A 72,089-nucleotide genomic window follows, 5' to 3' on the forward strand; every position below is an offset into this window, starting at 1 on the left:
TAATGCATACTGAAAACTTTAAGAGATCTGACCTCTGACCCTGAAAAGGAACCAGGTTTATTTTAAAGTATAAATTGCATACCACATTACTGCACATTATTTTTATACTTTATTTAAAAATGGACAATGCACTTTTTCTTTATTAGTCTTCAAATGAATTAACTAGTATAGTTTATTAGTATAATTTATTGGGTACTGGGAGAGACCGTTATTGTGTATCATTAACCATATATTTGAAAATGCTGGGCATAAATCATGTTAGAGAACTTACAGCAGAGTCCTCCTCTGTGAGAGAAAATGTTGCACTCTGGACCTCCATCTGAATTCGTCCATCGACATTCCTCCTGTTGATCCAGTCTGAAGCCTGGAAAACAAATAAAGAACACAGTGAGTGACTGACTTTATACACAATGAGGAAACACTGCAAAGTAAAAGTACTCACTGCAAATGCCATCACTGCTTCTGGTCGCTGGCAGTACCGCAGGACCAGGATGGCTTCACAGTAGTAGCGGAACAGCGTCCTGTCATCTTCTTCCACATGCTGCTGGTCAAGGAGCTTCCTGTGGATGCCCATCATGTCCACCTGTGCCACTCTGAGGACTCTCTGGCAGTCTTTTAGAGTCGGCTGAGCAGCCCTGGAAGGATTAGATGAAACAAAAAACAAATAAGGAGGCAAGTTAGTTTCTGTGTCCCTGGCCAGACACAGACACACACACAGACAGACACACAGAGTTCCAATATTAAATTTAATGACTCTGCATTAAATGAAAAGTAATACTAGTGAATAACAACTCACTTTGCAGTGCCTGGTGGTCTGTGACTGGATTCATCCATGGGGTCATTCAGGATCAAAAAATGTCTTTCACGCAGGTCTTCCAGGAGAGCCTGTCTGGATGCCTCATCTGGGTATCGCTTGACCATGGCATTGAAGTCCCAGGTTCTGCCTTGGAGAGTCCAGGCCTTCATGGACTTTTTGGCCCTCTCCACCTCTGCTTTCCTCTCCTCATCGGTCTTGTCTTTCATGCAGACCCTCAGGAGGTGATTAGGCAGCATCTCCTGCGGCTTGAGACACAGCAGGCAGGAGATGACGCGGCGATCCTTGTCACTGTGACAGAAAGAAAAAGAATCCAGAGAGTTGACTTGTCATAAACAAACAAAATTCGTTAACACTTTATAATAACTGCACGCTGTTAATCATTAGTTAAGCATGAGTAAACAGTTAATTCATCATTTATAAAGCATTAATAGACATTAATAAGCAGTTTATAAATACAGCTATAAATGTTTGTTTTTTCTTGATTACTAATGGTTTATTGATTTCTTGATAACTAATGATTAATAGAGTGCAGTTATTATAAAGTGTTACCCAAAATTCTTATTAGATTCGTCGAATAAAATCAAATGTTCACAGTTTTTTTTTTGTCAGGTATATCAAATGATCTGAACTTACCACTTGGGAGCCATTCTTTACAGATGAAAAAGCTGAAAGTGCTGGAGGAATCTCAGGCTGACCTGGGTCGAGTGCACAGCCTTTACCGGGGTCTGGTGAGGGTAGGATGTAAGTTTGAATACCAACTCAAGGGTCTGTGGGTTTTGATTAATTCCCACAGAAAACAGGACACAATATCTAATGTTATTTTACTAAAGTAAATGGATCTTGATTTTAAGAAATGTTTGATATTTGGACTAGAAACGAGACAAATATACTAAGTAGGAAAAACATTTTTTTTATACGGGAGATTTGCCATTTGAAATTCGATTTATCTCTTTTTTTCAGAAAACAACAAGATACATAATGCTTATCTAGTAAATGGTTATTAATTTTTAAGACTTTTTAGATATCTGGACTGGTACATAGCCTATGTGAAAATTCAGTTAGGTCTTTTAACAAACAAAAACAGCTTAAACAAAAGGCAGCTTAACCCAAATAATGTAATAATAGTTAGAAATTACTCACCCTTCAGAAGCCTTATCAGGTTTTGAGATTAAACTTTCTTTTTGATTAAAAAAACAAACAAAAGAAAGTTGTTTGGTCACTAGCAATTAGTAGTGGGAAGTTCGGATCATTTTACTGACTCGGATCTTTGAGTCTCGTTCAGCAAAATGAACGAATCTTTTTTCGAGTCATTTCGTTCATTTCGTTCATTTCAGCATAATATAATTAAAATGGCATGTTAAATATCCCAACACATCTAGAACTTACGAAAATGTTGATTACATTTGTAAAAAGAATAAAAATAAATTATAGGGTAATGCAGCCAAAGCCAAATTATAAGAAACCGAAATTTTTATGAATTGATTAGTTGTTGGGTTTTAAGTTCAGGCTATTGCAGTCTGATTCTGTTAGTTCACCTCACCTCCTCATCCGAGACGTTCTTTCCTTTGCAACTTCATATTTATCAGGTTTGTTCTCCTCCTCTTGTGTCACGAGACGTTAGTTGTCGACTTGTCAGTGTCTGACTCTGATCTGTCTGCTGGGCCGTGCCGTGTGTGATACAGCAGGGCCGGAAAGAGTAATGATTAGTTCATCTTTCGAGTCTCGAGTTCGGGTTCGGCCGGGTCCGAGTCTTTCGTTCTTCCTGTCAGTCCCATAGAGGCTATGCTGTCAGTACCGGAAAGAGTAATGATTAGTTCATTTTCTTCGAGTCTTCGGGTTTGAGTTCTTCGTTCTTTTGTCACGTGACCGCTGGTATCTCGCATCAAATACAATATTAGATTCGTATTATTGACTGCGTCTGAATGTATATTGTTTTATATTTAGGAATTAAAATACAAAATATGTGAAATAAACATTATCTGAAAAATAAAAGTTCCATCTTATTATTGTCCCTGTCCGTTTCTTTAAATGTTTCTTGTGCATCTGTGGTGTGTTTTATTATATATTATACATTAATTAACTACTATTATATTATACATTAACTACGTGCTTGTTTGTAAAAAGGTTGTGAATTAGTAGGCTATTCAATACGGTGACAAGTCACGTGACAAAAGAACGAAGGACTCAAACCCGAAGACTCAGAAGATGAACTAATCATTACTCTTTCCGGTACTGACAGCATAGCCTCTATGGGACTGACAGGAAGAACGAAAGACTCGGACCCGTCCCGAACCCGAACTCGAGACTCGAAAGAAGAACTAATCATTACTCTTTCCGGTACTGACAGCATAGCCTCTATGGGACTGACAGGAAGAACGAAAGACTCGGACCCGTCCCGAACCCGAACTCGAGAGAGATGAACTAATCATTTCCAGTACAGATTCAGAAACCATATGTTGCGCAATGCGCATGCGCGATCAACACAAAATGAACGAATCACTCTCTGAGACAACTCGGTAGTCCCGAGTCATATTAAAGATTCGTTCAAAATGAACGAATCGTTCATGAACGACACATCACTACTAGCAATTCGGGATCTCCAGATGAACAGTTAACTGTTGAATGTGATTTCCTGCAATGACTCTCTGGCCTCGTTTACACTGCCAGTGAAATGTGACCCAATTCCGATTTTTTACTCGTATGCGACACAGATCGGATGTGATCTATGACAGTGTAAACAGAAAAAAAACGCATGCATTCGGATATTTCGAGATCGGTTTCAGGCCTCGTTCATATGTGGAAATAAATCAGATATAAATCAGATATGTGCCAATGCGACTCATGTAAACAGGCAGATCGGATTTTCCGAGGCATTAGGCTGCGTCTCCGCGGTTTAATGACGAGAGAAACCCAGACGCGCCTCTGCGGATGGCCCGATGAAACATTGTGTCGTCTTAGGAGAGGAGTGTGGACACACGTTGACACAACATATCAAAGGTTGGCTTGCTCATCCTAAAATTTCGGACCCACTGCTCCTCGTTAAAGCCCGCCATGATCTCATGAAAGTGCGTTTATTGCACGATTTTTTTTTCACGTGGCATTTACGCCAAAAATATCGCTTTATGGCGTTTAATACGCACGTTTACACGTTTACGTTTACGTATCATATGCAAGCAAAAACTATTTTTGGCGTAGGCTATAAATGGCATGAGAAATAAAATTTGTGCTATAGATAGGCTACTCACTTTTATTAGATCATGTTGTATGTTCCCACCTGTCCTGAGATCTCGCTGTGTGTTCGTCCATCTGAGCAAGAAGACCCCCTTAAACATGCGCGATGTTTCAGTCAAGTGTAAACACATGACTCGGAAATGGGTCACAATTTAAAGAACGTGTAAACGGACGGTAAAAAAAATCGGATATAGGCAACAAATCAGAATTGGGCATCAAGACCTGCAGTGTAAACGAGGCCTCTGACTCAAACTACCTGAGCTTGCATTCAAACTAGCCAATCAGAACACACCCCACAACCAGGCCCCTGGAAAGGTGTAAATTCCAACCTGGACAGGTGTGAAAGTTCCGGGGGTCATTCTGACACCATTTTTAAAAGGTGTTATGGGTAACAGAAGCTGTTTTGAAAAATCCCTGCATGATATTTTAATGACACATTGATATTTTAATTGTTGTTTTCTAAAACATTTCTTATTTATTCAGTAACTACAGGCTTGATGATCTTCTTTTTTCAAATAAAAATAACAAATGTGGCATTTATGTTTAATAAAAGTAATAATAGCCTATATAAATATTTGTTTTCTTTGTTTCAGTGTAAAGATGAGCAGCGACAGCTATAGTCTACTCTTCTCATTTTTTAGATATATTTCCAAACCAGTATACAGTGAATGACTTTATTGTATCTTGTTCAAAAAAATAAAAGAGGAGATTTACAGTTGAGCCTGTTTGAGGGCTTTTGCATAGCTGCAGCTGTTTGAGACCAGGGTAAAAAATAATCACCTGGGGAGAATATTATCCTGGTCTCAATCGAAAAATGTTTGGTACACTGTTTCAAGTTTCCCTTTAGTTGGTATTCAAAGTAGTCAATCAGAACTAACCATTATCTCTTTGTTTCTCATCCCAAAAACTAAAATAGGTGTGAATTTGTCAGTTACTTTAGCATCAGGGCCGCATTAAGAGCTCACTGGGCCCCGGGGCTATACCCCCACCACTACAGGTCACCAACTACATGAGATATATTTTTTTAGTGATTATGTGAATAACACTGCGCAAACCAAAGTAATAGGCTACTACCCACCGGATGAATAAGGGTTGGCTCTCAGTCTCCACAGTATAGTAGCCTACATAAAATATTCATTTTATTTTATTTTATTTTTTGTGTTCGCATTTATGAGGAAAAAAACAATGTTACAGACGTGTTCTCCGTTATGGACGTGAGCACTCTGAAAGCGGGACTAAAAGATGCTTTAAAACGTCCACAGATCCATCAAACAGAAAGCACATAACCTTTCTTTAACCTAAATTTCGTTTTGTATTAATTGTATCTTAATTTGGTTGGTGGTGGTTGAGGAGATTCCCCCTTCCATGTGAAGCGCTTTGAGTGCCTAGAAAAGCGCTATATAAATGTAATGAATTATTATTATTATTATTATAATTTTAATCAAAGTGTTTCATCAACCAAGTGCCAGGATTTAATAAATAAGAAGTAAATATAGCAGACGATAGATAAGAAACGGAGGCTCGTCTCATAAATTAACCGAAACTCAATATAAGGTAGCCTACTTGCCTCACATATCTACTTTTAAACAGAACAATTCAAAACGAAAGAAAACAGACTACAGACTGCTCTCTGCTTATGTAATCCTTATGAAATGTGCATTTCTCTTTGGCATGTTCACTAGGCCTACTGAAGATCGCGAGTCAGCATCGTCAACTTCATCTTAGCCGACAAAGAAAACACTTGTTTATTAATAAACAATTAGAATATCTCCTTGCTATATTTTACATATTCATAATCATACTTTTGCCGGTATCTATTTAAATAGTACATTGTGTTTAATTTGTTGTCTAATGAGATCTAATATGTGTTAGTACCAAGAATTTTCGAATTTTTTGAAGAAATAACGTTAGATATTCAATCCGAATTTTTTTTGTAAGTGCTTGAATGGTCCAGTGGTGGTATTTTAGACTAGCGTGCAAGAGATTCTGGGTTCTAACCCACACTCGCATAATTATTTTTTTTTTCCCCTCATTAAAACCGATTATGTTTATCAGTGGTTGTCAGGGACATGTTTGAGTGCATTTTACTTTGTGATCTTACCGGTACGAATAGAGATTTCTCCGCAACCGATCAAGGGCGCGTCCGTGTGAAGATGTTTCTTGTGGCAGCGCGAGCCACAAGAGAACACTATTCAGCACCACAGATCGCAGTCAACGAGCACTTTGAATGGCGTGTCCCAAAAAATATCCCTTTAAGTTATTTTTTTTCAATATTAAATTTACAAACTTTAACTTAAATGAAATAAAATGAAATGATTTCAAAATAAATAATTTTGGTTGTTCATGACTATTGACTATTGGTCATCATTGGTCGGTCATCATTGGTCAATCCTTATTGGTCGCTGAGTAAAATTGTTACATTTGATTTGCAGTGCGCAAAAGTTGTTGTTTGAATCGAAAAGAACAGTTTGTCCGTCTATAATATCATAGACAGCTAGCGGCTATAGATAGACATAGACAGCTTGTTTTTGCTGTCGGATGTTCAGCATTACTAGAAAATCTGGAACATTGGATGCCTTCGCGAGTGTGGGCTATCGTAACTGGAAACACGCTATGGCCAAAGACCGTGGTTTTCATAAACATGAAACTTCAAAGGACCACATGTCTTGTTATGCAATGTGGAAGGAGAGGGAGATGCGTCGCAAGACGGGGAATGAGGTATCAACCCTTGTCAATGCAGATCAACTAAGGAAAAACCGGTATTATGTGTCCTCACTTATAGATGTGGTTGGGTTCTTGGTTGAAAACCAGTTGCCACTACGGGGAAAGATTGACGCTTTTGATGACATGTCGGAGGGGGGGTCTGGGCTTTTCCTTTCCATCCTTTTTTACACCACCCAAAAGGATCCTGAATTGGCGGATGTGGTGAAGACAATCCCTCGCAATGCCACTTACACCTGTCATGATATGCAAAATGAACTTATAAAAACACTCAGTAGTGTGGTGACAGAGCCTATAGTGGAGGAAGTTGGTGACTCCTTTTACACTTTTCCTTTTTCACACAAAGTTGATGGGACGCGTGACCCCACAGGATGTGAAAATATATCGATTGTGCTTCGATTTGTGAATGAGTCTTACGAAGTTACAGAGCGTCTACTGTGCATCGCTACGGCTCAGAAAGGTGACGCAGAGACATTAACTGACACCGTTCTGACTGAGCTTAACAAGGTTGGCCTGGATAGCTCAAAGATTCTGAGTCAGGTATATAATGGAGCTGCACTTATGTGGGGGAAACGTGGTGGTGTTCAGAAAATTCTACAAGACAGACTTGGACGTGAGATACCATATGTGCACTGCCTCAACCATCAGTTGCATTTGGTCGTGGTTCATGCCATGTCTGCAGAGACCGCACTTTTGGAGTTTTTTGAGGTGTGCGATTCCCTCTACAAGTTCTGTAGAAAGCCAGCGGTTGCTATGCATTATAAAGGTGTGCATCTTAAACGTCTTCTGGCGCAGAGATGGACAGGGCATCTTGCCACTGTCTCAGTCATTCTTAAGTCATTTAATGACATAAAATCGATTCTGACCGATGCTGATACTGTGCTGAACTATGGGGCAGAGACGAGAATGGAAGCTACAGGCCTGCTGCGCGAGATATCTGAGCCAAGTTTCATGTTCCTTGCCAACTTAACCCACAGAGTCCTTTCTCTATTGGACCCACCGAACAAGCTTCTCCAGAGAGAGGACACTGACTTGTTGACAGGTTTGAGTGTTGTGGCGAGTGCAACAGCATGTGTTAAAAAACTCCGTTGTGATGACGAGTTTAAGTAGATGCTGGATACTGCCATGCCCACCAGCGAGTCAACCAACTGGAGCGCAGAGACCCGGACCCAAACAGAGGCGCATAGAGAGCACACGGATGGATGGGTACATCGTTACAGGGCCTACAGGAGGACACAGAGGTGATGATGACTTTGAAACTGAACTTCGGAGATTGTACTACAACACTATTGATTCGGTGGTTGGGGAACTGGAGCGTAGATTCAGCGAGCGCAACTCACAACTGGCAAGTGCACTTGCAGCACTAAATCCAGAGGCTGATAACTTCCTTGATGTGAAAGCTGTGAAGCATATTCTCGACCTGTCACAAACTATAATGATTGACGCTGAGTTTGAAGTTGCTAAAGAGTTTTTAATGTCACAAAAGCAAGCAATGCAGGGGGACTGGACCATACAGCACATAATCTCAACGTACCACAACCATCTGATTGCCATGCCCAGTGTGCTGACTGCTTTCAAACATGCCTTAACATTTGGCGCATCCACAGCAATGTGTGAGAATTCATTGTTCCGAAAAAACATTTTTCAGAGTGGAGACAGACGCACAATGCTACACGAAAGAAAGGCCAGGTTGGTGCAGCTTGCTTTCGAGAAAGACTTGACACGCAAATGCACAAGTGAATGGAAGGACACAGTACTTAGACGGTTCAGCAACAACACTCGTCGCCTGCAACTCTTCTGAGGGTAAGTCGTTTGTTCATTTCACTTACTGAAGCCAGCCCTGGCTTTCATGATAAGGCCTACTTAGCAGGTGAATTGTTGATGAATTTTTGCTGGGTCTATCTGCATTTGTGTGTTATACTTGGCTGCCTGTAAGATATATGGGCTTATTACATGGCTTGGTTGAATTCTAATGTATAATTTCTTGATAACAGACCGCTGCTAAGTATAGCACACCGTTGCCATTAAAAACAGAGCATTGCCATGGACACAGTTATGTTCACGCGGAAGCAATACAATCGTTTTTAAATCAAACTTCTATAAATTAATATTTTTTTGTGTGTAAAATTATTTATTTGTAAAGTAGCAACAAATTCGCAATTAACAAATAATAACAATAAATAAAAAACGTATTTCGTTTTTTAAAGAATTTCTGCTGTGTTAGCAGAATTTTTTTTTTTTCTCAAACGGCAGTGCCCCCCCGCGGATGACCCAATGCCCCTCCAGTAGATCTGCTCTGGCGCCGACTCTGTTGCCCCCCTATTTAAAGACGGGACCCCCCCAAAAATAAAATTCTGACTATACGCCCCTGCTCCCATTTCCTCCAGTAAAATATAAAACAAAAAAATGACAATAGCCAATTCTGGCTCCATAGCTGTTTACTCAATTTTATCAAATGAATGATCAGGATGGCAGCTGTACTCTCGCACTGTTGCTTGCTTGGCGCCTGGAGCGGTAATCGGGAACACCTGGTTGCAGGAAATCCCACGAAGGCTACATGGTGCGTCCTTCGAAGGCCGCGCAGCCTTCACATTGGGACACAGCTATAAGCTGTGTCCCAATGTGAAGGCTGCGTCCTCCGAAGGCCGCATTTGAAGGCCGATTGCGTCACAGCAGCGCGACGAAGGCTGTCCCAATTCAAAGGCTGCATCTTCGAAGGACGCATTTGAAGGCCGGTTGCGTCATCGCGGCGCGATGAAGGCTGTCCCAATTCAATTCCGCATCCTTCGAAGGCCGTATTCGAAGGCCGGTTGCGTCATCGCGGCGTGACGAAGGCTACCCTGATTCAAAAGCGACGCCAAATGCACCCTTCGTTTCCCCGTGAAAGGAAGGATACATAAATGGACACTTAGCGGCCTATCCTACCCTGATCCTACCCCATAATTCATTGCGCGCCGGTGACGACAGCATTTTTGGTGCAGCATTTGGTGTGTAGCCTACAGTTCAAATTCAAATGTTGGCGTTCAACTATGCCTTTTAAAACAGTTCATCTTTCGTTTTTCAATTACGGGTTAAAAAAATTAAAAACGAATGGATGCAAATTTACACAGACTATTAAACTAAAAATAGTTTAGTGATAGTTTTTTTAGATTAAAGTCTTTGATTTTACTAGAATTTTGATTGACTATCAAACCTTTCAACAAATACATTATTTTAAATATTTAATAATACAAGGTAGCCTACTTTTGCGTCCATTAGTTTTTATTTTTTTAACCCGTAATTGAAAAACTAAAAATGAAAGGTTGTTGTATTTTTAAAAGCCAAAGTTGAACACCAAAATTTGAACTGTAGTAGGCTACACAAATGCTGCAAAAAAAAAAAAGACTTTTTGCCCCTTTATTAAACATTTAAAATATTTACAAATTACTATGGGACAAATGTCGATTTTACTGGTTTTCTAAGACCAGATTAGAACCTGGAAATTATATTTTTCCCGCAATGCTGAATGAGAAGAGCCATGTCTCTGGAACCATGATTTATAGGCTAATGGTAATAAATGTGTCTGAATAAATAACGAGGCATTGTAATTGTTCGTTTAAAAGTGAACATTTCAAGCTTTAGGCTAGGTATATTTTGTTTCAGTTCAGTTATGAGACGCGCTCCAGTTCACGGAGATCATGAAAGCGTGACTGATTGTTTTATTTTATTTTACAAAAGCACAACGTTTTCTTGTTATGTGAGTTTGGACAAATAAAAGTAGTTGCGAATGATGTATTATTCTTTTCTGTATGACCAGAAATTATAGAGTATTTTTTAAGTTGTCTCCACTGTTGATGGGAAAATGCAAGTGTTCGCGGCCGCGCCTCCGTGCCATGCAGTGCGCGCTCACACTCCCACACACATTTGCGTCAAAATCTTGTGTTTATTTGTGATAATCTTAGCCCTGTATTATGACTGACATTTGACGAATTTCTTTGTTCCTTTTTTGGATAAAACCGCCTTCTAAATATGTAGCCTAAATGTAGGCTAATAATAATATTATTATTATCATTTGCGTTGAGTTCACTGAAGACAGTAATAATCACAAAATAATTTATGAATGTTTTATTTTTATATAACCTCATCTTGTGTTTGTGTTATATTTCTTTTTTATATGTGAAGTCTTTTTTTGCTTATTCTATTATACTGAGCTTTTTCCTCCTAAAAAATGTACATTAAAGACAAGTGGCCTAAATGTCGTTTAGAAAATTCATGCATTTAACATCCTCAGTCAAATATAAAACATAAAAATGACAATAGCCAATTCTGGCTCCATAGCTGTTTACTCAATTATAGCAAATTAATGATCAGGATGGCAGCTCCATCTCGCACTGTTGCTTGGCGCCATGGAGCGGTAATCGGGAACACCTGGATGCGCAATTAGGAAATCCTATGAAGGCTACAAGGTGCATCCTTCGAAGTCCGCGGCCTTCGGAGGATGCAGCCTTCACATTGGGACACAGCTTATAGTGTGTAAACACGTCGATTTAATCGACCGGAAGTAATATAGCCTCGGTCGTGACGTCATCGGCGCGCACCCGCGGCACGAGGCTATAATTAGATGAGCCGCAGGTGCATCGTCAGGTCTTTTGTCTTCAGAGACTTCTGTGTGTTTTGTGTGCAAGCATTTATCTCCTCTCTTTCTACTACAGATCTTTGTTAGGAGTTATTTAGTTTATCACTGAGCAGTGTGCAGATTTTCTCTTTCTCATCTCTCAACGATCTAAACAGAGTTTAAAAAAGTAAAAAGATAAATGAGTCAACAGAGTAAGCGCTGTGTCCCTCCATGTTCACGTTCTATGTCAGAACTGGATACACACAGACTTACTGCTTTGTTTGGGGAAAGAGCATGCAGCCCTTGCGTTTGAGCATGGTGAATTGCGAGCACAGTGGAATGTTCACAGTTAAGTGCTTCGCGTACGCTTTGTTTATTTTAAAGGGGTAACACCCGCAATGCGATTGTGGGGCTCGCGTGTCGATCTGGCTGAGGAGCAGGCGCGTCGTTAGACATGGGCATTCGGGGCTTCATTTTTTTTAGCCCCGGATCTCAATAAAATTAATTTATTGATGATTATTATTATTTTTTAATAATTTTGTATTTATATATAAAAAAATGACCGGGTCTTTTAATCTCTTTCGGAATCATGTATTAAAGACGATTAAAATGTGTTCAAGCAGATCAAAGTTACTATGGTTACTATAGTTACAGCACGCTTGCATTTAGAGTGCGCAACAGAGGAGACAGAGAGCCTGAAAGAGCCATCAGTTAACTTACAGCTTTAGGGCTTGACTGTGTTGTTTGTGGCTTCTGGTGGTAGCTATTATGGACATTAGAGGGGGAAGGTATACTATATACTATATGAATAGGCCTACTATAGTATAATGTGAGATAGAAATAAACATTTAAGTCGTTAAATTCAAGATCAGGTAAACGTTTCCCTCCGCTGCGCCTGTCAGTCATTCTCCATTCAGCATCAAACAGCGCGTTGCGTTTGGTTACGACAGTCAACGATGAAACTCTCTCCAAGATGATTCAATGTTACTATTATTATACTTTATCGGACAGTAGATAAAGCTATATGGTTTCGCATAAAATGACTATCTTGCTGGACTGTATTGCTGTACCTTACTGTTCGTTTCTACCGGCCGGGTCTGTTAGATCACAACACTGGAGAGCACTATAATTGTTCTTCACGCGCACATTAACTGAAATTTAAAACTGTTAAAAGAAAAGGCTCAATAAACTATTGCATAGATAGTATTATACAGTGACAGTATCTATGCATCGATATGCCTTTGGCTTTCCTTTGTGCTTTGAACATTTCTGCGTGCTGTGACTGTTGCTTCAAGCGCATCATTCTGCGCTCGAGATGCGCATAAGCGCTGTGTGCCGCATTGTATGAGTCTTTCATAATTAGGCTATATCATAATACTTTGTTTTGCGCAATGAAAAATTATTAATAGCTTTTTTTGTTCTGTTCTGTCCTATCTATCATATGTTGCTGCCTCATTAAATAGCTGTGCTATACACTTAAAAATGTCTTAATTTTATAGTAGACTATATATAATAATTGATCTTTCTGAATTTTATCTTGTTTTTCATGAATGTATTTTACAACAATACAAATAGCAATATGTAACGTTTTACTTGATTTAGTGCTACACTTATTGTCTCTGTTCCCCCACTAAATGTTTTTTTCACTAAATGTTCAGATTTTATACAATTATTGTTTTTCTAGGCCAAATTTTACTGAGTTATCCACTAATCTAGTTTATAATATAATTTTTGTCATAGGTTATGATCATATATATTTTTTGATTTGTTGTTTTTATTTATAATGAAGTTGTCTGTATTAAGTAGATTGTGTTTAACACACAAAAGAGTGATTATCAGTTCAACAGAGTTATAGAAATTCTACTTGATTTAAAAAAAAAACTGCGCTGGTATTGGACCGGTATCGGTTGATACTCCGAATTTTTGGTATCGGATTAGATCGGTTCAGAAAAAATTATATCGGGACATCCCTAATATTTTCTGGTAGGCTATATCTAAGTTACCCAGGAGCTCTGTTGACATAGGCTTAGCTTGATGAATTGAGTCGTTGAACACAGCAGGAGAGAACGCAACGTTAGCCAGCCAGCTAATTATTATTATTATTATTAGCTATATAAATTATTAGCTAACGCTACGGAGGCCATAATACTTTTGACTCATGGCTGAAGTTAAGTTTCTCCAGCTCTCCAGGTTGGCAAAAAATGCATCTCAAAATGCATTAGATTGATGCTTTAAAATATGGAATATTTAAAATTTTCTTCCGGGGGAGCATGCACCCAGATCCCCCTAGAGGGGTAATATCCTTCTCAACTTTTTCACCCCTGACCCGTTTTCATGCCTGCTATAGTTCCTTTTCCAGACTTATAAAAGCAGACTGTTGGACTGATTTGTGTGTGTGTGTGTGTATAGATAGTTAAAGCTCCTGTAGGTAACTTTTGAAAACATGTATTTGCTAAAACTGTCATTATGTCCTGACAGTAGAATATGAGACGGATAATCTGTGTAAAAATCAAGCTCCTCTGGCTCCTCCCAGTGGTCCTATTGCCATTTGCAAGAAATACACGCTCCCGGTCAGAAACAACCAATCAGAGCCAGGAGGAGTGTCTTAGCAGTGTCAATCACGCTCGTGTACGCGCTGATCACACCCCTCTCTTGCACAGCGCGAGCGCCGGAGCGCGAGCCGTCGTTCAAACTCAAGATTGCTGGCGTGCTGCAGCTGTGCTTATGACGGAGAAACAACCTAAACTGCTAATTCTCGAGTGACACCTGCTCATAAAACAAAGAGGTAAAAGGAAAAAGACTGATGACGATAAACAAGCGAAAAAGAAAGAATTACACAGAGTCCATTGATTCAGTGTCAAAACTCTAGCTGCATAACATGTAGATAAAATGTCACGCACTCTGCTAAGCAACAATTGAAACCTGCTAATTCACTGGCTTGTCATGTTGCTGAAATAATGTACTAGCACACCTTATCTAGCATTATATATCGCTAGAATAATTACTTGCATACTGTAACGTTAGTTACCGTTATATTAACTAGCTATTTATAACTTATAGAAAGAGTGCAACGTTATAAGTTACATGTAGGCTATTGGAAAATACATAATGATTTGAGGACCAAGTTTGTAGTCAAAGTATGGGCAGGCCATAGTCAATGTAAAGCATATTATTGACGTTTAGTCCCTATTAGTGAATGTGCCATATAACTTTTTATCCGCCGTCATCGGTGGCCCTGTTTACTAGCCTGCGCGTTCACGGCAGGCTCCGCTGTGGAGGACGAGCTGTGGAGGGAGGGCTGTAGCGCAGCAGAGAGCAAGGGGGTGGGACCTGTAAGTTGTGCTTGTTCAAATTTTCAGGCTAAGTCAACGTTTTCTTAATTCCCTACTGCAGCTTTAAATAGATATAGATAAATATCTATATACACAGTATATATCTATTTTATATTCATTTTTTTAATATTATTTAATATTCATGTATTATTTATTTGTGTTTCTGTGAATAGCTGTTACAGTTCTACAAATAAAGCATTCTATCTTTTTACCTATCAATTAAATTAGCTACAAAAAATGCACCTGAATGCACGAAATTAAGGCTGCGTTCCAAACCGCATACTCAATGAGTAGGTGCTTAATTTCAATAAGTACTTACTCAACGAGCGCGAAAAGAGTAGGTACTTCATAGCCAAATCTCGTTGAGTATGAATGCGATCCGGACATCATACGCCATGTTGACGTTATCATGTGACCTATGACGTTATCACAAGCGCAACAATTTAAAAGTTATGAGCAACAGGTGCACCACCGACATCTCACTGCATCAGTACAACCTAACTAGAACTGTTTTCATCAGCGTCTGAAATGGTTGGCATGTCTGCAATAGCTAGACGAATGTGTGGACAAAGGAGACGTCGGGCTGCTGCTCGGAGATCTCGCCTTTGGAGAAGACTGATGATTTTATACTCAAACAAAGCAAGTATTACTACTTAAAAAATTAAGATTACCCCAGAATGAATTGCATTACTAGCCCACCCCAACACTTATGCACAATAATGACAAATGCTGACCAGCACTTAATTATATAACATTTTCTTAATTAAAATGATATATTTTGGTAAAACAAGCAAACTGTTGTATTGTCATATGACAGATGTATGAATACACACTAGACAAATGCAGCTGATGTGAATACATACAATTTCCTTCAAGCAATGATTAATGCAAGAATTAATGAAATGAATATTTTATTGAAACATGAATAAATATTTAATATGAAACATGAATAAAAATAAATGAATGAATAAAAGATATCATATCACTATAAAGAAATACATATACAAGTCAATACCATATGAAACATTGCTTAATTCAAGCTTTTTGTTCTAACAAACTATGATGTATTTACAGGCGGTGAACCCCACATCATACTGCCATCTCAATAGAGCGGTTCCCATTCTGCGGCTTTATCTTGATGAAGCAGCCGACCACCGTGCCCACCTTCGCCTGTCTCTGCCGTCCATCAGGTCCCTGATTGCTGCAGTCAGACTGGGATCTGACCATGGATGGGAACGGGAGATTGAGGTCCTTGTGTTCCTGCACTGGCTGGCCCATGCAGCATCCTACAGGGTGGTGTCGCAGGCCTTCGACATCCCAAAGACCTCTGTGTATAACATTGACCGGAGATGACCTGGAGGCAGTGGGAGCAGGATTTGCACAGCTGTCTGGGTCACCAGCTTTCAGCAGAGCAGTTGGTGCAATAGACGGCTGTCATATCCGTATCAAACCTCCAGCAAATAACTCCCACTGTTACTTCAACAGAAAGCTGTTTCACTCCATCCAACTCCAGGCCATCACTGATCACCGGGGGAAATTCCTTGATGTGTTTGTGGGGTATCCTGGGTCTGTGCACGATGCCAGGGTGCTGAGGAACAGTCCAGTGTATGCTGGCAGTGTATATCCACCTGCAGGCAAGTGCATCCTCGGGGATGGAGGCTATCCTTGCCTGAGTGCCCCCATCTGCCTCATCACCCCGTACAGAGAGCCAGTACAGAACCCTGTGCAGGCGCGTTTCAACAGCAAGCACTCCCGTGCCCGCAACATCGTGGAGAGAGCGTTTGGGATGCTGAAGACACGCTGGCGCTGTATCTTCTTCAAGGCCTTGGAGGTGAGCCCTGCCTTCGTGCCTGAGGTTGTTGCGTGCTGCGCTGTGCTTCACAATCTCGCTCTAGCCAATGGGGACATCGTTGAGCCAGAGGATGAGGAAGACCATGATGACGGCCCCCCTGATCCCCACAACCTTGCAGCAAGAGTGGGAGAACAAGTGCGGGACAATCTGGCTGCTGCAGTGTCTGCTCCAAACATCCCTGTGCCTGCTCTCCATGAGCACGACTACCTTTAAAACATTAAGAAAGATAAAAATGTTTTAAAATTCATGTTGTCAGCATTCAGTTTCTTGACAAATGTCATTTTATAGGTTTACAATTACATGCGAATATTTGTTAGAGCTTTAAAACCTTTTGTAGTGTAGAGGGATAAACCAATGAACTGGTTAAGTCAAGTCAAGTCAAGTCATCTTCATTTATATAGCGCTTTTAACAATGGAGATTGTTTCAAAGCAGCTTTACAGAGATAAACATACAATTTACGGTAACAGAGATTGTTTTGGCTTTATAGCGATTTTTGAATAATGTTATTTCCAGCTAAAGTTGGTTTTGATTGATTCACTTCCCGCAAAAGTATCATTTGTTATTACATTAGGGGCCACTAAGACGACGGCGTTCTCTCTAAACAGACTTTAAACACGAACCTGTGACCGGATGGCGTTCACATGCGCATTAAAAATTGATTCTATAGTTAAATTCTATAGTTAAATTCGTTTGAATATGTGTGCGCAGGTTTGTAATTTCCCAACAAACCATGCCTAAACAAACTACTTGTCTTGCCTATAAATTTGATACAGAATTTTATTTTATCACTTCGAGGTACGCAAACCGGATTTCCAACAACGCTTTATCTGTAGAGTGGGAAAGGGATCCTCCATAGGGAGAGGATAGTGGACACTTCAGCACTGCATTGTCATCGGGTCCAGGCGAAACTCCTTCGTCAGATCTGATAAAGGTTAGAAGAAGATTGCTGGTCAATCAGCAAGGCTCTTTAGTCCAGGTTTGTCCAGGGTCATTGTCCCTGTAAATAAATGGAGTTAATCACTTTTGATAAAAAATATGTCAAATGCATAAATGTGATTGATATTTGTAAAGCATTTTTTGAACCAGTCATGGGCATAAACAGTCAAAGCTGCTTAGTTTGTCAAGGAATTACTATAATGCAAAATGCATACATAAATTTACTACAATTTATATTTGGTGGGTTAAAGGGTTAGTTCACCTCAACATATAAATACAGCAATTGTTTACGGTTTACTATTTACTTATTTAATGTTTTTTATTGTTTAAATACAAAAGGGAATTTTTGTCAAGTTTGTTCTGCTGGTTTCATACAATATCAGTCAATGGAGCCCAACTTTCAGAAGCTTCCTGGCATTATTTAATGACGCTTCTGAAAGTCCATTGACTGATATTGTATTAAACCAAACAGTACAAACCTGACCAAAATCACCTTTTGTGTTCAGGAAAACAAAAAACAGAGGGATCAAACAACATCAAGGCGAGTAAATAATGACTATTGAATTATTACTATTATGATTTATTTGCTTGGGTTAAGTAACCCTTTAGTCACTATTTTACTGTGTGTAATTTGTGTAAACAGTCTCAAGTTCAGCTTTGGTCATGGAGGGCTATTATCCAGCAGAGTTTTTCCAACCCTAATTATACACCCCTGAATCAATTTAAACCAATTAATAACTGACTACTTGAAATTTACTGACAGGTGTGCTGGAACTGAACCCTCCATGACCTGCCTTTAAGATCCTTGCATGAACTCTGTAAACCTTTAAAAGTCATATAATACACTCCAGTAAAACCAGTGTTTTAAAGTGTTTTTTCTTCTTACACTACACCATACATTCACTAATTATTAATCAACGTTTCATAAATATTTAATTTATGAATTTGATTACAATCTTAAAGTATCACTAAATTTCTAGAAGTCTATAATGTACTGTGAATGCCTAGAAATAGTTTGTTTTATATACATATTATTGTACAAAATTCTTAGGCCACCATTTGTAGTTGTTGCACATGTGGCGGGCAGTACAAGACAGGGAGGATAGAGAGAGAGTAAGAGAGAGAGACAGAAAGAAAAATCGACTACGCCACCCTGGTCGCTAAGCCAGGGAAGTGTGCTATTAAAGACACACAGGTTCGATGTTTCCCTTACATAAATACTCCGAGACGTGGATATGGAAAAATACAAAAATATATTCTTTATTTAGACAAATATAAAATACTGGCGTGCCAGTCAGTTAGGTTCAATTATAACAACACACAATAAACAGCTCACAGGACTCGTGGTCACCCGAAGCAGGACGAGCTAGTGCCAGACGTCGCTAGATGGTAAAAGAGCACCCACACGTGCACTACACGTCACTCAAATCACGTCAACCAAGACCAATCACTATGGATTGCAGACCACACACTGTGTCTCAGGACCCGCCACCTTAATTGGACAACTAGCCCTCCTGCTCCGGGCTCACAGTGCCTGAAACACAAGAAATAAAGAATTACAAAAAATTAAATCAAAGCAAATAAATCAAACAATTATCCTCACCTATGGGTACCCATATACAGGACACAACATGCGAGACATACAATAATATACGTAACTAAAAGGAAAACACTCCGCAATCCACTCAAACCTGCACTCATCAGTGTCAGTGATGGTGAATGGATCGCTACGGGCCAACAGGAACAATCTCCCCAGGCCGGTTACCACTCACAATCCCTCTTTCCCTTGGGACCAGTCGGGGATAATCTCACAGTGAGCAAAGAAAATAAACAGTAATTATAATACAAATAAAGCACAAAACAACACCCAAAACTAAGAAAACAAAACACCAATTACCAAGCAAGCAAAATAACTCAAACAAAAACATTAATAGGAACAGAACAGCAGCGACGACAAGTCCTAGAGCAGGCAAGTGTAGTCTTCAAGTGCCCTTAAAACGGCAGATCGATCCACCTGCAAAAGCCGGACTATGAGCTAAAATATGCGGTTACCACTCACAATCCCTCTTTCCCTTGGGACCAGTCGGGGATAATCTCACAGTGAGCAAAGAAAATAAACAGTAATTATAATACAAATAAAGCACAAAACAACACCCAAAACTAAGAAAACAAAACACCAATTACCAAGCAAGCAAAATAACTCAAACAAAAACATTAATAGGAACAGAACAGCAGCGACGACAAGTCCTAGAGCAGGCAAGTGTAGTCTTCAAGTGCCCTTAAAACGGCAGATCGATCCACCTGCAAAAGCCGGACTATGAGCTAAAATATGCATAGCATTAATTTACTGTTGTACAATTGATCGCACATACCAAACATGCGGAGATCGCGCCACTCGCCCAGTCGACAAGAGATGAAAAAGCCCAATGATACGCTGGAATACACAGACCCCATAATATTAACTATTCGCTCATTAATTAAATACAGCCAAAAGGGCCAAAGAGAGACCTACCAGGAAGTCAAGCAGCAATACACCCCCGATGCTGAATGCAATTCATACCGAAGCGGTGGTATCCGGAAAACAGCGCGTGTTGCCAGGCATGCAACCCTCAGCACAACGTGTGCTTTTCTGCGAACAGCCCAGAACCTGACAAAAGTAACACTCAATCTAATGTTCATTAGGCTCAAGCATAAAAACCAGCCGCCACACTCACCTCAGCCAGAGCACCAGACAGTCGCAACAATAATGACGTGCTAGAACGCGGTCGCACATTCACGCAATCTCCGGTGACAACACCGCCACCTTAATATACCCCTTGGAAGGAATTACCATAATTATTATCAATGAATTGAATGCTGATCACCTGCGTGCATCTAGGGCGGAGTCTCACTCTACAGAGAGGACGTCAACAAACAGCGGCACTTCACTACACACAGTACTGTGTGTATCTATATATAGATTCCCATTTTTATTCACAAATTTAATTCACATCAACCCAAATGTGCAAAAGATCAGAAGATGTTTTTTGTCAAATAATTTATTTTTTGGCGAGCATCTGAAGAACAGAAAGGAACCTTTCATCCCTTTCGTTGGTTTCTCTTTCTCTCCTTTCCTCTCTCTCGACTGCCTCCCGGTGCCATCTCTCTTCTCTTTCTCTTACTTCTCTTTCTTGTCTTTCCTCTCTCTCTCGTCTCTCCCGTTCTCTTCTGTCCTCCTTCTCCTCCATTTCTCTCCACAGTCTCTCCTCCCTCTCAGCTGCCTTCCGCTCTCTCTCCTCTTCTCGCTCCTCCATGTCCCGGATCAGCTCCTCCACATCTATAGCCCTTTTCCTGGCTCTTGCTGGCTCTGGCCTCACTGAGGATGAAGAGACCACAGCAGCATCCGGCCCACATGAGGCAACGAGGGCAGGAGGAGAGATGGAGGGTCTGCCCCCAATTGCCTCATCCATGGCAGTGTACCACTTCCAGGACGCTGCTGTGACCCCTCCATCCTCAGTGCTCACCCCCGTCTGCGGACATTTCAGATCCTGCAAAAATGCACAAGCATGATACAAAAGCAGTCATTTTAACAGCACAATATTTAATCATTTCATTTATGTATTAGAAGTAACAAAATGATCTTACTTTGTATTTTTGTTTCAGGTTTTCCCTTTTTTTTTTTAACAAACGCCGCCGTCACCCTGCCTTGCAGGCTCTGCTCCTCCACAAAAGATCTGCAGCAAGAGAGAAATCAAGAATGAAAAAGTTATATCTCTGATATAGAGTAGAAGTAGTAGTTACCAAAAGCGGGGGTGGGTGGGTGGTGGGGCCAGCTGAACGCAGGGTACAAAGGTCCAACGGCTATCGTCACTGTCCACAGTTGTCCAACCTATCCAATATCGCCTCAACGCTGAACATGGCTAATATTTCAGCACTAGACTGCGTTTGATTGGCGAATCGAATGCTGGGCGTGGTGCCCCCAGCCCCCCCGGTCACCTGAATGCCTTCGGTTCGTTCGCAGGACCTTGTTTTGATTTTTAATATTTTTTTGGTGTTTTAGGGTTGACCTCATCACATATGCACCGCGAATATACCCCAATATTTTTTGCCAATTTCTCAGTTTCCGTTCACGTTAGAAAGTCGGTTGTTCTCGTCTTCCCAAGCCGGTTTCGACGATGCCAGAATATTATGAAAATCTCAAAGTGCCAATTATGCTATTTCCATAATTGTGCACAATAGACACATAAGCGCACTAGCTTGGCCTTGTTTTGTGCGTTCTACCATGTTCTCCACTGCACACTTATGTATCGTCCAACCTAAAATAGGGGTTATCCTAGCCTGTACAGCCTCGTACATTTTTGGACTAAATATCGGCCCGCTCAGAAAACCACCTTATACTGCAATGATTATTATTATTAGCTGTCCCTCTTGGCTAGATTAATGTGTTTGGGCTTGATGGAAAGTGGAGATTCAGGGCTAGGATTTGATGTAGCACAACTAAAGATCTGAGTCTCCTGGACTGAACAGCCTGGTTAATATTTGGACTAAATATCGGTGCGCTCAGAAAACCACCTTATTTGGCTATACTGTAATGATTGTTATTAGCTGTCCCTTTTGGCTAGATTAATGTGTTTGGGCTTGATGGAAACTACACATGGTAAGCTTTAATCTGATACAAAACAAGTGAAAATATATGGAGATTTGGCTCATTGACAACCATTTTTGAGATTTTGACCTTTTGGCCTACATCCGGAGTAAGGGCAAAACTCATGTTAAAGTGCAAAACATGAGCTTTCCAATGATGTAAGGCTGACTCTGATTGGACTTTGTTTTATTGAACAAAAAAGAAAATCGTACAGGCCGCTTTACCAAACATCTGAAGCCATTCACTGACCTCCGCCCTCAAACAGGCTCAACTCTACCTCTTGTCTTTCACTGAATGAAAAAGATACAGTAAAGCCATTAATATATTTGCAAACTGCAAATGATAAGCTTTAAAGGTGACCTATAATTCAAAATTGAATTTACCTTGGTATAGTCAAATAACAAGAGTTCAGTGGATGGACATGACATAGAGTGAATCTCAAACTGGACTGTTTTCGCGTTCTCATTTAATTCACGTTTATGAAAAAAACCCTGAAAAACGGTCGGTTCTCCACACAATACCGACTGTGACGCAATAGTCGGGATCATTAATATGTACGCCTCCAAATATTTGCATAATGCCAGCCCTCAATCCCAGGCGGAACTGCGCAGCCGAAGCATGGCAGTTGCTCAGTGTGGATGTACACATGAACACAAAAGTATTTTTTAGTTCCTTCATCTGAGCCTCTGAAGAAACAATGGGTTAATTTTATTTTCTCTGGAAATTTCCAAACATTTCACCGACTGTTTCCTCAACTTGGGCCAATACAGAGCTGGCCTCGGATCGAGCTACCAAGCAACACTTTCTGATGTGTAATTGTTCAAGTTCAGACAGGTAATCTTTCTCTCAAAATCGTTCAATACTGTTTATGCATCAGTAAGTTAAGCCAGTGACTAAAATATCAGCTTCACATCGTTTCTTTTAGTAGGATGAAAATAATCGTATTTAAATTGTGAACAAATTATATACAGAAAGCGATCAAAGAACAATCTTTCCACACAGCGCGAGTTTATCTGGACACTTGCCAAACTCGTTATGAAATCAATGACGCACGTTACTGCACAACGAAGCTCTTACTGTATTTACATCATCGTGTTTGCATTGGTGAAAGCATTAGAGAGAGTGCAGAAACTGCTTTGCAATGATAAGATCTTCATTCTCGCGATCAACACACTGTCATCTGCTCAATGCTCATCACGGCAACATTTTATGTGATGGGAATAGATCTAAATACTTTAAAAACATCTCACGATTCGTTAATCTCGATAGCTGTTATAGTAAAAACGTATAATAGCAGTAGTAAAAGTATTCGGGAGAGAGTTTCACATATAATGTGTAGCTATTTTATATGCAAGCATGTCAGCCAATCACAGCAGTGGCCGCGGTTACACTAAATCCCACAGCAGACACGCCCCTTCAAACAGAGTGTTCAAATCAGAGGCTAAAAGCAGGCTAGGAAAAATGCCATTTATTTCTAAATTATGATTATTTTTTATCTAAAAAACATACTAACATTATAAGGGTAACCCAGGAAACATTATAAAATTAAAAAAAAAAAAACATTCTAGGGCACCTTTAATTTGATACAAAACAAGTGAAAAAACAAAACAAATTTGGCTGAAATACTTACCTGACCCCTGTTCTTTCGGCCTGTGAACAACGCACAATATGAAACACTCTCTGATTGGACTTTGTTTTAATGATCAATAAATAAATTCATACAGGCCACTGGACCCAACATGTTTTAATTGAGACCAGGATAATATTCTCCCCAGGGGATTATTTTTAACCTGGTCTCAAATAAATGCAGCTATGAACCACTGGACAGTGCCGGCTGCCAGTGGCCGAAACAGCACATCTTTGAGCTGTTCTCTTTCCCTCTCTGACCAAGACACCGCCTAATCAGTATTGGTATTGTGAAGTACAATACTCCCCTTTTAATACGATGCAAAAAGCATAAAGAACGCTTGAAATTTGAGTTAGTTATAGAGATTTTGCTCAAGTGTACACTGTTTTATATATTCTTATTCCTTTTATTTTAATTCCGTCTGTACTTTTATTCTATTTTTTTTTTATAAACTGTCTTATATAGTATATATTTTTAATTTCTAGTGATGGGCGATACTGCAAATTTCTGTATCGATCCGATACCAAGTAAATACAGGGCCAGTATCGCCGATATCGATACCGATACCGATACTTTTTCATTTTAAAAGCATGCATTTGAACTTGTATGCACTTTCCTGTGCTAGAGCAGTGTGTCATGATTTATGAGGTGAATGCATCATTAATATGCTAAATCTGAACACGTTTTCATGACTACTAGTCCTATTTTGTGATTTGTGCTCTCAACTCCCCTTTAATTAGTCAGTGACTTTTACAAAACTACCCTAATTATAGTACTAGCCTACTAGTACTAGCCTACTGTTCAAAAGTTTGGGGTCTGTAAGATTTTTATTTCTCTTAGTAAAAACTGTAATATTACAATTTAACAATTTAACATAGGCTATCTGTTTTCTATGCCATAGTAAACTGTAATTTATTCATGTGATCAAGGCTGAATTTTTGGCATCATTACTCCAGTCATGATGATAATTCATTTTAATATGCTGATTTGCTGCTCAGGAAACATTTCTTATTATTATCAATGTTGAAAACAGTTTCATATTTTGTCGGAAACTATGAAAACATTTTATGCAGAATTATTTGATGAACAAAGTTGAAAGAACAGCATTTATATGAAGTAGATTTTTTTAACAGTGTAAAACCCTTGACTGTCACTTTTGATCAACTTAATGCATCGATCCTTGTTGAATAAAAATATTAATTTCATAAAAAAGATCTTACTGACGTCAACATTTTAAATCGTTATGTACAGTTTTGGTTTGTTTATTGCGAAATAACTCCCGATTGTTTCTCTGTCATCTAAGCAAGGCTTTGTTTCCCAAACGCACTGGGCATGTGAGCTCAGCACAGCACCAGCAGCGAACGCTCTCTGTGATTGATTGGTTTCGTCTTGTATACAGATGACTAGGAGAAAAGGTTCTATCCTACACAATTACCTGCTAACATTCGCTTATTTTTCGCACTGAATTGCGTGCTAAATTAATAAAAAATTACTGGTAAAAAAAATACACATTTGGATCGATATTTTTATGTGAGGATCGATCCTTTTTGATACCACGTCAGTATCGAAGTATCGATACTTTAGGATCGATCCACCCATCACTATTAATTTCATCTATGTAAAGCACTTTGAATTACCAATGTGTATGAAATGTGCTATTGTGCTTTTTACAATACAGATTGTTTCAAAACCTTATTTGTTTCATGAATTCACAACTTTAACCCTTAGGGGACCCCAGGGTGTTTTTGGGGCCCTTAGGATGTTTTGACAAGCACTAACATTTGTGCTTTTTTCAGTTATTTATAAACATGTTAATGGCAAAGGTGTAAATTCACTCTATATAGTGCATACGGGGCTACCATAATATATGAGCAACATGTATGTACATGTTTGTATTTTTAAGAGAATATTGTTTATGCGTGGTTATTGAACAAAATAAAAATGAAAGTTGCTGAAATAAGACCACAAAACACATACTAAATATGTGTCCACAAGACTTTTGACTAATGGATGTTGTCGCTTCGAGTTCTGGCTTCAAAATGATGTGAAAACCATCCTGCCTTATTGTTCACATAAAGCAAAACATGAATTCATACTTTGTATGACAGTTTTTTGGTCAGAAGAGGTTTATGCGAGGGGGTGTTAATGGCTATCAATATTAATGAGATTCAGACCAGGGGTGTGACAGACACTCTCCCAATGGCTAATGGCCCATCAAGTGAGGCAGCCTGAACCAAGAATGAGAGGAGATTCAAAGGTTTTTCAATCTGTTTTATTGTAATTCCTCAATATGGAGAAACTAAATGTTCTAAATTTGCTCTAAGCAAATCAAATGTGAGTAAAATAAATAAATAATCAGTCGGCTATAAACAAAGCAATTGTGAAGTCATACAGGCTCATATTGTACTAAGTATAAACAAAATTGAACTAACATCTGTAAAATTGTAGGTAAATATGTACTTTCTTTCTGATTTCTGACTGTGTTGCTAAGCGCACTCTGAGTTGCAGGCGGAGGTAGTGATGAAACTACATTCCTTTTTTTTTTTTTTTAAGTTGAGGAATATTATTACATAAATATAACCATAGCAGCATTAGTCTATAATGAATAACTGATGTAAATAATTTTAGGCGAGTGCAATAAATATGCGTGTCAATGGGCCATTGCCGGAGAGGCACACCGCAAACAAAACACATTTGCGCAAGTCATTAACTAGGAGCATTAATTTGCGAGCATGCATCGTCAATGATAATAATGAGGCAGCATTTAAACTAGTCAAAATATAATCTAAACATCTAGTAGGCCTATTTTCTAAAATAACTTCTACATTCTAGCTTTCATACACAATGATCTAAACATATCATTTACACATACAAATTTCCTAACTGGGGTTTACAGTGCGTAGCATGCACTTAAAAAAAAGACTAAAAAAAAAAAGACTAAATACTTACTCATACGAAATTCTATCCACGGCTCGATCAAACGGTCGTCATCAGAGTCGCGCTCTTCTTCTGATGAAAATGTGGATTTTTCGTCGCTAGTATCCAGGACGAGTTGAAGAGCTTCTACACCGGTGTATCGTGCCATCTTCCTAACGCGCAGGTGAACTGAATGATGAAACTTGAAGCCTTTAATGCATTTGCTTGGGGGCGTTTACCTGTTTCCCATAGATGGCTTAACACATTATCTTGTGAATAGCGCGCTCCGGGAGTAGGCGTGAACGAATTAAAGTGAATGAGCTCGTAATGAGCTCGACTGGAATCGCTCTATTTTCATACGGATTACAGAAGCTGAGAATATTTGTTTTTAATATAAATGACTTCATTTAAAAGATGCGATCTCTAGCTTTATGCCCGTGGGTATGTTTGCCTGTTTGACTGAATTTTCGTGGAGTTACAGATCATTTCCGAACGCGTTTCAAATTGGAGTTCGCTGACAGAGAGAGTGAAGAACTCGCATCATGTTCATTTTTCATTATTTGGCAAAAAGCAAAACACTTTATTTTTATTGTGAGTATACAGAAAAAATTTTGAAACTGAACAGGATCGATTGATGTATAACACGAACATGAAAGATCAAAATGAACAGAGCAGTTTGAGTTTATTTTGCATTGCTAAAAAAAAAAACGAGCAAAACGCGCGGGTGCGTTTCTGGTCCCCAGTGTTACGGGTGTGGTGCAGGTTGAAGGAGAGGCAGCAGTCAGCAGATCAAATTCAATACTCTTTACTAATATAACTCAAAACAGGAATCCAGGAAACATAACCACACCAAATACAAACGTACCATACACAAACGAGAACCGACCAGGAGTGAGGGAGAACACAGGGTTTACATACACAGAGAACGGATAAAGGGAACAAGACACAGCTGGGGCAAATTAACTAGACACAGGTGAAGGAACTGAACACAAACGAGGAGCGGGAAAACTAACACAGGACTAAACCAAATCACAATGACGGGGGGAAAAACAGGACACACATGTAACATAACGCCCCCTCCAAAAAGGCGCGTCCTCGCGCCGTATAATTTCAAAAGGGGTGGGGGGGCGGGCGCCCTGGAGGCTGACGAGGGCGTGGCCTACCCTGAGCAGGAAGCCTCCAGGGCGGAGCAGGACGTGCAGGAGGCCAGGGCGGAGCAGGATGTGCAGGAGGCCAGGGCGGAGACTTTCCCTCGGGCGGCCAGGGTGGAGACTTTCCCTCGGGCGGCCAGGGTGGAGAGGCCACTTCAGGTGGCCAGGGTGGAGAGGCCACTTCAGGTGGCCAGGGTGGAGAGGCCACTTCAGGTGGCCAGGGTGGAGACTGTCCCTCGGGTGGCCATGGTGGAGAGGCCACTTCAGGTGGCCATGGTGGAGAGGCCACTTCAGGTGGCCATGGTGGAGACGCACCTTCGGGAGGCCATGGCGGAGACGCACCTTCAGGTGGCCTATATCCCCCCCCCAAAACTTTCTTGGGGGGAATCACAGGCTCTGGGACAGGCTCTGGGACGTGGACAGTCTCTGGGTGGGCAGACGGGACGTGGAAAGTCTCTGGCTGGGCTAGCAGTGAAGGCCCGGCTATGCTGGATGGAACCAGCGGTGAAGGCTCAGAAGGGCTGGACGGGACCAGCGGAGAAGGCTCTGAAGGGCTGGACGGGACCAGCGGAGAAGGCTCTGAAGGGCTGGACGGGACCAGCGGAGAAGGCTCTGAAGGGCTGGACGGGACCAGCGGAGAAGGCTCTGAAGGGCTGGACGGGACCAGCGGAGAAGGCTCTGGTTCGGCCGGCATGACGCGAAGCTCCGGCCCGGCAGGCGTGACGCGAAACTCTGGCTCGGCAGGCGTGCAGGTAAGCTCAGGCTCGGCAGGCGTGCAGGGAAGCTCAGGCTCGGCAGGCGTGCAGGGAAGCTCAGGCTCGGCAGGCGTGCAGGGAAGCTCAGGCTCGGCAGGCGTGCAGGGAAGCTCAGGCTCGGCAGGCGTGCAGGGAAGCTCAGGCTCGGCAGGGCTGCAGGGAAGCTCAGGCTCGGCAGGGCTGCAGGGAAGCTCAGGCTCGGCAGGGCTGCAGGGAAGCTCAGGCTCGGCAGGGCTGCAGGGAAGCTCAGGCTCGGCAGGGCTGCAGGGAAGCTCAGGCTCGGCAGGGCTGCAGGGAAGCTCAGGCTCGGCAGGGCTGGACGGAACCAGCTGTGAAGGCTCGGCTGGGCTGGACGGAACCAGCGGTGCGGGCTTGGCTGGGCTGGACGGAACCAGCGGTGAGGGCTTGGCTGGGCTGGACGGAACCAGCGGTGAGGGCTTGGCTGGGCTGGCTGGGATCAGTGGCGGAAGCTCTGTGTCCCAGTCAATAAGCTCCTCCTCTTCCCCTGGACCGATGGTGAAGGGAGAGCCACAGCTCGCCAATACCCACTCCACAAAGGCAGCGAAGTTCCCCCGAGGCCCATCTCCAGGCAGGCATGCTTTGGTCTCAGCGTTGAGGCCTGCCCGGAAGAACACACAGAGGCTGGTGTCATCAAAATGAACTAGAGGAACCAAGTCCAAATACCTCTGTGTGTGGGCCTCGAGGGACTGATCCTCCTGAGACAGGAGAAGGATTTGGACTGCTGCATCCATCGATGTTAAGGTCGGTTCTTCTGTTACGGGTGTGGTGCAGGTTGAAGGAGAGGCAGCAGTCAGCAGATCAAATTCAATACTCTTTACTAATATAACTCAAAACAGGAATCCAGGAAACATAACCACACCAAATACAAACGTACCATACACAAACGAGAACCGACCAGGAGTGAGGGAGAACACAGGGTTTACATACACAGAGAACGGATAAAGGGAACAAGACACAGCTGGGGCAAATTAACTAGACACAGGTGAAGGAACTGAACACAAACGAGGAGCGGGAAAACTAACACAGGACTAAACCAAATCACAATGACGGGGGGAAAAACAGGACACACATGTAACACCCAGAGGGTTAATGGGCACAGAATAATTTGTTGCATGGATACCTGGAGAATCAGAAATGCAAGTATTTAATGTTATGTACGCATGGCTTGTATAAATAAAGGGTATTAAATAAGTTATCAAAGTCTGGAACTGCCAGTAATTGGCACTGATAAGAGAAAGATTGAAATTAATCAATAGATTAAGGGAAATTTTATTTTTAAAACAGTAAAGAAATGTGTAGCAGCTTCATAGGAAGTACTGTACAGAAAGCATACATACACTCACCTAAAGGATTATTAGGAGCACCATACTAATACTGAGTTTGACCCCCTTTCGCCTTCAGAACTGCCTTAATTCTACGTGTCATTGATTCAACAAGGTGCTGAAAGGATTCTTTAGAAATGTTGGCCCATATTGATAGGATAGCATCTTGCAGTTGATGGAGATTTGTGGGATGCACATCCAGGGCACGAAGCTCCCGTTCCACCACATCCCAAAGATGCTCTATTGGGTTGAGATCATTGTCATGTTCAAGAAACCAGTTTGAAATGATTCGAGCTTTGTGACATGATGCATTATCCTGCTGGAAGTAGCCATCAGAGGATGGGTACATGGTGGCCATAAAGGGATGGACATGGTCAGAAACAATGCTCAGGTAGGCCGTGGCATTTAAACGAGGCCCAATTGGCACTAAGGGGCCTAAAGTGTGCCAAGAAAACATCCCACACACCATTACACCACCACCACCAGCCTGCGCGGTGGTAACAAGGCATGATGGATCCATGTTCTCATTCTGTTTACGCCAAATTCTGACTCTACCATCTGAATGTCTCAACAGAAATCGAGACTCATCAGACCAGGCAACATTTTTCCAGTCTTCAACTGTCCAATTTTGGTGAGCTCTTGCAAATTGTAGCCTCTTTTTCCTATTTGTAGTGGAGATGAGTGGTACCCGGTGGGGTCTTCTGCTGTTGTAGCCCATCCGCCTCAAGGTTGTGCGTGTTGTGGCTTCACAAATGCTTTGCTGCATACCTCGGTTGTAACGAATGGTTATTTCAGTCAAAGTTGCTCTTCTATCAGCTTGAATCAGTCGTGACTACCCATTCTCCTCTGACCTCTAGCATCAACAAGGCATTTTCGCCCACAGGACTGCCGCATACTGGATGTTTTTCCCTTTTCACACCATTCTTTGTAAACCCTAGAAATGGTTGTGCATGAAAATCCCAGTAACTGAGCAGATTGTGAAATACTCAGACCGGCCCGTCTGGCACCAACAACCATGCCACGCTCAAAATTGCTTAAATCACCTTTCTTTCCCATTCTGACATTCAGTTTGGAGTTCAGGAGATTGTCTTGACCAGGACCAAACCCCTAAATGCATTGAAGCAACTGCCATGTGATTGGTTGATTAGATAATTGCATTAATGAGAAATTGAACAGGTGTTCCTAATAATCCTTTAGGTGAGTGTATATGTACAATATTATAGAGTCTGTCAGGGTTGTCAGACATCCAACCACTCCAGCTCCAGGACATGGGAACTAACACATTGTGAAATAAAACAAGAATATTTCACAAATCTTTCACAAATCACTCCAGCTCCACTTCACTTCCACATGTCTGATGAAGACCTTTGGACCAGGCCTACTCAATCGTCCAGCCAGTCCAGGTCCAGGCCCTTTCCATGGAAGGACTTCCTCTTCACTCCGTAGTCAAACCGTAGTTCGACACCCCCGCTGATGTCCTGCAGTGCCCTGAAGAGGATGACGTACTTGTCCTCCCCATCCACATGCAACCTGCAGTAAAAGGGCTTCAGGTTGGGTGCTTTTGTGGAGTGGTCGATCTTCCTGCCAACGGTCTCTGTAGCAGGGTGGCACTCGCAGGGAAAGGTCTTGGCGTCAATGCAGAGCTCTCTCTGTCCAACTTTGAAAAAGTACATGTACCCGGCCTCGTCATGCTGGCCCTGCACCATCACCCTCCCTTGTGCAGCTGGGATGACCCTGCCGTGGTAGTCGCAGACAATGTCGTTCTTGGAGAAAGTCTGGGTTGCCACGACTCCTAAAATAAAGAGAACACATAAAAGTTTTTAGTTAATGAATAAACATTACATGTAGACAAACAGTTCAGAATGTAAATTTAGTTCTTGCTGCAGTTCATGGCTGCTAAAATGTACATTTTACATTATTGTATTTTTCTGCCCTTACAAGACAAATGAAAGGTTTTCTTACTTAAACCTTTCTTGCCACCAAAGTCTTTTATGGCCAGGTCCGGCCAGGTCTGCTCAGACACACAGCGAAGGATGAACTTGTCATTTTCACCCGCTGCCTTAGAAGGTGGTGTCCACAGCCGTTCGATGTCCTCCGGCTTAGGACAGTTGGCCTTCCAACCCTCCTGCGCGATAAGCCGTGCCACCTTTGCGACCGAAGGCTTGCGGACTGTGAAATGTGCTGAAAGACAGAATGAAATAACGTTACTCATGTGAGTCACTTGTCACTGTAAATGAATGGCCTAGTTTTTGTGTTGAGTTAATGAGTGTCAATGCTCTATTGATGGATTCGGAGACTTACACAGCAGATATTCCTCTCTCTGGGCATACTGGGTCATCCGCCACTTGTCATAAAACACGTGGTCATCTGGAAAACCTGATTCGACACGCTGCATCTTGGATGGCGGCTGACCCTCCGGCGAAATAGGATCCCTCCGTGATCTCACCACGAACTCAGCAAAGTCCTTCCGAGATGGTCCAGCTGCACCGCTTGTGGCCAAGGATGCCTCGTCCACAGAAGTGCAGTATAAGAGAGGAATACAAGGTTTATAATATAGACCAAGCATGTTCTGGAGCTCTCCGAGGAGCTGAGCAGAGGGACGCTGTGTCAGATTGTCTTAAAACTATGAAAATGCAAATAGTACAAGAGATGTATTGTTTTGTTTTTGTTTTTGTAAAAGTTTTGTTCTTGTTGATATTTTAATTATTGTTCATTTTATGCTGTGCTTTGTTGTACACTGGACCCTTTTTTAAGGATTTAAACTGGCTAGCATTAAAGCAAATATTTCTTGTTCCCCGAATAAAATGTCCCTTAACCCATTGTTTAATTGCATTCTTTTCATTAATTTATTCCAAAAAAGATATAAAACAGTGACTCAACCCAAACTTTTTGTGAATGATAGTGTACAGGTCCTTCTCAAAAAATTTGCATATTGTGATAAAGTTCATTATTTTCCATAATGTATTGATAAAAATTAAACTTTCATATATTTTAGATTCATTGCAGACCAACTGAAATATTTCAGGTCTTTTATTGTTTTAATACTGATGATTTTGGCATACAGCTCATGAAAACCCAAAATTCCTATCTCAAAAAATTAGCATATCATGAAAAGGGTCTCTAAACGAGCTATCAACCTAATCATCTGAATCAACTAATTAACTCTAAACACCTGCAAAAGATTCCTGAGGCTTTTAAAACTCCCAGCCCGTTTCATTACTCAAAACCGTAATCATGGGTAAGACTGCCGACCTGACTGCTGTCCAGAAGGCCATCATTGACACCCTCAAGCAAGAGGGTAAGACAGAAAGAAATTTCTGAACAAATAGGCTGTTCCCAGAGTGCTGTATCAAGGCACCTCAGTGGGAAGTCTGTGGGAAGGAAAAAGTGTGGCAAAAAACGCTGCACAACGAGAAGAGGTGACCGGACCCTGAGGAAGATTGTGGAGAAGGACCGATTCCAGACCTTGGGGGACCTGCAGAAGCAGTGGACTGAGTCTGGAGTAGAAACATCCAGAGCCACCGTGCACAGGCGTGTGCAGGAAATGGGCTACAGGTGCCGCATTCCCCAGGTCAAGCCACTTTTGAACCAGAAACCGCAAAATCAAGGTGCCAGAGTCTGGAGGAAGACTGGGGAGAAGGAAATGCCAAAATGCCTGAAGTCCAGTGTCAAGTACCCACAGTCAGTGATGGTCTGGGGTGCCATGTCTGCTGCTGGTGTTGGTGCACTGTAATTTGTCAAGGGCAGGGTCAATGCAGCTAGCTATCAGGAGATTTTGGAGCACTTCATGCTTCCATCTGCTGAAAAGCTTTATGGAGATAAAGATTTCATTTTTTTAGCACGACCTGGCACCTGCTCACAGTGCCAAAACCACTGGTAAATGGTTTACTGACCATGGTATTACTGTGCTCAATTGGCCTGCCAACTCTCCTGACCTGAACCCCATAGAGAATCTGTGGGATATTTTGAAGAGAAAGTTGAGAGACGCAAGACCCAACACTCTGGATGAGCTTAAGGCCGCTATCGAAGCATCCTGGGCCTCCATAACACCTCAGCAGTGCCACAGGCTGATTGCCTCCATGCCACGCCGCATTGAAGTAGTCATTTCTGCAAAAGGATTCCCGACCAAGTATTGACTATTGAGTGCATAACTGAACATAATAATTTGAAGGTTGACTTTTTTTTTTGTATCAAAAACACTTCTTTTATTGGTCGGATGAAATTATGCTAATTTTTTGAGACAGGAATTTGGGGTTTTCATGAGCAAGACCTGAAATATTTCAGTTGGTGTGCAATGAATCTAAAATATATGAAAGTTTAATTTTTATCATTACATTATGGAAAATAATTAACTTTATCACAATATGCTAATTTTTTGAGAAGGACCTGTATAGTGCTACAAAATATGTCCTGTATTATGTGTAATATATGTAATACTATCAGGCCTGTATTGGACCCGCAGCGTTTAATGAAAACAGGGGCAAGTTAATAAAATGTCCAAACAACATGCAGTGTTGTATAGAGTGCAAACAGCTTTTCCACACATCTGCAGCGATTCACTGGCCCCGGTGCACTGAAACGGCCCTAATAAACCTCTTCTCTTTTCCTTTCTGAACAAGATACAATAAAGTCATTCACATCTCTGTAAACTACAAATGTTAAGCTTTCTTTTGATATAAAACACATGAAACAAAACCCATATTTGGCTGAAATACAAAGATTTTTGTATGAAAACATTCACAACAAAGTTTGGCTGATCTCGACCAGACCTCACTTGACCCCTGTTCTCTCGGGCAGCGAACAACGTACAATAGTGTGTTTGGGCTCATGTCAAACTGCAAAACACGAGCTTTCCGAAGATATGAAACACTCTCTGATCGGACTTTGTATTAACGAACAATAAATAGATTCGTACAGGCCACTCAAGCCAACATGTTTTAATGGAGTCCAGGGGCCCGTTCTTCGTACGTTGCTTAAAACATCCGAGATCAAACGAGACATCCAAGATAATATCATCGTGCTCATCATGATCCGGCTAATTAGGTTCTTCGAACACTCCTGCCGGTTATGATTAGTATAGCTGGATTGGGTTATCTGAGATAATTGCGCGTTCATGCGCTGGGTTAAAAGGGGATATGTATCGATAGTAGAAACATTGATCAGCAACGCTGCTATTGGCTGCTCACCGTGGCCAAAGAGCGCGCTCAGTTTTTTTCTCCACAGAAGAGCAAGAGTTATTGCTTGAAGGATATGCAGAATTTGAAAACTTAATTAAAACGCCAGGGAACACCTCAAAGTGTGCAAAAGCCAAGAGAGAGGGCTGGCAAAACGTAGCAGACAAATTAAGTTTGTAGTTAGATGTTTTTATCACTTATTACAGTATATATTTTTATATTTTAATAATTTCTAAATAATTAATAACTTTGTTCATTGTAATGTCAGAGTCACCACCCACTACTAGAACATGGGAACAAGTAAAAGTGAAGTACTAGAATATTCTACATAATAGTAATTTGTAGCCTACTAACTAATCTCTTTTAAAAAGGCACTGTTAATAAATGCTTGCCTGTTTATAAAAGCAACCAAGAAAAAGGCTGAGAAAAAAACAACGAAAAAACAAACAAACAGGTGGTGGTCCTGCACCCCCACATTATACCCAGGCAGAAGAGCTGGCCCTTGGGTTGAGTGTGAACCTTGTGGGGGGCATCCCTGGGTTCAGCTCTTCCTCAGACCCACAGCCAGAGGCCAGGAGCAGAACACCTTCACTGCTGGGAAATTAACTTTAAATGATCCTACACTGTAAAATAATTTGTTGCTGCATTAAATTAAGTAGGCCTATAATCCAAATGGCTGTCCAGTCATATCAGCTGTTAAACCTTGAGTAGCAATGAATTGCTTTGACTTGTGAAAGTCTACATGAGTGACTGTGAAACTACATAGTTAATGTAAAAAAAATATGTTGCCTTGAGTTATTGATCACATTTCCCCCCAGTGTACTTCATTGTAATGAAATTGTGTTTTCCTCTTTTGTGCAGTATTAAACAATACACCAACACTTGTATGTGTTCCCAAGTATATGCAGTAAGTGGACTTTTTCTAATGTTACATCAAAAGGGAAGAAAGTAGCTAAACACTTTGTAATTGGCCATTTTTCCCCCAATGCACAGGACAGTGAAGAAACCCTCTCAGGTATCTTAAAGTGCATAAATAACTTTACTTAATTTACACTTGAGTACCTATTATTTCTAATATGAGTTGCAGGAGTCCACATCTACAGAAGAGCAGTGATGCAGAGGTGGGCAGTGTTGTACTTTTCCTTTTAATTTTTGATGCATGAGCCATGTGTTTGACAGGTGTACCCCTACCCCTAGAAAACAGAGTATTTTGAAAATACTTGACAACTTAAAGAAAAAAAAAAAACTGGCACTAGAGATAGAGTTGCTTCATAGGAACTTCAGAGTAAGTGCTAATATATTATTTCACACAGAGTACAATATATATTATTTGCAGGCAAAAGATGACTTGATCACTGGCTTTTCTTTACAAAGAACAATTAAAATTAAAATCAAGGAACTAAGCATATTTGTCTTGTCTTTTATTAAACATTTAATGAAATGTTTTATATTTTTTCTGATGGTGCAATGTTGTGTAATATGGCACATGTCACAGGTCCTGTCAGGTGCAACCCTCAGACTTTTCAGACACTTTAGTTGGCTAAAGTTCACTTCATTGTGTGCCCTTGTCCTGGCTAGAGCTGCATTGCAACTGGTCTGGGGTTTGGGTCAGGGAATGGGGTCATAAAACACCTGTCTCCAAGCAGGATCCTGTTGTAATCACCTGTTTAATGGAAAAATTCAGTTCTGTTAGGATAAGCATGTCGGCCTATGTAATACAGTGAGCTTGATATTTATATTTTTCCTTACCATGTTCAAATAATGTGCATAAATCTCTGAAAATTCTTGAGTCATGCACAGATCCATATTTGTGATATGGAACTAGTCACACACCATCTAAGAGATTTTAGTCAGTCAACTGCCTTTTTAAAATTTGATATAATACTAATCTTAGTATTATATCAAATTTTAAAAAGGCAGTTGAATCTGGAAAAGAATCGCAATAGTGACTTGCCTGCTATTAAAGCCCGACTCCGACGAGTCGAACATTTATGCGTTTCCAACAAATTAATGATGTAAACGACATCCTCACGAGTCATGAGAAAAATGATATCTCTCAAAAAATACACTATCGCGCTGCGCTATGGACTTCTTGTATCAGCTCCGCTTATGAAGCCGCGATCTAATCCTGTTAACATGAAATAAGCCTGCTCGCGAGCAGGTTCAAGCTGGCGCACCTGTTGCTATGACAGGAAGTCCAGGATGAGCGTCGAAGAACCAAACAATCCAAGATCATGCCAAATCGCCAACAATCAAATCCAGCTAACTGAGTTAGCGACGTACGAAGAACAGGCCCCAGGATAAAATTCTCCCCAGGGGATTATTTTTAACCTGGACTCAATTAAATTCAGCTATGCAAAGGCCCCCTAAACAGGCTCCTCTTTCATTTTCTGAACAAGATACAGCAAAGCCATTGGTATATCTGCAAACTACAAGTGTTAAGCTTTCTTTTGATATAAAACACATGAAAAAAAAAAACATATTTGGCTGAAATACAAAGATTTTTGTATGAATAAACGCTGCCTTGGTTGACCCTGACACGTGACATTACCGGCTGCAAGTGACATGCACAACACAGCTTTGAACTGGTCTCTTCCCCTTTCGAGACCAAGATACAGCATAATCAGTATTAGCACTGATAAGTGCAGTACTCGACGTTTAATTTGATGAAAAAAAGCAGAAAGAAAGCTTGAGATTTGAGTTAAATACAGACTGTTTTGCACCAACACAGGATGAGGACTGTGCATTTCTGACCTTTGCCCTGTAATTTTAACTCCCTGAACAAGATACAGGAAATTGATTAGGCACGCATTAAACTACACGTTATAAGCTGTAAATAAACGTGCAAAACATGGCTGTTGCATAAAAATTGACTGAAAGACATTCATTTTAACAGGAGATTCAAAGTTGAAAACTGGAAAAGTGCTCCCAAACGTTCACCACGCCAGTGGGTTCACAAAGGAAACAAGGCCAATTCGACGACCTCCCATTCACGCTAGGAACATGATACAGCCAAGTCATTAGTACACTAGTAAAGTGCTCGTACTGAGCTTTATTTTGAAGCAAAACACATGTCAACAGCTCAAGGTTTGGCTGAATTAAAGACATTTCATACACAATGGTAAGTCGAAGTGCTTTTCATAGATGAAAATGTAAGGACTGGGCGAGGGTGAATCTGAAAGGACTAAATACATCCTGCTAAAGACCCAAAAAGCCTGGAATGTAAATTTACACACACACACACACACACACACACACACACATGTTGGTGCAACAGCATTATGAGGACTCTCCATAGGCGTAATGGTTTTTATACCGTAAAAACTATATATTCTATCCCCCTACACTGCCCCTATCCCTAAACCTACCCATCACAGGAGACATGCAGCATTTTTAATTTTTTAATAAAACATTGTTTTTTATGTTTTTTAAGCCATTTGATTTATGAGGACTTTTGAAATGTCCTCATAAACCACCCATAAGTTGTAATACCAGTGTAATACACATGTCATTATACAAATTTGTGTCCTCATAAATCACATAAACCAACTCACACACACACACACACACACACACACACACACACACACACACACACATCCCCCACAAGTGAAGCCTGCTCAGGACAGAGCGTGGTTTCCAGCTACGAGACACTTTTATGACTGATTTGGAATTTGATGTTCAAGAGAAGGAAACTTCTCTTTTTAAAAAAGACATTTAACCAGATATATTAGATGTGTTTTTATGTGTGTCCATTTGCCCATGTCACATTGAATGTTCACAGAACTGTGGCTCTCTCTGAATTCTAACCAAGGAGGAGAAATGAATCCTGTATTCATATATATATATATATATATATATATATATATATATATATATATATACATATTATTATATATCCCCTTGAGAATTGCATGAACAACGTATCTAAGTTCCCTTTTTCATGAATTGCCTTTCTGTGGTTTGGTCTATGTTTCTCGACAACTCTAATGGGATAACGTTTCAAACTTTGCCAACTAAGGTTTAACCAAATCCATTTGTGGCAAGTTTGGTCTCGATAAACTCCAATCTTCGTTCCCCATTTGTTAATTGACATTACATTTTGCTAAACTTTGTGACACATTAGTATTACAAGAATTGTGAAGATTCTTCTCTTAAACAACCGACGAAATTAGGGTTTCAAATGTCTCTCTCTGGAGACAAAGAGCAATAAAACCCAAAGTCCCGCCTGTAAACTTCCAACCCTCTAATTGGCCAAGCCAACAGGAAGAGGCTGGATTTCTCCAAAAGTGATAAATGACGCTTCCCCCCTCCGCTCGCTCTCTTCCTCCCTTGTCCTCGTGTCATAATGTAACGTCTCGCCTCCGGGCGAGCTCTTCGCCTTTCTTTTATTTGTTTCTAGTTTAGTTTGTGTTTTTCAGTTGTAGATAAGTCTCTGTGTTTAATTCCAATCGACGATTGAAAAGAAAACCCCGTGACATATCTCTTCAGCAAATCCATCTACAAGGGACCTTTAAACGAGCGCGCGCTCGCTTTGAAGGAGAAACACGCGCACGTGACCGCGTGACGCGCCGGACCGAGCGAAGCACGCGCTTCTTCGCCAGCCTTGCAAAGATGTAACGTTAACTCCGCGTGATTTCCCCGTAGAGATCTTTATTTCCTTTTTGTTAGTCAAAGTGTTGTTTTCCGTAGTCGACTCAGTTCACTTCCACGAAGTGAAACGAACTTAGGCGAACTATTTCCCTTTGGAAATGTTACACCAAAGACTTTAAACCTCCGTTCAACACGCACGCCAAGCAGCCCACGTGACGCTTCCTCACACACAAAGGACTCAGCTCACGCGGCCAGACAGGGCCGTACAGGAATGCCTCGACATACAGGGAGATCATAACATAACTTGTGCAAGTATAATCTCTTTATAGAGCTTCTAAGAAGTTTTTAGATGATGTTTCGTGTTGTAATCGGAGAGGTGAATGTCTTCCTGCCAATGAAATTCTGCCAATGTTCTCTGTTCTCTCTCTCTCCCCATCCCCTTTTCTCTCTCTCTTACTCGCTCACGCGTGTAAGTTATCCATTGTCCAAACTTTACGCATTTCTCGTTCATCGATGTCTTATTGTATTGTTCATTGTTGTCTGTGTGTTTGTAAATACCTATATCCCGTGTAACCGTAGTAAATACATAAGTAGTCATGCCTCTATTAAATTAATTATATATTCATTTGATTGATGTGCTGTCTCTTTGCTCAGTTTCAAGTCCCTTAAGTGCAAAAGATCTTATGCTACAAGCTTACTAAAATTAAAAATACCTTAAAGAGTATGTGTTGTGTTGATAGGGCGGGAAACCCAATTCTTCTGGCCAGAGAATTGCGTTTCCTGAAATCCTATAAAAAAAGATGATATGGTGGATCCCCCACAAATATTATCCTGACAATTGAGCTAATTCATTTTACCTGTTTTGTGAAACGTGGTCCGTGTAATTAATTGCAATCAACTTGTGGTTAATTTCAAGGATTCACATGCATGCATGCAGGTAAAGTGACAGATCCTCCCTTATCGGGAGATTTATTAACATGTAAGACTGATCTACTCCAAACATGTATGAATAATTATTAATTACCAATTATTACTTATGATATGCAAATTCCCCACGGATTAGATCCGCCCATGAGTCTTTACAAAAAGCAAAAAAGTCTTCATGAAACCGCTTAATAAAAATTAAAATAAAAGGAATAAGAACATAATACAGTGCGCTCACCCTAAGACAAATATTATGGGTTACATATTCTCAGACATGAGCCAATCTCATTTAAAAACACATCACTTCCCTCAGGGCTCAAGTGAACGTCGTCTCTTAAAAACAGTTCAGGCTTATTATAGACTATTTTTGGATGCAGTTCAATGCTCCCGTCAACACAAGAGACAAATTTACCAATCACGTTGTTTACAAATTTTCGTGTTTTTTCCACTTTTCCACCGGGGGGGCATGCCTCCAGTGGCGCCTTTGGTTGATTGACGAGAACACAATATTCATCTTGGGAAATGTTGTGTGAAGTTCTCGCAGGTCCCTCTTAATTGCGTTGACAAGCAGCACACTTTTCAAACGTCCCAAGTCATTGCCTCCACAGTGAATCAGTATTACATTCGGAGCGGTTCATCCTTTAAGGCACTGTTGGAAGAAGGGCATGAGGTCTCCCCAACACAAGCCTCCCCTGCCAATCCACTGGACCTGGGAAGACAGGCCAAGATTGGCGCCCATGGTCTCCCTTGCGCGGTGTTGGCCACGTCTAATGTAACTGTCACCGATAATCCAGACTCGGTGCACAGCTGATAAAAAGAGTACAACACAAATGATTAACCATTCAGTAGCTGCATTATAATAAACTTGATACATTTCAAGGCCTTTCTTAAACATGGACAGCCAAAGCACACAATCTTAAAATCTAGGGCTGGTCCATGATTTAAACATCTGCAATTTTCCAACAAACATACAACACTTAAACATTGAAATGAGATTGCCACTACATGCATTATTTGGGTGTTAAACGCAAGTGTTAAAATATTTAAAAGAAAATATTTCAAAATAGGTTGAGCAGAAACATACCTTCACTTTGAATAGTGGATTTTCTGCCATGTTGAACGCGAACTGTTGACTTGACTTTGCTAAAAAATTAAAAAAATAATGTGAAACAGTTGCAACATCTTTAGAATAACAGGTAAAACATTGTTTTTCATGCATGTTAAATTGATAATTAGGAGTTTAAATATACACAATATAATTGTTGGGGTACTACAAGTCTTTAAGAATTAATTCACTCTTCTGTCTCTGCATAGAAGATATTTTAACTGGCAGTTAAATTGAGTATCAGAAAGAAAAAATATATTTAAGAAACTTAATTTACTAGAGTAGCCACTTTGAAATTCTGAATTGTGACGGTGTAATTATTTAATTTCTTTATAAATAGCCCAATCAAAATGCTGAGCTTACCTCATGTTAAATCCAAATGTGATCTTTAGAAGGGAAATCCAAGCACGTAATCCAAATGACAGGCAAAAATCAAACACAGGAAGGCAGTCCAATAATCAGGCAAAAAAAACAGGCAAGGGTCAGAGGCAAAAAGGGTATCCAGCAAACAATCCAACAACCAAGAGACAAAAACCAAACGGTCAGAGATGCAGTACACGAATAAGGCAAGACTTCGCAGTGAGTGAGTGTGAAAACTAGGGATGGCTGACGCGAAACAGACGTTCCAAAGCTTTGCGAGATCCAGAGGCGCAGATGTTTTGAAACACTGATCCGAAGCGTGATTCAAAACACCCACGTCACGTGACTACGGCTAAATGAAGCTTCTGAGTGTTTCAACAGGTGGCATGGTCCGCCGAGTCAGGGTTTGATTGACAGGATCGGGAACAGATCACACAATCGCACAGTATAAAAGTGAAGTCAACGCATTTTCACATCGTGGGTTTTTGTGAGAGGAGTTTGGTTTTGAGATAGCGGATTTTTGGTGATATAGTGACATTTATAGTGCGATTTGTTTAGTTATATTTAGGCTTCCATTTAAATTTACACATTGACTGAGAGACAGACAGAGTAGCCTACATATAGTGACACATTAATAGATGCATATATATATATATATTAGTGCTGTCAAACGATTAAAATATTTAATCGCATTAATGTCATAGTTAACTCGCGATTAATCGCATTTAATCGCACATTTTTATCTTTTCTAAATGTCTCTTGATTTCTTTTTGTCCCATTATTTTTTCTCATTTTAATGCTCTTATCAACATGGAAAAGTGGATCGGCTTGCTTTGTGCAAATGTTTTTTATTGAAAACAATATTGGCATATACTGTTCAATTTCACACTAAAACATTCTCACTTGGAGCAAATAATCTCTCTCACACAATGTAACACTGTCCATCAATAAAAGGGTAAAATAAATACTGACGAGGTCCTGATATTGACGAGGGGGCGGAGAATTCGCATCAGCTGTGTGTGTGTGTGTGTGTGTGTGTGCTGGCCATCATCAAGTGGTATTCAGACTGGACGTGCTGCGATGATGATAGCTCAGTTCACAACGACAAAATGCACATATCACTTTGGTCTTGTCAATGGAGCCATTTGGCAACTTTATAAAAGTAAACTTTCCATTCAGAATCTTATTGGCATCCATTTCGGCGTCTCGCGCTCGTCATCCACTCAAAACTGGACGTTTTGAACGTTCCTATAACATTCAGAAATAACGTTTTTATAACTTAATGGGAACGTTATGAGAACGTTCTTATAACCTAAAATTGTTAGCTGGGGAAGAGGAGAGATTCGCGATTGCACGGAACACGTTTTAAGTGCAGGCATATTCTCTGAGCGAACCCATAGAAAATTCTTACAAGAGCAGCGTGTATCTGAGAGCGCGCGACTCGAGCAGAGAGATTCGTGCTCGGCACATTATATTCCGCGCGCGAGCAGAGAGATTCGCGCTCGCGCATCTGGCTCGCAAGCCCAAACAAGTGTGTGCGGCGTGCCTGTTGTTTTGTTTCTGGTCTAGCTAGATCAGCTTGCGCTTTCAAAACGTCCTCGCGCGGCGCAAGCCATTGAAATTGCCGTTCTGTTGCAAAAGCATGTGAAAAAAAAAACTACAAGGTTTGCTAGGCCAAAAAGACCATTAATCGCGCGATAAAAAAATTAACGCCGTTAAAATGGGTTTGCGTTAACGCCGTTAATAACGCGTTTAACTGACAGCCCTAATATATATATATATATATATATACAGATAGATACATATATAGATAGATACATATATAGATAGATAGATAGATAGATAGATAGATAAAAATGGAGGCTCCACAGAAGAGATGCCGTACATCTGGACCCAAGGTTTAAAATGGAGTTTAACCGACGAGCCACCCCGCAAGTACTTCATAGACTGAGAAAACAATCTCTTTCCCGGTTCCCCCTGCCTTCTATCATTCTATCAAATGCCCAGTCACTTCGAAATAAAACTGACGAGCTACAAGCCAATGTACGTTTCCAGCATGAATTTAGAGATGCGTGTTTACTGGCGATTACAGAGACATGGCTTTCAGAAAGTGATTTGAACTCAGAGTTGGTCATTGATGGTTTTGGGGCACCTGTCCGTCTGGACCGAGATGCGAGTGTTACTGGAAGGTCGCGAGGTGGGGGGGTTTGCCTATACGTGAATCAAAGATATTGTAAAAATGTCCTTGTCAGAGAAAGTTTATGCACTAAGGATGTTGAACTGCTGTCAGTGTCCTTGCGCCCCCCATATTTGCCCCGGGAGTTTCCCCAAATATTTGTGACAGTTGTGTATATTCATCCAAGAGCAAATGCGGATAAAGCCGCGGAGTCGATATCTCAAGTAACCCAAAAACTGCAAGGAATATCGCCCGAAGCACCTGTCTTCGTTCTTGGTGATTTTAACCATTGTTCGCTAAAGAAATGTCTGAGAGACTTTTACCAATATGTCACTTGCCCGACCAGACAAAATAAGACATTGGACTTGTGTTACAGTTCTATCAAAGACGCATACAAAGCTCTCCCGCTCCCCCCGCTGGGCAGGGCTGACCATAACTGCGTCCAGCTCATCCCGTCATACCGCACAGCCTTAAGGAGGGGAAAATCTCTCACTAAACGCGTTAAGAACTGGACTGAGGAAGCAATTATGAGTTTACAGGGTTGTTTTGATTGCACCGATTGGGGCATGTTTAAGGAGTCCTGTACCAATATAAATGATCTTAGAGATGTTGTTAGTTGTTATGTCTCCTACTGTATTGAAAATGTAATTCCTGATAAAATTGTACAGGTACATCCAAATAACAAGTCATGGGTAAGGAAATCACTTAAGCTGTTACTAAACAAAAAGAGGCAGGCATTTAGGCAAGGAAACTTTTTAGAATTGAATAAGTTGGAAAAGGAAATAAGAAGTGAAATAAGGAGGGCAAAGCAGGGTTACAAAGAAAAAATAGAGAAAGACTTTGGTGGTAGGAATTTACGTTCAGCCTGGGATGGTATGAGAACTGTTATCGGCACCAGGAGAGAAAAGAATGTCAAGTTTGCGTTTGAAGGTTTTAGTTGTGATAGTTTGCTTGCAACAGAGCTAAACAAATTTTATTTGATGTTTGATACCACTAATTTTAGTAATGTTATTTCAGAGCAGAAATCACATTTGACTGGAAATGGTGTTGTCCCCTTCTTTGACGAACAAGCTGTGGTCAATATGTTTAAGCACTCCAGATCAGGAAAAAGCCCTGGGCCTGACAATATAAGCAGTCGCCTGCTCATCTCTTGTGCAGAGCAGTTAGGCCCAATTTTTCATTATATTTTCCAAATGTCCCTAGAGCAACAGAGAGTGCCGAAGATATGGAAACAGTCAACAGTTATTCCAGTGCCCAAACTAAATCATCCAAAATTATTGAATGACTTTAGGCCAGTAGCTCTGACCTCCTTAGTCATGAAGAGTTTTGAAAAACTGGTTAAAAAAGTCATACTAACAAAAACAGAGAATCTCCTAGATCCACTACAGTTCGCTTATAGGGTTAAGCGAGGGGTAGATGATGCCACCACTACCTTGTTAAACTTACTATTCAAACATCTTGAAGGTAGTAAAACACACGCAAGGATTTTATTTGTTGATTTTTCATCCGCTTTTAATACAATCCAACCACATATTTTAGTTGATAAGCTCTTAAAGAACTTTGACCTTGATTTTAATATTGTGGGATGGATTCTTGATTTTTTAACCGACAGGATTCAGAGAGTGAGGGTGAATGGTTGCTTGTCTGAGGAGATGTCATCATCCACTGGGTCTCCTCAGGGGTGTGTCCTTTCACCTCTCCTTTATATTCTTTATTCTGACGATTGCCGCAGCCGGCATGAAAATAGACACATTTTAAAAATTGCCGATGATTCTGCTATTGTCAGTCTCCTCTCCAATGAGGAAAGTGATCATGGTCCTGTTGTGGATGATTTTGCACTCTGGTGTGATAGGGCATTCCTTCAACTAAATGTTGAAAAAACAAAGGATATGCAGATTGATTTTAGGCGTAAGTCATCAACTCCTCAGACCACTATTATAAATGGGAAGACGGTGGAATTTGTAGAAACATATAAGTATCTAGGCAGTTTGATCGCCAATAAGTTAAATTTTAATTCGAACACTGAAATGCTTTGTAAAAGAGGCCAACAAAGACTGTTTTGTCTTCGCAAACTGTCAAAATTTCGTGTAGATAAGACTCTCATGACCTTTTTTTATAAATCATACATTGAGTCTGTTTTAACATTCTCATTAATTTGCTGGTATGGTAGTCTCACTGTCAAGGCCAAAATGGCTCTCTCCAATATAGTGAAGGTCAGCAGTAAGATTATAGGTGTCCGGCAGAGTAGCCTCTCTGACCTGTATGATAGACGGGTAGTTAGGAAGGCCAACGCAGTTATCTCTGATAGCTCCCACCCCCTTCATTCTGAGTTCCAGATATTGCCTTCCGGGTCTCGGTACAGATTGCCTCCAGTGAAGAATAACAGATACAAGCATTCATTTGTCCCGAAAGCCATCTTGTTCATTAATTCAGCCCGGAGGGCTAGACAGACTATAACTATTAAATAGTGATGGGGTTATTATTATTATGATATGTATAGTATTGCTTGCTTTGATGATGTTGCTGCTGAAATAAGGATGGTTATGGAAATGTTGCTTTATTATGAATTTTCAGATGTTATTTTAACAATGGTTTTATTGGTCATTTATTTTTCTCAATACTCTGTTTTATATTTAGGGCCTGTTTTTGTCTTGTATTTGTGCATCTGTGACTGCCCTGTTTTTATCTTGCTGCAAAACCAATTGCCCTATGGGGACAAATAAAGTCTAAAGTCTTCTAAAAAATGTGGCATTTGGAAAATCCTGCCAAAGCCCAGGACGCTGAAAAGCACATCACACTGGAGTGTGCTTCACTGATGCGTTCAAACACAACTCCTGGTGAGCAGTTTCAGTCTATGTTATTTTATGTAATCTGATTCATGGAATTTATACTTCATATATAGCCTGGCATGCCAGACCTACATCAAGACGTTAGGTCTGGGAACTCTCCATTGATATGCCTCAATCCGAGGGGCGGGATAAACGGTTACCTTTCAAAATCCCTCTGCACGCAATAGGATAACGCTACAACCAACCAGAGCAACGAACGGTTGTGGATGAGTGAGTCCCATGCGTTTTTCCACCAGCGGAGCTAATTGATATATTAAACTTTTGCCGTATCAGGTCGGCAAAACTCCGAACACATCTTCTTTTTTTAAGAATGACTTGAGTGACGTTCTCTTAACTCCAAGTCCTCCAGAGTCGCGGCCAAAGCCGATTCGAAAGACCGCTGCATCTTCATTGTTTTCAAGTAGCAGGGAAATCACCTATGGAAATCACGCGGAACGTCATGAACTGTGCCGTCATTGTGTTAAGCCCGCCCGCCGACTCTATACACGATGTGATTGGCCTGACCAGTTTTTGGTTTTTCCAGCTCAAAAGCCTATGGAGAGTTGCTAGACCACACTGGCTGCGAAATAATTTTCGCTGCCGCTAGGGTGCGTCTAGATTTCTAGGCTACTTCATATATGCTGTCAGTTTAGGATTTGTTACTAATTGCTGTTTTCATTTTCATTTAGAGCCACAAATGTCAACATCAGGCCCATCATCATCATCAACACCAGTAGAAACACAGGACAGTTTATGGGAACATTTTGATAATCGTATCCGTGAAACCCAGATGATACACAATGCTACAGCTAATGCCACAGTGGAAGTGAAAAAATACCTCAACGATGCGTTTTTGCCCAGAACTCATGATCCCCTAACTTACTGGAAAGAGAGAGCAGTAATCTTTCCTCATTTGTATGTCCTTGCTAAAAAATATCTTTGCATGCAAGCAACAAGTGTCCCTTGTGAGAGGATTTTTTCAAAGGCTGGAAAAATTATCTGTAAAAAAAGAAGTAGGCTAAGTCCTTAGACAGCAGAGAAATTAATATTTTTGAATAAAAATCTATAAGAAAGTGAGACATTGTGGCTTGATTTCTTTTATTAATATTCATTTTTCATGACCAAAATAACATTATGCACTGTGAAGAGCCTACAGGTTACAAGCTTCACATATTAGAAAAATACAATAATAAAAAATAATAAAAACATTTTTTGTTTCAGATCAACACCTGCAAGTGACCACTAGGTGTCACCGTGGAGACGGGTGTCGGATTGATTCGAAGCCTTGACACAATATGGCACATATGCTTCAACTGTTTCATTGCTTCACGAAGCCTCGATCTGCCCTCCACTAGTGAAAACCAGGCTATTATAGTGTGAGTTAAAGGTGCATTGCGCAACTTTTCATGTTAAAAATACCTGTTTTTCTTCCTATACATGCTTAAAGAACTGCCTGATGGGCTGATTGAGCCCTTCTCTGCGCACTGAGATTGCCTCTATAATCCTGTACAGTAAAATATATAAGAGGGATTCGGGCTCGAATTGAGACTGGGCGTGATGTCATGCGTGTTCACGCTCACCAGGCTGTCTCGCAAGTTTGTGTATTCGCCGGCGCCGCCATTCTCCGCATCAGCGGACAACTCGTGCGTCAAAAGTAGAAGATGGATTCAAAGAGACCGGCTTGTAGTCCATTCCAAACCCCAACGCAAACTCCACGTAAAGTAAAAAAAAAAGAAAAATTGTCTAGTGCCACCAAAAGGGCCAAATTGGAGTCAGACAAGCGTCGGAGTAAGACGAGAGTCAACCTCGGGAAGGCATTTAACAAATGGAGAGATCTCCGGTCTGCTCTTGGTCTCAAACGGGATCCTCAGTTGGCTTTTTTCTTGATAAAACCGTAAGATATAGCCCAGTCTCTAATGTTTGATACGGCCAATCTATGTATGACAACAAATGACGATGCGTAAAATGTGTAATGCTTTAGTGTAAGCTAGATACATGTACAATCCGAATTGATTTTACTACCATAATTAGTGAACAGTTTCATAAACTAGGAATTGTGTTCTGAAGAATAGTACAACATGAAACATAAAACATATCCAATAAAAGATGCTAACTATGTTTTTGTGTATGGCCTACCGATAACGTTAGCCTTGTGTCCATTGCTAACATGCTAAGGTGTTCATGTTATTGACCAACAAGGAAGAACGCTGTTGCATTGGCTATATTGTCTTTTTCGGTAAAAATAGTAAATTGTTCCCGTGAATGTGGTACATTTTGTATGTAGTATATATGAGGTATGTGGGGGAAACAATGTATTATACTCTATGTAAAACAATACCTTTCTTCAGAGGCTAACTTTACTGGGTCTGGACCTGGTTTAGCTCTGATTTAATCCTATTTTAGATATTACTCTGATGTAATAATCATTATTACCTGTACATGTACTCATTGTATTCTGTATGGTAACAATGGCTTTCTTGTTTTCAGCTATGAGGAGACCGTAGTAGCACCATCTACATCCACACCTCATCAGGCATTTACTAGTACTGCAAATATATTGGGAATACCACATCTACCAAGTTCAGTCACGGCAGGAGAGTATGATAGGTATGTTTGCTTCCAGGGACTATTTTAGAAATAAAACATGTCCCTTGCTCCTTCTGATGTTGAATTAAACTTGTATAATGGGTAGTGTTCAACTCAGTACATTTAGTTATAATATGTGACAAGAGAAGATGAAGGTTTGGGGCTATTGGAAGAAAGGTAAGCACATTTATTTTGAAATGTAACGTGCAGTGCTTTTGCATTAGTTTTTTACTGTGTTTTTCTGCAGTTTCAAGTCTATCGAGCTGCAGGCATAGATGACCAGGAAGTCTACAATTTAGAAAATAGTGTGTAAGTTGCAAATTATCTATTCTAATATTTATTTTGTTTGGGGTCATCAGTTTTTTTATTATTATTTTTTCAAATATTGTTGTCTAAGATACTGTATTTTATCTTTTGTACAGGATAGAGTTTGAGGAAGAACTGGACACAGACCCATATGACTCTGATTATGTCCCACCTATATCTTTGCTGTATGTTATGTCATAATGCCTAGTAAAGTCCTACAGTCTTTAACTGGTAAAGGCATGAATAAAGTGCATATTTTTTTGTTGCACAGCACTGGTGTTCCTATGCTGCAACCGACTGATGACCTACCCATCATTGGCCTTGAAGAAGCTGTCATGGATATTTGTGACCGGGATGAGCCAGCGGATGAGACACCTGAAGTAGACCTTGAGGAAGATGCAGGGGATTCAGCATCAGGCATCTCCAACTTTCCAAGCCTTCTGCATGTGGTTGCTGAGAGTGACCTAATTAACCAGCAGGCCTGTATTACATACACCAAAAACCTGATGCAAATGGCCACTTTTCTTCAGCTGCCTATAACCAAATGCAACTACATTAACCACAGCACAGGAGTGGAGTGTGACGGCCGTCCTCCTTTCAATGTCCAGTGGCGTGTGCGAGGCACTGCGGTTATATTGGAGTGGGTGAGTACCAAATGCCTATGCAATGTTTTATAAATAATAATGAACAACAGTATAAAATGGAATACAATGTATGGGCATTTGTAATACTTATTCTTTATCTGCATAGTTTTGCCCACACCAACACAAGTTGTGGATCTGGAACAGCCAACCTTTGTTCAAACATGGGATGCAAGGAGGGGACTTTATGCTTGCATCAAATATTCTAATGTCTGGGAATAATTACTCCAAGATTGCCCTCCTCTTCAAATATATGAACATCAAAATGGTGTCATCTTCAACACACTATGGGATACAACATTTTACTGCGTGCCAGCTGTAAGGGACTTTTGGACAGAGAAGAGGGGTCTCATTATCAACCGATTATAGACTAAAGACAGTGTGGTTGTCCTTGGTAAGTAATAAATTACATGTACCGTGTTCGCAATGTTGTCAAATAGCTAACATACATATGTATTTCTATTTTAGCTGACGGACGAATGGACTCCCCAGGTATTTCAGTGGTTTAAATTTTTTTTATGTTTAAAACTTAAACTTAAAATTTTATGTATGTATTGTATGTACATTCATATGTTCGTTATTGTTCTATAAGGACACTCAGCCATGTATTGCACATACACTACAATGGAGCTGGAGAGCCATGACATCATAAGCGTTGTCACTGTTGATAAAAGACATGTTGGTAGGAAGAGCACGTCTATGGAGAAGGATGCCTTTATCAAAACATTTGATGTCCTTTTGAGGGAGTTGAACATCAAAGAAATAGTGACTGACGCACATGTGCAGATTGCTTCACTCATGCGTAAGAATATTTTTTGAATTTGAGATGGTGATGGTTGCATTTTTGTAATGTTTGTTTCATAACAGATCCAGAAAAGGGGAGATACAAGGAGAAGGGTGTTTTACATTCCCTTGACGTCTGGCATGCTGCAAAGAATGCAAAGAATCTCACTAAGAGACTTCATGTTGTGAGTGACATGACTTTCATGTTGAGAGTGACATGCAGTAATGAAACATCACTGAAACAATTGAATTCTTTCAACAGGCCGGGATGATGTCAGGGCAAAAAAGTATACTTGCCTGGATAAAAGATATAGTAAACCACTTTTGGTTTGCTTGTCAACTTGCAAACAACAGAGAGGAGTTTATGGTGAGTATGATCATTCAAAGTGTATGCAATAGTATTGTTAAGTACTGTAGTAATAGATGTCAAATTTGCTTCTACTATTACATTACAGAGGCTCTGGGGTTTTTATGTAAAAGACATTTGTGTATTTTAGGGTGTGTGGCGAGGTGTACTCCATGTCAGTGGAGTACATGAATGGGCCCTTGGCAGATGCCTCCATGGGCCCCCTGGATCTACAGCACATGTGGCGCTGTCACAAATAGTGCTCAACCGCAGATGGCTCAAGGATATTGAGAAGTTTCTCACCTTCCGGTAAGAATGTTTATTTTCTAGGTATGGCCATCTGAATAATTGAATAAAAAGTATGTTACTATAAACAGTTATAATCCAATTTTTACGTTGTTCAATATGAATATTCATTCCTGACCATGACCCATTGTCATTTGATTTCATTATATTTCCTAGGACAACTTCACAACTAGAATCCTTCCAAAACCACATACTCATGTATGCTGGCAAGCGGTTTGCCTTTTCATATGAAGCCTATGAAGCCAGGACATTTCTTGCGGCGTTGGACTACAACCACCACAACAACCGACCACTACATGTCAACAACAAAGGCCAAGTGATGTAAGTGATTGCTATATGACTTTTCAATATAATGCATGTTTAGAGCACTAATGCAATATAATTTATTCTGCAGGCAAAAAAGACTGTACAGCAAGAAGTCACAGCGCTATCGGGTACAAGCAGTGAAAGAGGCAAAAGACTATAGTTACATCCCTGACCTGCTTATGAAAATTCTAGGATTATGACTTCAGTCTGCAGGAGGACTCCCAAGAAAACGAAGCTACAGACCAGATAACCCTCGGTTACTGGGACCCCTGTCTGGCATTGTGCCCCCTCCTACAGCAGATCTGGTGCAGTCACAGGTCCAAAGAGGGCAGGTATGTTGTGAAAAACTTGTTATTCTTTTATATAAGCAAGATATCTATTTTCATTCATTATTTTAGTTACATCACTTCAATGTTGTTTTTCTTTTCCATAGTAAACTGTTCTAACTGTTCTAATACCATTCATCCTTTTTTTTGATGCCATCAGCTCCCTGAACAGAGTCAAATACAAAAATAGTCAATGTATATTTATTTATTTTTACAGACAGGAATATTTTTTTTTACAATAAAGCCATTTCTTCAATAACTTGTTGCCATATTTTATGATGTGCTCACTCCTTTTTAATTGTCTGAATGGTGCTTCTTTATAGCCAACATAATTACCAAAAGGGTCAGGATATTTTTCTCGGATTCTCCACACACAGCAGGATGGAATGACAGCCCGATTGCCTGTGCCGAGCCGGCCATGTTGCCAGATGGTGAATTGCCGGTAAGCTGAGTATCGATACTCGCGATTGTCCGCTCCAGGGTCTTGGCTGTCATCCAGTGCAAGGATGTCGTTCCAGGTCTGTCGAGCCAGCCGCAGGATGCCCTCATCCAAAATGTAAAGTTCCATATGTGCACTTCTGCTGACACAGCCAGCTGGATCCTGTCTACAACATCTGTTCTCGATGTCACTAGGCATCAATCTGCAGTTGAGACAGGTGCACCAAGTCAAAGGACCACTGTTAGGTGGAGCTGGTCCGGGTGTAGCTTGCCTATAGTCCATGATGTCAAAAAGGACACCTGGTAAAAGAGTGACTACCATCTCGAGTACTTCATCCCTCTCTTCAATTGTCAGTCGTTGTAACTGTGCCTGCAATCATAAGTATTCATTGATATAAAAATTTTGGCTGGATGTATGTAATTGGATCGTGTACAGTGAGACCAACCTGCAATTCTGCTGTCCTGGCTGCAGACAGCTGAGCCACACGTTGTCTGTCCTCTTCACTGATCAATCTAGATCTTGATTGTCCTCAAGAGTCTCATACAAAATTTCGTTATGTGCGAGCATAATGACAATAAAGATTCTTCTTCTTCTTCTCTGCCCCTACCCCGGCCTCCTCCCCTACCCTGCCCTCGCCCTCCTCCCCTCCCCTCCCCTGCCCTGACCCTGACCCCTCCCCTGCCACTAGTAGTTCTGCCTCTCCCCCTTGGTCTCCCCCTTGGTCTCCCTTGTGCTCTGCCCCTTTCACTGCTGTCACTGCTATCCTCAGTGCTTCTCTCCACAGTAACATCAAATTGGTCAGAGCTCGTATTCTATCAAAACGAGGAAAACGTAAAATATTTTGGTATTGTGATAAAATACATGTTTTATTCTGAACATTGCAGGAAGGGAAATACAATGGTAAAGGGGTAAATATTTTTACTTTACTCATACTGTTTAGCAGACTAACTATTTACTAAATAAAGTATTGAGACATTTCACATTAATGTTTGTCAGTGTGTATTGTCCCTGTCAAAATATCTACTAAATAAATCAGCGCTACATGTAGTTTAGTGATTAGCAAAACAGTTCAAGATTCTTGAGTGTGATATATCATGCTGAAAAATATGACCGATAATTAGACACAAATTGAGTAAGTTCTAACAGAAAAAGGATGTATTGTTATTGGAATGTTCTACTTAGCAGATCAATAAAAAACAGGCTGAACCCCGCAAGTCTTCGGCGGCTTAGCCTGTTTGGCTTTTATGAAAACGTCATGGTGACATTTGATTGTTTATTACCTTGAGACATTTGAGTGAACGTTGTTGACCAACCGTGTACGATTATTATTTGAACTATTGCGAAGTAATCAATTATATTGTTCATGAACGTGTTTTCATAACAATACAATTACAATACAATCATAGGTGGATACAGTAAACACAAAGTTTTCTACTACCCCCGTTTTCCCCTCACACATAAGAGTAATTTACTCAAATGTCTTTCCTTCCATATATTTGAAATGACTTGCAGATTTATAACTTTATTACCTCTGAAGACATTTTGGCTGTACACCAAAGACCTGTGCGGCAGATGCTCCTTTAGTTATGAACAGCTCGTGCTCGTGCATGCGTGCGTGTGCGTATGGTCTATGAGTGTGCACAACTCTGGTTGCAGTTTCGCTTGTCGCCAGAGGGGGTGTAGTTCTGCAAAAACTCAGAAACCTGCGTTTTGCACCTTTAAACAAGGTAATGATGCACAAGTGAATGCGCTGATGAGTCCGGGCAATGAGTTATAGGAAATGTAGTTCGGAGGGTCAAAAAATCACTTACACATCAGGCCATATTTCTTCCAGAATCACAGATTGCTGATTTTTCTGAAAAGTGTATTAGACGGCGTGTTGTATTAAATTAAGTGTATTAAACGTTTGGGAGCAGATTTCCAGTTTTCAACTTTGAATCTCCTGTGAAAATGAATACTGTTCATGTTGAAAGAAAAAAACTTCACTTCCCATAATGCATAGCAAGTTTAGGCATCATGTCGATTGGTACTAATAATGGTAAGAATGAAATCAAACAATTGTTTAAGGGAAATTGTACTTTATTAACAAAATTATGAAAAAGTTATATTACAACAAAACAAAGTAAAGGAAATTGTACTTTATTAACAAAATTATGAAAAAGTTACATTACAACTAAAAGTAAAGAGAATATACAATAACAAAAAATATACAATGGCAAAATAAACAATAACAAAACTGAAGCAGAAATAACAAATGAATAAAGTTACAAATAATTATTACTTTTTGCAGTATTATACACATTTCAGTTTTATTTTGTAGCGAAGCGCACACGTCTGATGTGCTTTACCATTTTAGTGTTGATCTAAAATCACTTTTATTCACAATGTCATGAATCTTTATTTTTAAAACAGAAATATGTAGAGCTTTTTTAATTAAAATGTATTTGAATAGTGCTTTTCACAATAGTGCATTTCAGAAATGTACATAGAAAAATGCAGTTAAATACTATAATGTGTTCACACTGAGGCTCCATTTACACGAATACCAATGATATGACACAACTGAGGCTCCATTTACACGAATACCAATGATATGACACAATTGTCATAAAACATTGATAGTTCATACGCAAGCTCCCAGTATTGTGACAAAACATTGATAGTCCATACGCAAGCTCTCAGTATTGTGACAAAACATTGATAGTCCATACGCAAGCTCTCAGTATTGTGACATAAAAGAGAGTGAATTCCTCACTGCTCGCATGTCTCCCACTGCCTCAGTATAAGGGAGGCCTGATCGTCAAGCTCCCAGTATTGTGACAACATCGTGTTCAGTCATCCATCCAGTCGAGGGCCATTGCTTCTCCTCGAAAAGACGCCGTAGTCAAACAGCAGCTCCTCGCACAAACCAATGTCTCTCTTTGCCCGGAACAGGATGACCAACCTCTGTCCTTCAGGGAAGTTCATCGTGCAGTGGACCGGCCTCAGGTTTGCTCTCTTCATAACCGTCATCACCAATTCTGAAACCGGCACACCCCTATCCGGCCCATGGTGTTTTCTCCTGGGTGACACTCGCAAGGGAAAGTCTCAGCGTCCACACAGATCGGCACAGTCCCGGTCGGCAGCGTGGAAAAAGAAAAGGTAGCACATGTCACCCTTGATGGACTCGACCAACTTCCGGCCCTTTGCTCCTGTGATTAGCTTGCCATGGTAATCACAGACGATGGAGCCCTTGGCAAAGGCTTTGGTGGCAACAACTCCTGTGGTCAAAAGAAGGTGCAGTTAGTATTCACTCCAGGAGTACAAATATCTGCATACAAGACAAAAATTGTATGAATTTGTAGGTGTTATGTTTGCATACCTTGTCCTTTTGTGCCAAATTCCTTGAGGGCCAGGCCTGTCCACTTTTGGTTTTGGATCATAGTGATGATCCATGGATCCGACTCCACCTGCACCTTAGTGACGGGTTTTCCACTTTTCCATTACATACTTGGGGCTAGGACAGTTGCCAGTCCAACCCTCTTTCTGGATCAGCAGTGACACCTTGCTGACAGTCGGGGGTCGTCTTAAACACTGGGCTTTCAAAGACAAATGTTAAATTAATATTCTTGTCCAAAATGTGAATTATGTTACTTTATTATAAAAAAAAAAAAAACATATTTCTATAACCAAAGCACATCAACTTACACAAGAGGTGCTCCTCCCGCTTGGCAAACTGCATAGCCCTCCACCTGTCGTAGAACACCCTGTCAGGTGGAAACCCCGCAGCTGTAAGGTATGGACTGTCAGTTGACTTCCTCCTTTCCTCAAGCAAGAACGTGTGTACAACACACACACACTGTAACGACGCACACACAGGGAAACAGTAGATCCAGTAGCAGTATGTTTATTGGGTAATCCATACACGTAATCCAGTCCAGGCAAGGGTCAAACACTGTATAAGCAATCCAAGAACAAAACAACAAGAACGAGAACGAGAAACGAGCAGAACAAACCTCAGAAGTGTGGGGACATAAATGCAAGGACTCCGTGACACATACTGAAACAGACAGGGTTATATACACAGGGAATTGTTAATGATAATGTGGAAATGGCTGAGTACAATGATCAGTGATGAGAGACAGCTGAGTGCAATGAAAAGACAAGGATCATGGGGGATGTAGTTCAAGAGTGTGATGGACACCGTGGGGAAGGAGGACATCTAGTGGTGACCCAAGGAACATAAACCAGACACTGTGACATAACCCCCCCTCTACGGAGCGGCTACCAGACGCTCCAAGACGTGACAGACAAACAAGGTTCCAGGTGGGAGGTGGACTGGTGGAGGATCAGGGGGAGGGATGGGGGGGCCAGGTCCATGGAGGGAAACGGGGACAGGGAGTGACAGTTCATCTGGCGGCCAGGGCGGAGTCGACAGTCCCTCGAGTGGCCAGGGCGGAGACTTTCCCTCGGGCGGCCAGGGCGGAGACATTCCCTCGGGCGGCCAGGGCGGAGACTTTCCCTCGGGCGGCCAGGGCGGAGCAGGCTGTGAAGACGGCCAGGGCGGAGACCTCCCCTCGGGCGGAGACGACAGTCCATTTGGCGGCCAGGGTGGAGACTTATCCTCGGGCGGCCAGGGCGAAGCAGACCCTTCGGGCGGCCACGGCGGAGAGGACCCTTCGAGCGACCCCGGCTCAGGAACAGACACGGGCACCGGCTCAGGAACAGACACGGGCACCGGCTCAGGAACAGACACGGGCACCGGCTCAGGAACAGACACGGGCACCGGCTCAGGAACAGACACCGGCTCCGGCTCAGGAACAGACACCGGCTCAGGAACAGCCACAAGAACTGTAACAGTCACAAGAACAGACACAAACACAGAAACAAACACTGGCTCTGACGCTGGAACAGGCACTGGCTCTGGAACAGACATTGGCTCCAGCTCTGGAATAGGCACTGGCTCTGCCTCCGGCTCATGAACGGGCACTGGCTCTGCCTCCGGCTCTGGAACAGCAGACCTTGGCTCCGGCCCTGGAACAGACACTGGCTCTGGCCCTGGAACAGACACTGGCTCCGGCCCTGGAACAGACACTGGCTCCAGCCCTGGAACAGACACGGGCATGTCCAGGATCCGAGCCAGACGCTCCAGATAGTCCAGGCCCATGAAGGCAGACGGCACTGGCTCTGCCTCCAGCTCTGGAATGGGTACTGGCTCTGCCTCCGGCTCTGGAATGGGTACTGGCTCTGCCTCCGGCTCTGGAATGGGTACTGGCTCTGCCTCCGGCTCTGGAACGGACACTGGCTCTGCCGCCGGCTCTGGAACGGACACTGGCTCTGCCTCCGGCCCTGGAACAGCAGACACTGGCTCCGGCTCCGGAACAGGAGACACTGGCTCCGGCTCTGGAACAGCAGACACGGGCATGTCCAGGATCCGAGACAGACGCTCCAGATAGTCCAGGTCCATGAAGGCAGACGGAACGTGAAGAGTCTCTGACTGGGCAGACGTGACGTGAACAGTCTCTGGCTGGGCAGACGGAACGTGAACAGTCTCTGGCTGGGCAGACGTGAATTCTTTCCCCCTTTTCCATCCGCGACGGCGAGATGTTGGCTCTGTGCTGTCCCTCACTGGCCCAGGGTCAAAGGAGGGCCAGGGTGGAGAGTGGTGTTGAACTTCTCTACCACCTCCTCCTCCTCTGTGACCTCCCCGGGTCCCACGAAAGATGACTAGGCGGGTTCCTTCAAAATAATCTCTCCTCTCCCGCTCAGTGGCTGGGGAAGAGAACTTTGAAGACATACCGCTGGATCTAGGTGTGACGGAGTCCTTCTGTCACGACGCACACACAGGGAAACAGTAGATCCAGTAGCAGTATGTTTATTGGGTAATCCGTACACGTAATCCAGTCCAGGCAAGGGTCAAACACTGTATAAGCAATCCAAGAACAAAACAACAAGAACGAGAAACGAGCAGAACAAACCTCAGAAGTGTGGGGACATAAATGCAAGGACTCCGTGACACACACTGAAACAGACAGGGTTATATACACAGGGAATTGTTAATGATAATGTGGAAATGGCTGAGTACAATGATCAGTGATGAGAGACAGCTGAGTGCAATGAAAAGACAAGGATCATGGGGGATGTAGTTCAAGAGTGTGATGGACACCGTGGGGAAGGAGGACATCTAGTGGTGACCCAAGGAACATAAACCAGACACTGTGACACACACACTCTCTCTCTCTCAGGAATGGCCAGAGTCATAAAAATGCTTGAACATTCCATGCCCTCCCCCATCTCTGCAAGAGAGAGAACAGAACTCTAACACACACACACACAAACCAACACACACACATGATGGACCTTTACATTACACTCATAAAACGAGCCATTACCAATTGTATACGATATATTCCTGTATGTCTGTGTGTTTCCCAGTCCATGGTAGTCTAGATATGATCTCCTAGCGTATCAGTGAAACTCTTGAGAGTTTATAGTTATGTATTAAGATGTATCTTCGTATTCCAATTATGTGTAAATGTTTTGTTTGGTACCGTTTTAATTATCTCGTTCCAACTGATTTGGTCAGATACAGAAGATTACAGTAAAATGTATGTTTTCTATGTTTTTACCATCTTGTGGAATGAGTCTGACAAATTCTGACTGGTCATAAAAGAGGCGGACACGGCCATAGTTTAACTTTGACAAGACAAAGAGAATTTGGCCGCCAAAAGTTTCTTTGAATGTCATTGGCCAGTTCGCACCTCAGAGGTGTGGACTCCAGTTCCTCTAAAGAGGACTGAACCTCCCTCTGGACTCTCTCTTCCTCCCTTGTCCTCGTGTCATAATGTAACGTCTCGCCTCCGGGCGAGCTCTTCGCTTTTCTTTTATTTGTTTCTAGTTTAGTTTGTGTTTTTCAGTTGTAGATAAGTCTCTGTGTTTAATTCCAATCGACGATTGAAAAGAAAACCCCGTGACATATCTCTTCAGCAAATCCATCTACAAGGGACCTTTAAACGAGCGCGCGCTCGCTTTGAAGGAGAAACACGCGCACGTGACCGCGTGACGCGCCGGACCGAGCGAAGCACGCGCTTCTTCGCCAGCCATGCAAAGATGTAACGTTAACTCCGCGTGATTTCCCCGTAGAGATCTTTATTTCCTTTTTGTTGGTCAAAGTTTTGTTTTCCGTAGTCGACTCAGTTCACTTCCACGAAGTGAAACGAACTTAGCCGAACTATTTCCCTTTGGAAATGTTACACCAAAGACTGTAAACCTCCGTTCAACACGCGCGCCAAGCAGCCCACGTGACGCTTCCTCACACACAAAGGACTCAAATCACGCGGCCAGACAGGGCCGTACAGAGAGACCATAACATAACTTGTGCAAGTATAATCTCTTTATAGAGCTTCTAAGAAGCTTTAAGATGATGTTTCGTGTTGTAATCGGAGAGGGGAATGTCTTCCTGCCAATGAAATTCTGCCAATGTTCTCTCTCTCTCTCTCCCCCTCCCCCTTTCTCTCTCTCTTACTCGCTCACGCGTGTACGTTATCCATTGTCCAAACTTTATGCATTTCTCATTCATTGATGTCTTATTGTATTGTTCATTGTTGTCTATGTGTTTGTAAATACATATATATCCCGTGTAACCGTAGTAAATACATAAGTAGTCATGCCTCTATTAAATTAAATATATATTCATTTGATTGATGCTCTCTCTCTTTGCTCAGTTTCAAGTCCCTTAAGTGCCAAAGATCTTATTGCTACAAGCTTACTAAAATTAAATATACCTTAAAAGTATGTGTTTATAGGGCGGGAAAACCAATTCTTCTGGCCAGAGAATTGCGTTTCCTGAAATCCTATAAAGTGAGATGATATTGTGGATCCCACAAATATTATCCTGACAATTGAGCTAATTCATTTTACCTGTTTGTGAAACATGGTCCGTGTAATTAACTGCAATCAACTTGTGGTTAATTTCAGGGATTCACATGCACGCATGCAGGTAAAGTGACAGATCCGCCCTTATCGGGAGATTTATTAACATGTAAGACTGGTCTAATCCAAACATGCATGAATAATTATTAATTGCCAATTATTAATTATGATATGCAAATTCCCCGCGGATTAGATCCGCCCCTGAATCCTTACACAGCGGTCTGCTTCTTTTTCGTGGGCGGGCTGCTACTCGCCGTCGCTGGAAACTGTATGAGAAACGCTCCAAAGTCCCTGTCATCCTGATCAGCTGCGCCTCTGCCTCTCTTCTGTTTCCGTCCTCTCCTCTCATCGGCCGGCTCATCAGAAGAAGAGCTGAAGATTTGAGAAGATTTCATGTTCAAGCTCTGACAAAAAGCTAGACAGACCTTGGAATGTAGCTGACAAACAGGAAATATATGAATGTTGTGTGTTTTGGATGATGACACATACCATGCCATAGTACTTTGGGCTCTTCTGGCTTGAAAAGCTTGCCAAATCGTACCTGCAATGAAGAACAAATCTCATATTAATCCTCAATTCTTTCAGTGTATTTCTCTTACAGAAAATAATATTATTTGAACTTTATGTAGTACATAAGCCAGACAACTTAATCATTTTATATGTCTCGGTACAATGCGTATAAATGCATACACTAATATAGATGATTCTGCTAAAACTTACTGTTCATGCAGACGCCTGAGGTCGCTCGTGACGTTGCCAACTGGCAGCCCTTGTTTGGACAGGAAGAATCTGCCCTGGTCGTCCACACTGTCCTGCAGACATCCTGGACGAATCTTCTGGAAGTATGTGTCCAGCTTCTGTGGAGATCAGATATAAAGTTAATGCATACTAGTATAAATTGCATACCACCTAACTGCACATTCTTTTTATTCTTTATTTTAAAAGGGACAATGCACATTTTCTTTATTAGTATTCAAATGAATTAACTAGTATAGTTTATTAGTATTATTTATTGGGTAAGCTTTAAATGTGTATATCATTAACCATATATTTGAAAATCCTGGGCAGAAATCCTGTTAGAGAACTTACAGCAGAGTCCTCCTCTGTGAGGGAAAATGTTGCACTCTGCTTTGTGGATTTCACCTCCATGTCGATTTGTCCATCAACATTTTTCTTGTTGATCATTCTGAAGCCCATGTCAGCACGCCGGAGTTGGTTACAGGTGACCTTGCTGTTGGACTTGGCCACTGGCTTTCTGATGGAAGCGAGGAGGTCGAGGTAGGCTTGGCACTTCCTGAAGAAGTCAGGATCTGCTGCAGCCAAGTTCAGGTGGGTCTTCAGGTACTGAACAAACCGGATCATGTTCTTTATGTAGTTAAGTATAGTGGCTGGGCCCATGTCAGCGCGCCGGAGTTGGGTGAGGTAGTCCTTGGTCTCAGTGGACTTTAGCAGGAAGTCCAAGCTGACTTCATCCCCATTTGGCTGCATGTACCTCAGCATCCTGGAGACGTTGTCTACCTGTGATGAAAGAAAAAGAGAAGCGTGAGATGATCCAGTGAGAAGAAAAGCCACACACCAGCCAGCCACACACAGACACCCCTAATAAAGCTGTGTTTTATCTGAGTTCACTTGTTTTATGGAACTTAATAGCTGCTCCACATGTGCAGTGCTACTATATATTAAAACAGTTCCCGATTACAAAGAGCAATACGGAACAGACTAAAAAGAAACGCAAATGGGATGTATCTTACCTCCTGTTGGCAGTTTGGGACCTGCAGGGTGTTAATCAAGTAGCCCTTAAAGTCGGTCAGCATTGCCTCTTCTGCAGGGAACTTTGCGTAGAGCACCATTTGTGTCATCTTGACCCTGACACTTGTGGTGTACTCTGATTGATCTCTGAAAAAAATACAGAAAGAAGAAAATGAGCTCAAAGCAACCTTACAGTTTGTTCACAGTTTTTGCACTGATGTGTGTGAGGTTTAGAACTTACTTTTGCCATGTTCGGTCGCTTGGATCGGTGGTGTTGCCTTCGGAGCTGCTATCCTCTGCCACAGAGACACCACCAGCCGCTTCAGAGCTGACACCAGCCGCTTCAGAGCTGACACCAGCCGCTTCAGAGCTGACACCGGCTGCTCCAGAAGGTTCACTGGCCGTGCTGGTGGACACCTCTTCTGACTCCAGGTCTGCCTGGTTAGGAGCATTAGCCACAAAAAAATGTCTTTGCCGCAGCTCTTCCAGAAGAGCCAGCCTGGATGGTCTGTGGGGGTAACGTTCCACCATCTCTTTGTAGTCCCAGTTCCTGGCTTCCTGTGTCTACACCTTGGCAGACTCCTTGGCCCTCTTCGTCTTGTTGTGGCAAAAATTCATCTCAAACAAACATCACTGCGTAAGAGACACTCAGAGTCAAATTATATAAAATAGAAGTATTTATTCTTGCAAGAATAGGAGCAGTCTAATACACAGTTGTTACCCTGTGCAGAAGAGTGACACACCCCCAGACAGACTGAACTAGCTTTTATCTTAGTTTCAAGGCCTCCTTCCCCCCAGAGCCTTCCTCCCAGTAGTTTTCCATAGACGTCACTAGTTGGCCCACTAAGCTCCCCTGCACTAAGTGGCCTTCTGACATCTAGGTCAGAGGTCCTTGTTCGTCTGTTCTCTGGAGTGTCTCCCTCTTCTGCCTCCCCAGGTACATAAACAGAATCTTCTCTCACTACAAGTGAGAGACACACATGTGACATTCTTTGAATCATCTATATTTTACTAAAGATAAATGAATATCATTAAAATTGCCACCACAACTCCTCACTTTTTTTCATTCTGATTACCCATAATCACAATAATAAACAATAAAACAAATTTTAAGTCATATCATCACACTTATACTCTTCATCTCTGATTTTTTGCATAAATGATCACTCTCCTTGAACCTGTGAAGAAAAGTTTATAATGAAGAAGCATAAGGCTGTTTTTGTGGGGGAAAGGCCCCGTAATATTTTAGCAAGCAAGTAAACATTTTTACTGCGCCGGGCTAAGCGAGAAATCACTGTTCCTGCGCTCCTGTAAACAGACCCTCAGTCACACCAGTAAGGAAAAAGGTAGTTATAACATAGTAAGGAAACAACCAGATAAAAGTATAATAAAAATCACTCAGTTTCAAACCCTATCTTTGTACGCCATCTCGTAACACGGATGACCGCTGCTTGTAACCTTCTTTAAATCTTTTGCCCTTAATCTTTCTCAGAAAATAAACAAATAGAAGAAAAACAAACAGAACATACATTTAACACATATCTCACTATAGCTCCCGCTAACTGTATCGTCACATAATTTTGTTCATCCTTGGGATAGACTGTCATTTTCACCAATTGAACAGACAGCATGTTTCACCTGTCACTGTAATCATATTCACCCATGAATAACAAAATTATTAGAATAACAATCCTAACTCCTATCATTAAGCCTTTTCCATTAGTCTACGCCCATCTCCATATTTCACCTCGGTTTTCCTAACCATATTTTGTTCACTTCTAATTCAATTTAGTAAGCTCTATTTAATGCCATATTTAACAAAATCTAACCAGAGAAGTCTTATAATTTTATCCATTCTTCTAACCAATGCAGTTGTTCAATATTAACTCTAATATTTCCATTACGGACACAATCAATATATTTTCTACATTTACAATCAAATCAATACCTAGTTCGATTCAATCAAACAAAATCATCACAAAAACAGATTCTTCTGTTAAACGTTCCGTTTCTTTTACCTTTAACTTTTAATTCAAACATGCTGTGGTTCTACTTAATAAGCTTCAACAATTATCCCTATAATTTACATTAATTAATAGATCTTCTCTTCCCAAAAACATTTTCCTTAAATATTTCCTAATGAATAAGTAACCAATCAAATCTTTTGATCTACTGTATATCAATACTAAGCCCTATTTTGATTTAATCAAATAAAATCCTCAAAATAATCACAAAACCACATTCTTAAACCATTAGTTGGTTCACATCCTCCTCCAGGCGTGTTGATCATCTCGTTCGCCCCATGGACTATGGGATGGTTGCGGCCTGTTGGTGTAGGTAAGAGGCTTGGACCCAGGTGTCACACTGATCTCCTGAGATCACTACCGCACCCCCACTGGAATGAACCATTTCCTGCTTCCTGTCACCTGTGAATGGAGACCTTAAGTATTTTGTTAGTGACCGCTTGTCTTTCCCTCGTCCATTTTGGTGTGACCTGTGGAATTTTCACCATCTGTTTACAAACTGAAACATATTATCTTTAGACATTTCTTGCTTAATAGCACTCAGTCCTTTTCCCCTGAAAAAACACACATCCACTTTGCTTACGTTAACAAGTCAATATTCATACATTTGGAAACACAATCAGTTCAGCTTGATGCAATCCATCCTGACATTCTGCAAAAGGAAACTTTTAAGTTATGCGCTGCACAGGTGTAGCACCTTTCTGCCACAATAATAACCCAGGCCAGGACAGTTAGCCAAATTCATCCATAACCATTATTTTATTGGGCACATTTTGCCCTGTCTCCCAATCCAGGGTGTCTACAGATATAAACAAGTTAAATTTAAGACTTTTTAAGACCTTTTTAATGCCACTTTGAATGAAATTTAAGACCAAACCTGGGATGGAAATACACATTATTTTACATACGTATATGTAATATTTAATGTTTAACCTAAGCAATTGAAGTAATTTAATATTAACTACTTGTTTATTGAACTAAAATCAATGTAACATTTGCAATCGTGAGAATATTCAGCAAAATAGCTCCTGTCATGTTACTTAACTATATCTTATGATAAAAAAAAATTAAAATAAAAAAACTATATCATATGTTATAAATAAAAAAACTCAACATTTTTTTATTTTTACCTCAGTATGTTTCTTCTTTGAGTTTTTTTATGTGCTGTTATGCACATTAGTTTTGATTTCTCACTTTAAAATCTCTCATACAGACAGGCAGCGTGAGTCTCAACAGCGCTGCAGAAATACATTACAGGGCTCGACATTAAGCTTTTTCATGTGCTTGTCCTTTTGACAATTCACTTGTCCGAGTAAAAAAGTTGCTTTGTCCGGATTTTTTTTTTTGTGTGTGTTAATTTATTCTAAAGCAATATTCTCAGTGTTCAATCAGCTTTGATATTTATATCGGCATATTGTAATATCTGCACCTTTAAAGGGCAAATTTTAAATTCCTAAATTTGATCAATAAATTAAATTATTTTGAATAATAAGACACTATAGGGGTGTTACCCTAGGTAGGGCTGATCAAATTAAATCATTTACACTGAAAAATTACAATTGCATAAAATAATGTTATGAAATTGATTTAAATATACAAATAAGAAACGTTGGAAAGAATGATACTACTTTTAAACATAACACTAAACCGCCAGTAGGTGGCGGCAGGCGACCGTCTTAATGAGTGAGTCATTGATTCATTCATACAAACGATTCGTTTAAACGGTTGATTCATTCAAGAATGAGACAGATGTTTATGTATGGGTCATTATGTATGGGTCATTTATGTATGGGTCACATCCTAACCCTTTGACTCAACCGATTCGATCAAAATGCTGAATCATTCAGTAATGAAAACAGGTCGAGTGTTCCTGTGAGATGCGCTGTGGTTCTGCTGTGATTTTTGTTTGGAACTATTTTCGCTGCTGAAACAGAACAAAAACTGCCAATATTGCATCTAAAATGTAAGTGACTTAATTTTAACTGTTTATTGAACTGTTGTAGGAAATCAATGTCACATTTTCAATCGTGATGGTATTCAGGAAAAATAATTCAGTTTGCTTAACATATGTTAAACATATAAAACTCCACATTTAGATTTATTATTGGCAGTATGTTGTTAAATGAGTGTGTGTGTTGCGCTCATTTGTGTAGATTTCTCCTCGAGAGGCTGCGCGAGCGTCAACAGCGCAACCTTACCGTCAGTAATACATTTATTATCCACAATCGATCGCAACTTACAATAAAAGTAATAAAATCAGAATCATTCTCTCGGTTTAGTCATTCCCTAGTTATTTTTGTTTTTGTTGATGTTCTCATCAGGCGGACAAGCGTTAATGTCGAGTCCTGCATTATCATTATCAATCACTGTTTATGTAATAAAATCAGAATCATTCTCACGATTCGATGCTTCACTGGTTATTAGACGGACATTGGGTCCGTCAGACTGGAGAAATTTTAGCGGTAATGTGACCAGAAATATTTAAGACCCATAGAATCTGAATTTAAGACATTTTAATACTTTTTAAGGCCTTTTATTAGGAAAACTTTATTTAAGACATTTTAAGACTTTTTAAGGACCCGCGGCCACCCTGCCAATCCTGCATGCTCTCTGTAAAGAGAAACAAATTTCGAGGTTATTGTCAGATAGTAAAGTACGTAGTTTCTTTTGTCTACTGTTCTCCCGTGGCCTTCGATGCCCTGGCGTTTCCTGTTAAAACTCACAGACATCAATTTTGTTAGGCAGAAAAATGGCCCCTAGTGTTCTCCCAACATTTATTCAGCAAATGTGAACCCCTTAATAAACCATATTTGGCAATTGTTATACCATCCCCCTTTTGATGCACGACACAACTCGAGCATCAATTTAACATAACATTTAACATAGTGTTTTTTATAAAGTTTGCCATCAACACTAACCCAAACGTTGTCCTTCAGACAAATTTCCTCCAGACATCTTTCTCTGCCTCTGAAACAAAAATATTACATTCTTCACTTAAAGCCACAATCTCATCTTCTTATCGAAGTATTCGAAAGGCAACGGCCCTCAGTCTCACAGCGTATTCTGCTTTTCAGGCCTGTTGTTTGGTCTCTCAAGTCAGTCATCTACAAACATTTCCAAAGTCATCAATTTTCCCTATCAGGTCAAGTCGTGCTGTGCAGACTTGGTCAATGTCAGTCAATCGTTGATAATCTCTTGATAATTTCATGTTGACTTAGCCAATATGTCACTTTGTTGTTTCCCTCAAATCTACAACATTTTCATTTATCTCAGCCCATGCCAGATGGTGATCTACAACTACACAATTCCAATTTACTTAAACTGATCTTCAAATCTACATTATGTATGACAAAAGTATTACTACCAGACAGAGCTTGATGGCCAATCAACTTAAAGCTTGTCCCATGTTCTGTATTGTCTTTTCATCAGAATTATCAGCTTCTTTAAAATTTGTCATTTGCCTTAACCCATCTGTAATGATAAACTCATTCCAGAGGTTAATGACGCAATATACACACCATTCAGGCGGAATATTAGTGCCCCAAACTAATACATACAAGACATAAAGTGCTGTCACCATCACACACACTCGTACTAGACACACATATGTTAACTGCTCATTCTCAATGTTCACTTTTCTTTATATTATTGCTTAACCTGTTAAGCTTCAAGCCCACTTTTGAAAAATCCCCAGAAATGACATACCCAAACTAAAACAGATACAGTTCATGAACCCTTTGCACTAAAAGCACAAGTATGATCTCATTTGAAAGCTGACACCTGGTTGTTTATTGTAAATGTAGAATTAATTATTGTCATAATGAAAAAAACAATTTTAAATAGCTTCAAAGTTTTGTAAAGTTATTAGAAATTTATTTTTATGAAACATCTTCATGAAAATAAAATTGAAGTTGGCCCTGGAGCAATCTAGAAATGCACTGCAGCTAAAGCCACATGTCTGACCATTTTATATTTAAAATCTGAAAATGATAAGTATAAAGCTCTGTATTTAGTTAAATGTTTTTCAAGATCATGTCAAATTACTTTATTTTGATTAGACTCTATTAGCAAACTGATGTTTAGTCATCTTCTGAGTCATCTATTCAGTCTATTGTCTCTATTGTTTTGTGGTGCCCCATTCAGTGTCAGTCTCCCCTGTACACATTTACACCTCTCCAGACTGGTTATTATGGCTCTAAATATGCATTTCTTTTGTCTGCATTATAGCTACTAACGACTGGCTATTCACAAGCTATTCATAGGGTTTCAAACCCTAATTTATTTTATCAAAGTTCTCACTAAATATTTGAAACTGGTATCAAATGCACTGAAACATTTCAGTAAGCATTCCTATTTAGAAAAAAATCATAAAACAATAACTGCTCGTGGCAGGTGCGCCTGGGCTCGCTAGCATGTTAGCTTAGCACACCATCAATACACGACCATTTATGAGATTAAAACTATGTTTGCGCTCCAAACTCACTATATAACGCAAGTCTAGTGTTTTAAATAATCTTTTGTGATCTAACTTGGCTCCAGATAAAAAAAAAAATCAGACAGAAAATGTATTATTTAGTGTTCTGAACGATGATGAAATCTATATCGATTAGCATTACATTATAAATATAATCTATTATTATGAAATACCTGGCATGGCTTGAAGAACACAGGTAACTCAAATATCATTGCAATCATGTTTATTGTCTTCAAAACATCTTTATCTGCATGTTACAGCGATCTCTGTACTTTCTGTATCACTCAGTGACGTCCTGGAATGTCACATGACTATGGGTCTTCTTCATGATCCATATATGGACTTTTATTGGACATAATAGCGCCCCCATGCTATTGGTATGAATGGAAAACACAGCACATCTCAGTAAGAAGCGATCATTATGATTACATCGACGCATTTGGGTATAAATTCAATAAATATTATTCCTGTCTATAGAAATATGATGTGAATCTATGAGAATATATCAATATTTCTCCACATCTGCACATTGTTGAGCTAAAAGCCCTCAGTGACGTTGTTTTGTGAATCGCTGTCATGACGACAGCACGGAGTGTTTTTTATGAATGGACCAGCTGACGCTCATAATTCATATTAAAGGTATCGACTCATTTTTTTCATTTCATAACTCCTGACACAAATTAAGACATAACTGTCACTATACGTTTCTCAGAATACAATAGTGGTCAAATACTGAATCTTGAGTCTTATATCTTTTTAATGATGTATAGTTTGTCAAGGTATAACATTAAATCTGATAGTATATTTGAACTAAATAAAAAAAAAACGCGTCAGTGCGCCGACGCTCTGGAGAAGGTTAAGAGGTTAAAGATTAAAATTTTAAATAAGATTTTAACCTTTCCATTTTCCTGTAGCTTCTACCTAATTTTACATGGTATCTTAACCACTTTCAAAGCACGTCTGTTCATTATTCATTTGAATTTAACAAGGTCAGCTGGGTTGTTTTGTTTCATTATCATTATTTTGCTTCAGCTTGCTCTAGCAGGCAGATAACAGAAAGACAGACACAGTTACCATCCCTTCCTCCAACTCAGGCAGTCTCTCTCACTATAAACAAATAATTTTTCCACCAGCCTCCTGAGGCTGTAACTTAGACAAAATTTGTATTCATTACAATAACCTTTGACCATTCACCTTTGTCATCCAGACTTTCCTTAAATCAAAAGCTGTCTTCATCTTTAGCCACCACCATGTCTAACGACCTTCAAGAGTTAAAACTATGTCATAGACCTATTAGTTCAAAATCAACACTATGATCTCCTTGCCCATAAGGCAACCAGTACATAAAAAGTTTTGCTACTGTCTCCACAACAACTAATGGGAATCACTTCATGGCCTCAGCTGGCTCTTGAAAGCCCACTCCTGTTAGCCCTTTATCTATAATCTCCATCAGGGTGTTTTCCCCTGGCATATTTGCAGACGCTTGTCACAATAAAAAAACAAGCCATACAACTAATGCGGTTTCTTCTGGCGAGTGGTAAATAGAGGAGCTTTGCTTTATTGGGGACACATGCCGTGACTCGTCACCGCGTCATCTCCCCTTAACGGCATAAGGACGCTGCTGGCCTCACAGCTCCTGCTCAACCCTCATACCTGTCTCACATAACACACCTCCATTCAGGAGATGCCCAATGACTTTACGTGATCCACTCTGGCTTAGGTTGCCCCCTGTCTGGCCAAAGAAGGTCTTACCCGTCATAGAGATGGCCACTCGTGCCCACTGGTGACCGCTCTTTCCAATCACACAATCAGTTCTCTTCAACAGAACTCAGCTATTTTCTGGAGCTTAGGAACGTTCAAGAGTCACCAGGGCCATTCGGATTGCCTAATAGTGTTCACACAAGGAGACAGGTCAATAACAACAGTATTTAATCACTTAAATCCATTAACTATCTTAAAAGCAGCAACCTAGCTACTTGGATTATACTCAGTGAATTTAGATCACAACCGTACATTCAGTGTACTTCATCTGTAGCTGGAGCCATCGGTCCTGAATGGTGGAGACTAAATCAGACAAAGAAGTTACTGGTCCTAAAATAAGCTAATCAAAATGCCATCTCTATCTGTATTATTATTTTAAATACTTCTTTAAAGTCATTCAGTTTTATTTTTAAAACATTTCTGTGTCTATGATCCAACTGAAACACTGTGCTTTACACATTATCACAGATAACAGCTTTTAGCTGACTCATTGAATGAGAGAGACTCTGAGACTCTATTGGATGGTACACTGCTCTCTCATATACTTCTAACATCAAACTTTTATCTATTATCTTTTAACTCTATCCCAGCTTAAGGCATCTTTGCCAGAAATTACATACGGTTTCAAATAAACATATTATTTATATTTGTCTTTTGCCCACCTCAGGGAATTTAGACATTACAAATTTCCTCTCAGATTGAGTCTCTGTCGCACTGGCAGTTTCAGGCACAGCACACATCAGATTTTAGATAAGCGAACTGTTTCATTACAGCCAATAACAAACTTATCTTTTGGAAGCAAAACATCAGCTTCTAGTTCTTTCATGGTCAACTTTTCAAGCTGTTTGTTTAATCAGATGCCTTTCAACACATTTTACATTTAGCAACTGTTAATTCAGTAGCCTTCTGCTTATTTGTTCTTACATAAAAATAATTATTCTAGTTCTCAATAACGTTTCACATTTCTCAATCTCAATTTTAATTGTCAAGTTCTCAATTACCATTACTTAAAATCTGACTTCAAAAGTTTTTTTCTAGGAGTTTATCAGTCTCCATCCTTTGCAGTTATTA

General features: G+C 40.7%; 2 protein-coding genes and 3 long non-coding RNA genes across 5 annotated transcripts; 3 read left to right on the forward strand and 2 right to left on the reverse strand.

Moving 5' to 3' along the window:
* Positions 1 to 17,485: 17,485 nt before the first annotated feature.
* LOC130075402 (DDRGK domain-containing protein 1-like) lies at positions 17,486 to 21,191 on the reverse strand. The gene is made up of 3 exons (XM_056240016.1): positions 21,109 to 21,191; positions 20,646 to 21,011; positions 17,486 to 17,545 (listed from the first exon to the last, which is right to left on the reverse strand). Exons 2-3 carry the CDS (start codon positions 20,931 to 20,933, stop codon positions 17,537 to 17,539), a joined length of 297 nt encoding a protein of 98 aa, XP_056095991.1. The 5' UTR covers positions 20,934 to 21,011; positions 21,109 to 21,191; the 3' UTR covers positions 17,486 to 17,536.
* A 10,091-nt stretch (positions 21,192 to 31,282) lies between these two features.
* LOC130075418 (uncharacterized) lies at positions 31,283 to 32,466 on the reverse strand. Its single transcript, XM_056240024.1, has 3 exons — positions 32,202 to 32,466; positions 31,863 to 32,081; positions 31,283 to 31,692 (listed from the first exon to the last, which is right to left on the reverse strand). Exons 1-3 carry the CDS (start codon positions 32,464 to 32,466, stop codon positions 31,283 to 31,285), a joined length of 894 nt encoding a protein of 297 aa, XP_056095999.1.
* A 17,981-nt stretch (positions 32,467 to 50,447) lies between these two features.
* LOC130075368 (uncharacterized) lies at positions 50,448 to 51,531 on the forward strand. Its single transcript, XR_008805469.1, has 5 exons — positions 50,448 to 50,596; positions 50,703 to 50,987; positions 51,062 to 51,085; positions 51,186 to 51,395; positions 51,461 to 51,531. It is a non-coding gene; the product is annotated as an uncharacterized LOC130075368 (long non-coding RNA).
* On the forward strand, positions 51,531 to 51,893 carry LOC130075369 (uncharacterized). Its single transcript, XR_008805470.1, has 3 exons — positions 51,531 to 51,561; positions 51,639 to 51,743; positions 51,874 to 51,893. It is a non-coding gene; the product is annotated as an uncharacterized LOC130075369 (long non-coding RNA).
* A 79-nt stretch (positions 51,894 to 51,972) lies between these two features.
* LOC130075396 (uncharacterized) lies at positions 51,973 to 52,661 on the forward strand. The gene is made up of 3 exons (XR_008805482.1): positions 51,973 to 52,031; positions 52,185 to 52,349; positions 52,423 to 52,661. It is a non-coding gene; the product is annotated as an uncharacterized LOC130075396 (long non-coding RNA).
* The last annotated feature ends 19,428 nt before the right edge of the window (positions 52,662 to 72,089 follow it).

Source organism: Rhinichthys klamathensis, unplaced genomic scaffold (genome assembly GCF_029890125.1).
Source record: "Rhinichthys klamathensis goyatoka isolate OS25496 unplaced genomic scaffold, OSU_Roscu_1.1 h1tg000578l_1, whole genome shotgun sequence".
NCBI lineage: Eukaryota > Metazoa > Chordata > Actinopteri > Cypriniformes > Leuciscidae > Rhinichthys > Rhinichthys klamathensis.

Coding starts and splice junctions, on each gene's coding strand:
- LOC130075402 (XM_056240016.1), bottom strand. CDS start 20,933: ATGGATGAGGCAATTGGGGGCAGACCCTCCATCTCTCCTCCTGCCCTC.
- LOC130075418 (XM_056240024.1), bottom strand. CDS start 32,466: ATGCTTGGTCTATATTATAAACCTTGTATTCCTCTCTTATACTGCACT. Junction 32,082..32,201: donor GAGAGAGGAATATCTGCTGT/GTAAGTCTCCGA, acceptor TCTGTCTTTCAG/CACATTTCACAGTCCGCAAG. Junction 31,693..31,862: donor TGGTGGCAAGAAAGGTTTAA/GTAAGAAAACCT, acceptor TCTTTATTTTAG/GAGTCGTGGCAACCCAGACT.